Source organism: Tasmannia lanceolata, unplaced genomic scaffold (assembly GCF_043159265.1).
Source record: "Tasmannia lanceolata isolate RefF3 unplaced genomic scaffold, GAP_Taslan_0.1 ptg000020l, whole genome shotgun sequence".
In the NCBI taxonomy this organism is placed as follows: domain Eukaryota; kingdom Viridiplantae; phylum Streptophyta; class Magnoliopsida; order Canellales; family Winteraceae; genus Tasmannia; species Tasmannia lanceolata.
Window position 1 is genome coordinate 34,062,996 of NW_027518697.1, and position 72,089 is coordinate 34,135,084.

General features: G+C 39.5%; 4 protein-coding genes and 1 long non-coding RNA gene across 5 annotated transcripts; 1 reads left to right on the top strand and 4 right to left on the bottom strand.

Annotated features, from left to right (window-relative positions):
- Nucleotides 1-9,099: 9,099 nt before the first annotated feature.
- Nucleotides 9,100-14,477, bottom strand: LOC143853982 (uncharacterized). Its single transcript, XM_077363674.1, has 5 exons — nucleotides 14,115-14,477; nucleotides 12,999-13,937; nucleotides 12,874-12,892; nucleotides 9,765-9,846; nucleotides 9,100-9,238 (listed from the first exon to the last, which is right to left on the bottom strand). Exons 1-5 carry the CDS (start codon nucleotides 14,475-14,477, stop codon nucleotides 9,100-9,102), a joined length of 1,542 nt encoding a protein of 513 aa, XP_077219789.1.
- Nucleotides 14,478-14,576: 99 nt separating this feature from the next.
- Nucleotides 14,577-14,924, bottom strand: LOC143853983 (uncharacterized). Its single transcript, XM_077363675.1, has one exon. The coding sequence runs from the start codon at nucleotides 14,922-14,924 to the stop codon at nucleotides 14,577-14,579; it is 348 nt and encodes a 115-aa protein (XP_077219790.1).
- A 19,725-nt stretch (nucleotides 14,925-34,649) lies between these two features.
- On the bottom strand, nucleotides 34,650-35,348 carry LOC143853984 (uncharacterized). The gene has a single exon (XM_077363676.1). It carries the CDS (start codon nucleotides 35,346-35,348, stop codon nucleotides 34,650-34,652), a length of 699 nt encoding a protein of 232 aa, XP_077219791.1.
- A 10,048-nt stretch (nucleotides 35,349-45,396) lies between these two features.
- Nucleotides 45,397-48,340, bottom strand: LOC143853985 (uncharacterized). The gene is made up of 3 exons (XM_077363678.1): nucleotides 48,128-48,340; nucleotides 46,485-46,721; nucleotides 45,397-46,383 (listed from the first exon to the last, which is right to left on the bottom strand). Exons 1-3 carry the CDS (start codon nucleotides 48,338-48,340, stop codon nucleotides 45,397-45,399), a joined length of 1,437 nt encoding a protein of 478 aa, XP_077219793.1.
- A 9,147-nt stretch (nucleotides 48,341-57,487) lies between these two features.
- Nucleotides 57,488-65,451, top strand: LOC143854128 (uncharacterized). The gene is made up of 3 exons (XR_013237396.1): nucleotides 57,488-58,410; nucleotides 64,284-65,133; nucleotides 65,235-65,451. It is a non-coding gene; the product is annotated as an uncharacterized LOC143854128 (long non-coding RNA).
- The last annotated feature ends 6,638 nt before the right edge of the window (nucleotides 65,452-72,089 follow it).

Below are 72,089 nucleotides of genomic sequence, written 5' to 3' on the forward strand. Positions count from 1 at the left end.
AATGAGTTTTCTCCAAGGATCAGAAAATCCAAAGCGAGCAAGCACTTTTTGCATAAAGCCCCAGTCTAGTCTGTCATACGCCTTGGCCATGTTGATTTTAAGCATAACATTCTCACCTCGCACTTTCCTTCCCATTCCCACCATCATTTCCTGGGCGATAGATATGTTGTCTGAAATGCATCTACCCTTTACAAACGCGCCCTGTTCAGAAGAAATCAGGTTAGGCAAGACTTTAGAGAGTTTTGTAACTATGATTTTGGCAAAAATTTTATAACAAAAATTGCACAAACTTATTGGTCTATATTATGAGAAATTTTTTGGGCTTTCAACTTTAGGGATCAGAGCAATCAAGGTTGAAGTATAGTGTCTAGATAACTTGCCCCCAGCAAAAAAAGCTTTAGCAGCCTCCACCACGTCCTCTTTGATTATTTCCCAACAACTAATGAAGAAGGTCCCATTTAGGCCATCCGGGCCTGGGGCACTCTCCTCAAGGCATCCAAATACAGCTTCCTCAACTTCTTCAACTGATGGCATTATAGAGAGGAAGTCATTATCCTCAGATGTTAGCAGACAAGGAATTGCTTCAAGAAGCTCTTCATCTGCTGAGACTCCCTCAACTTGAAGTGCATTGAAAAAGTAATCTGTGGCCAATTCCTTGATTTTTTTTGGGTCCTCCTCCCAAGTATTATCATTCAATATCATCTTTATCCCTCCATACTTTCTTTGTAATTGGATTGACGCATGGAAGAATTTTGAGTTTCGGTCTCCCTCTTTAAGCCACTTGTCTTTGGATTTCAGCCTCAAGAAAATTTCCTCCCGGAGAATAGCCTCATTTAGATTTTCCCTGGCTCCTTCAAGGCTATCATGATTGGCTTGGTTAGGTTCGCCTTGGTGGATGCTTTCTGCTCTTGTTACTGTATCTTCTGCATCTTTAACATTATGGAAGATGTTCCCAAATTCATCCTTGTTCCATGCTCTTAGTCTCCTTTTAGTATTCTTTAGTTTTATTGCCAAAACCTCAAGTGCTGTCCCATCTACTGACACACTCCAGGCATCTCTAACCACCTCCTGAAAATTCTCATGCCTGCACTGCATACTTTGGAATTTGAATGGCTGGAGTGATGGAGCTGTACAGGATTTGAGGTCTAATAGAAGAGGACAATGGTCCGAACAATTACGAGAAAGGTGAGTAATAGTAGTTGTTTGGAATTCTATAATCCATTGCGAGTTGACAAGCACCCTGTCCAATCTAGCCCACACACATCCTTCGTTAAGCTGGTTGTTGCATCTTGTGAATTTATTCCGTAAGTATCTTGCATCAATCAATCCTGCTCCTTCTACTGCATCTTGGAAATCGGATGTAGAGACGGAGTTGGGAGGGAGTTTTCCTAGTTTCTCCTCCAAGCTTAAGACCGCATTGAACTCCCCTCCTACCATCCAAGCATTGCCAAAATTCTGGCCGCAATCATGCAGGTTGCTCCAAAGGACTTTTCTTTCCACAATTGAACAGCTGGCATACACAAAAGTCATGACGACCGCCTTGGCAGAATGTATGTGCCTAGCGTTCACTGATAACGCTTGAGTGGATGATGAGATAATCTCTATGTTCAACATACTATTCCACATTAACTATATTTTTGAATTTTCTCCAAGGTTTGTCATGTGAAAATCCATTCTCAAAAGATTAGCCACCTCCTGGATTGCTTGTTCGTTTAGGAATGGTTCTAATAATACTATGAAGCATGGATTGTACATCTTGTTCAAAATATTTAATCTGCTACGGGAGTGCTTGCTTCTAACTCCCCTTATGTTCCATATGATTCCTGCTATCATAAAATGCGCTTCTTCACTTTTCTTCCCGACCGGGTAGTGGTCCCAATTTTTGTTCTGGCTAACTTCTTCTCTGCTTCACCTGCCTTTGTCGATTCTGATTCTGTTAGCAATGAGTCCAACTTATCCTTATCTGAAAGAAGGACAATTCCAATGTTTTCTTGCCGGGCTATGTCCATAAGGCATTGGATTCTATTGTCCATCCTACCCCCCAATTTGAGTAACTCTCCTCCTGAAGCTTTTGGCACTGCTCCAGCAGAGGCAGTACCACCTTCTGGTATCCTTATTATATTTTGCACTGGGACAGAGCTGGACCCTATCCTAGCTTCTGTTAGATTTATTTGCTTTGATGCCAGATTCTCACTGGCATAGGATTCCTTCTCAGCGGAAGGAGATAGGAGACCTCTACTTTGATCATTGCTAAGAGCTGAGTCCTTACTGACTTCAGGGTGCCTTGGGGTTTCCAGCATTGGGAGCCCTTCTGCTATAGTCACCTCCGAGCTGGATGGGGATGACTGCTCTAGGACATGGCCTAAAGGAGATCTTTCAGCTGAGGTTACCAGGGTGGCTTCAGTTGTTCCTTGTGAGATATCTCTTCCTTGTTGTGGTCCTTCTGAGTCTTTATATGGTAATACATCTTGCCTCTGCATTCCTTGACTTGCAATTAGAGCTGAGATTTCATCTGCAAAGAATTTAGTTCGGTTCATTTCATCATCCTCTTTTGTAATAGAATCAGGTTCCTTTCCCTGGTGGTTCTGATTAGAGTTACTATCGTTCTGAGTATTGTTTGTGCCCACATGGTCCTTTGCCTGGTTGAACGATTTGATTACCCAGGTCTTAGTAGAGGTTCCCATCTTTTCAATGTTCAAGATTCCCTCCCCGGTAGGGACTTCGCCTCCCTTGTCTCCATCTACATTTTCTGGATCCTTCAATGGATCTATTGACTCTCCATCTTTCCTTGCTCTGCATTCTATTTCCAAGTGGCCAAATTTCAAGCATTGATCACAGTATTTGGGGATTTTTTCATATATAACTTTTTGCCATCTTCCTCTACCGCCAGGGGTGCCCAGCCAAATCTTCCCATGACGCATTTCTCTGATATTTATCTCTATGCAGATTCTCGCAATTTCCGTTCGAGTACCCTGGATTGTTGGGGCTTCTATCTTGAGAACCCTCCCTAAGAGCCCACCTACAGAAGCCAGGAAGTCTTCATTGAAGAAGTACAAGGACAAACCGGGAAGAGTGATCCACACAGGGGCAATGGGAGATTCAGATCCTAGCTTAAAATCAGGAGTCCATCTCAGAAAACGGAGAAGGAAGCCTTGGATCTTCATATTGTCTGCAAGCCACACCGAAAGAAAATCTCGTTCAGATCCGAACCTGATTAATAAATGCCTTTGATCGAGGATCGTTACTACTGGTTCCGATGATAAATGGAATTTCTGTTTGATCGACTCCTTTACCACAAATAGAGAAGGCCGACCATAAGAACATTTAGCCACCAAGGCTAGTTTGAAGGGAGCAGAGCCCTTCCTGACATCCTCTTCACTAAGGAAAAGGGCTGGGATGCCACATGCAGTTCTTGAAGGCTTTATAATACCCAGCGAGGATTTGGGGAGGAACAGGTTCCTAGACGCAGCATCGGCATAGGAGCGACCCGAAGGAGGAGCCGGTCTTGAAGCAGATTCTGGAGAAGAAACCAGGTAAGAAGGGCCTACTGATCTGGGAATAGGGAGGGAATCTGGCAAGCCTTGAGGAGGAGGAGGAGCCTCCCCCAGGGGAGACTCCTCAACAGATGCCATCTTCAACGCCTTGCCCTAGAAAACCCTAGGTATTTCTCTCGCGATCGCCTCCCCTATTTCTCTCGCGATCTCACTCAGGACCGCTTATTTCGTTTTCATCGGAGCAGAAAAAGCTTTTGTAGTACTTTTGTGTGGGCCCCACGATGGGCATTCGGAAAAGAATAGCCTATTGTTCGTGCCACGAGGCGTTCTCTAGATTCCGTTTTTGGGTGATACTAGTTGCAGACCCGTGTGATGCGCAAAGCGATTGAAAAATTAACATCTTGAGACAGAAAAAGAAAGGGGGGAATAGTAACTTGATCCTAAGGCCCATACCAGATCAGCTGATTCTATAAAAAAACAAAAACAAACATCAAGCCAAAGAACTACAAAATATAAAACTCCCACAATAACAGTAGTAGTTAAGCAAGGAGCCTGAGATTCGAGGTGTTTATAAAACTCTCACTAACAAAATATAAAACTCCCACAATATAGTTTATAAATTTGATTCAAGGTGTAGGGGGCTATATCCCAAGGAGCATGAGATTAAGCAAGAAAACCCCAATTCAAAAATGCATTTCATGATGAAAGTGAGAGAACTCATGTATTATTTATTTCAATATGAAAAATATAGAGACTTTTATCATCAGATGTTGAACTATCAATCTCGTGGTCCAAAATGAAAGGAAAGTTAAAAGAAATCAACAAAATGTGAATATAGAGGCAAGTATCTGGACAAACCTCCATCTTAAATATCCCATACCTTCACTGCTCCATCTCAACCCTGACTCCACATATTAGAACAAAGAAAATCTCAACAAAGACAATTTATCAAAATTGAAAAAGGGATATATCTTTAAAAAAAAAACCCCATTAGTTTTGAGTTAACAAAATTTGAAAATGGTGAGGAAAAAAGTTTAGAAACGTCAAGCAAAGGCATTAAGAAAGAGTAATATACCATCTCAGGAATATAACAGAGAATGTTAGAAGAAGCAGAATAAAAAAGATAAGATGGGAGAGATAGGTAGAAAAGAAAACCTTACATGAGGCTGATTTCTGTATTCGCCTTGACATAATGTTATTTTTGGAAATCCCAACCATTCAAATATGGATTTGACACCAACCTTCTTGCCTCCTGAGAAGTAGTAAATTGCATAACCAATGATTTCTTCGAAAATCCCAATCATCAATATCTTGAGCTCCTCTCTTGGCGTCAACATCAACCTTCTTGCCCTCTGTGAAGTTGTCAATTGCATAACCATCCCGATCAACAAATGGAGGCCTAAATTCATACAGATTGCCCGACACCTACTGCTAAGGAGTGCTCTCCAAAATTGGATGAAACTGCAAGAAGGAAGAATGGATAGTCATTTGAGAGAGAGAGAGAGAGAGAGAGAGAGAGAGAGAGAGAGAGAGGTACTAAAAAGATAAGAGAAATTAAAGTCGTGCCTATAATTTACATATCTGCAATTGAAATAAACCATCAAATGCTCTTCCTGAACTTAATATTTGAACCAAAAGAATCACCAACTAATAATCAGTGGAAAAACATCCACATGTGAAAATAATAGCAGAACAAAATCAATCACCAAGCCATATTTTTTGTAGGCTCGTATATGCATTAGATTAACAGAGAGAACCCTACTATCTCCTGCTATATCTGGAGGAATTTCTCATCCAGCAAGAACCTGCTCACGAATCCATTTCTTACCCTAAACATTAAAACACCATTCGTGAAAGAGATCTAAATTTCTGTGAGTGAAGTGGTGTTTTTATTGCTGACCCGACACCGAGTTTGACCTAGCGGGAGAGGGAGGGAAGGAGAATCGGGAGGAGGAGGGAGGGCTTTTCTTGGAGAGAGTGGTTTGATGTATATGGTAAGGGATGATATCAAGCTTTGATCGTTTCCTTTTCCACCATAATTGTAGAATTAACGCAATATTAAATTAAAAGAAAACTGCACTAAATGCAAAATTAGGGAAAAGGAAAGATATACACAGAATTTTAATATCCATTATTATTGGAAACTATGTTGAATGGGCTTCTTTTGATACCTAAACGTTGTTTATTGAGTTTTTATAATGTCATTATTGGAAACTTCTATTTGGGAAGGGACGTTGGAATTGAAACGGCAAAAATCTCTAAACACCAAAGCAAGTGGATAATTTATTGCACTGAATTTGAGCTTTATATAGGTTATATGGGGAATGCGAAAAGTTAGGGAAAATGATTGGATTTTGAAAGCAAGATAGATACCAGCTTTACCTATATGGGTTTTGCTAACGAGTGCCCTCAGTTCGTTAAAGAGCATTTAAAGCACCTATTTTCATACACCCCGACGCATATATCCTCAAACACATTTATTACTGGAGCAACGATTGTAGTTTACAATTTCAACAAAAGAGGCTTGGGTTTGGTTTTTACAAAAATACCCCCACATGACAAAATAACAAGAATACCCTTATCTCATAAAAGATAACAAAAATATCCCTACTTAAATCTCATGAAAAATGACAAAAAATACTTATATCTCATAGAAAGTGTTAAATACACCTATCTCTTCGAAAAAAAAAACCTCATATATCAGGGAAAATAAAAAGACCCCGTCTCATAGAAAATGATCAAAGTACCACTCACTCATAAAAAATGACCAATACACTTATATCTCATAGAAAATAATAAAAAAGACCTATCTAATGCAAGACAATCTACATGGTGGACGGCTCTGCACTTACGTGCAACTCGAAAAAAATACTGGTGGCCGCATTTTTTTGGTGATCCAACCATTCATTTTGTTGGGCCCGGATTTTATTCTCTAATTCAGATCTAATTTTGTTCTCTAATAAAATCTTCTCCATAGAATGATCTTAACCCTTTGATTTGAGAAGGTTTAAAATGGACACCGCAATATAAAAAACTACATAGATCGGGGTTAGGATTGAAAAATCTTTTCTGGGCACACCCCAACAAATGAAAAAAAATACATGTGCCGACATTGTTTGGGTGGGTGATCCAACCATTCATTTGTTGGGCTCTAATGTAGATAGTGTGGGCCCGTAAAATCTTCTCCATAGAATGATCTTAACCCTTTGATTTGAGGAATAAAAAAAAATGCATAGATTGGAAGGTTAGGATCATCGATCCTATGAACAAAATACACTATCTCATAAAAATGACAAAATACACTATCTCATGAAAATGACAAAAATAAACTTATCTCATATAAAATAATAAAATATTTCAATCTCATGGAAAATGGGTCAAGGTACTTTGGCTATTATCTTTTATGACATAGGGGTATTCTTGTTATTTTCTCATAATAGAAATGAAATTGTGGGAAACGGTTCTCTAATAATAAATGTGTTTTGAGGATAAAAGTGTGGGTACATGAAAATAGGTGCTTTAAATGCTCCTTAATGAGTGCCCTAAGGGCACTCGTTAGCAAAACCCTACATATATACATAGATAAAAGACGTTTTTAGAAGGATACAAAATACGTTTTGGAAGGTGATTTAATGAGGTTTTCGGAATAACAAAGGGTATTTATCTTGAAGATTTAATAGGAGATTTAATAGATTTCTTATTGGAGATTTATTTGTTGAGAGAGATTTAGGAGAGGGAAAGAGATATTATATGAGATTTAATAGCTTAAAAAGATCTATACGCAGAAGTTGGGTGTATAGGAGGGTGTCACATGACATCACCACAGCTTAGAGGATTCCGCTTTATATATATACTAGTTGCAGACCCGTGCGATGCACGGGGCTGTCCAAGATAGAAAGAAATGTAACCTTTTTTTAAGAAAAAACAACAAAAAATAAAGAATTGCAACAATTTGAAAAGAAAAAGAATGAAGAAACATTTATAAGAAAAATAAAGAGAAATTTTCAATAGTTGAGGCCATAAAAAATCCAAAGAGGTAAGGACATAAATTTTGGAAAATAAATAATGAATAATTTAAGTATATAACAAATTTAAGTGCAAAAATAAAGATAATTTTGTTAAAAATAATTGAACAAAGTTTCCTTAGTATTGCAGCCGGAAAAAATGATTGCCAAAGTAGAAACGTCACTATTGAATCAACAAATAAGATTTAGTAGATATGGGAAGAAACAAATGTATAACCATGTGGCCTTGGGAACATAGAATTGTCTTACATGTTGGAAGCATTTTCATATCACAACCACTTATTGAGAGTGTTTATCCAAAAATATTATCACAATCATAATGATATCAACTAAAGATATTGAAAGATACTCCCGTTGCAATAGCATTTGGAAAATACAAATTCCTAAAAAATAAGAAAATCGGAATCTGTATTGTGCATTGAAAAGAACATGGAAACAATGAAGGAAACATTAAAAAGAAAAGAACGTCCAATAAATGAAACGAATGAATCGACATTATGATATTTAATTTTACCCTCTCCAGAAGGGTATCTAAATTTCATCATCTCCAAAAAGTGTATCGCTCAATTATCTATTATCCAAATAACACATTATAAAGATGATGTTAAATACATAATATAATTATTGATGCGTATATAAATCTGTTTAAAATTTTGTAGGCAAGCTTTTGGGATGTTACTCTGAAAGCCTCTTCTCCTTATAATTTGTATATAAATATAATGAACTAAATGTATTAAAAAAATAAATTAAAAAAATTGGAAGAAAAGACAGAATTATAAAAAAATAAGAAAAGTAATTAAGTAAACAATTACAGAACAATAACAGTAATTAGGTAAATTGTTTTAAACATTATAGTTCTTTAAAACAAAGCAAAGAAGCAATCGTTCTATTAAAATAACACAACCAGTTCTTGAGAAATTATCAACTTTGTAGTTTCTTAAACCCAAGAAAGAAGTAATTATTCTGATGACATGAATCCAATTTTGACATCATTTGAACTTCGTAATGTAATCATTCTTTCGAATCCCTGCAAGAGTGAATGTTTTTTCTTTAGCATACTTTTTTTATGTAATTAATATTTTATATAAAGATATAGTTGTAACCTGGTGAATAATTTTTTTGCTGGAGAAGTCTCATTGAAAATTTCTGCATCATCTTCAGTATTTGATCCTTTTGTCGGTTCTTCATCTTCAAAAGTTCTTTTTTTTTGTAATAATTTTGTCTCCTGCATAAGAAATAAATTTGAATGAGAAAGTCCTGTTTTAAATACATACATACATACATATATATAAACATGTAATTTTTTTTGTAGAATTTAAATGTAAAACCTGAATTGTCTTCAATGATGCAGATTTTTCAGCATCAATAATTTTTGAAACCGTAAAATTCTGCTTTGACGTTGTGAAATTGAATGCGGTCACCTTTAATTGAAATAGATATGTTCTGCCTATTAAATTTTCAATTGCAGGCGGCAAAATTTGTTTCTGTTCATGTTGTAATGTAATATAGTTGGTTGTTTTCTTAACTACAACAAATCAGAGAAAATGAAAAATCAAGTGTTACATTTTTTCAAATGTCGTCTAGAGAACTTTAGGTACCATTTTTTCAGGGATTGTAATATGTGCAACAGGTTGCTGAACAATTTTTTCTGCTTCCTTATCAAAAATCACAAAAGTAGTTGATGTTGTGTTGTCTCCAACCTCTACTTGCAGTCTATACCTGCAAAGTTTAAAATTGGAACTATTGAACATATAATGTTTTTTAAGCTTATTTAATAATAATTTAATGGCCAGAGTTACCTTTTTAATGGGAAGTTAACTTTCTTGTCGCAGGTATGACACCAATAATATGAACTTATAGGATCACACTTCTTTCGGCAGTCGTCGCATGAGAGATAGTACCATAGATAATGGGAATCAACATTTATGATTGTTGCTTCGCAGAAAAAAGTAGATTCCTGTAAATTTTTATGTTAGTTTTATTTTCAAAGTATTTTTTTATATTAGCCTAGTAATTAATTTTTAAACAATCGTATTTTTCTAACCTGTTGGTTGCTTCCTTTGACGAAATCTAAGATATGTTGCACCGTTCTTTTATTCTTCTCAACCATTTCTCTGTCAGCAGCTAATGATTTTCTTGGTAGTTCTATTGATTCGAGAATCTCTTTTGCATCCGTAAGACTATGCAACAAGTAATTGTTAGTTTTATTTGTAAAATTTTTTTTTATTAAAATTTCAATTTATACCTGTTTTTGAACTCTAGTACTTCTGCAATTTCCAAGTTTATGTAAAACTTTGTAGCATTTGTTGAAGAGAGCGATAGATTTCCTGCACAATTCATGTAAGTATCATTTTTACAATATATTTCAAAAGAAAATTTTCATAAAATAATTTTGATAGTTGAATTATAACATAGTTACGTACCGAGATATTTCTTCACAGTAGTTGAAGTGATAATAACAATGACAGGATTAGAATTTTTTAAGCTATCATTTTTGTTGATCTCTTCTGCCAATTGTCCCCACAATGTTATTTGGATTTTTTTTTGCTGTAAGAAAAATAATTTTAAAATCATTTATATATATATATATATATATATATATATATATATATATATATTCTGATACTGCTAGTCTCAATTTTCTAAATGTATTATATTTTCTAGTTTTTTACCTATTATCTTGAAGTTCAACTACTCTTTTATTCACCAAGTTTGCTTTCGTCTGTATTTCCTCAATTGCAGAAATCGCAGTGATTTGTCCAATTACATCTGACGATAGTATATTGAAATTTTTTTATCAAATGTTATTAAAAAAATAAGATAGCATATAGTGAAGCAAAGTTATTATTCACTCGGCTGTCTAGAATAGTAAAAGGTATTAGTTCAAATCTGTGTTGATCAATCTCATAACTTTCATTCATTTTCTCTTTAACAGAAGTTGTTTTGTGAAATTCTATCATATATTTATTTGAAACAACTCTGTATTCTTTTTTGTTGTCAACAACATGGAAATTCTTCAGCACATAGACATGTCCTTCTTCAAGTAAAGCTTTAAATTGATGAGTAAACTTCTTTTTAATTGACGCTTGAATATGCTCCCCTAGATAGACACACATGTAGAATTTTTCTAAACGTGAGTTGTAGTAATATTTTATAAGAATAAACAATTATAATATTGAAATTAAAATAAATATTGGGTGGCGAATATTTACTTCTTCATCAAGTAGAATTAGATCAATACTAATGAGTTCATTGTTTGACCTTATGTTAATAGCGTCCCACATTCGTGTTAATCTAACATGAATTTTCCAATCTTGTCTGTCTTTGTGGAGTTCTTTTAGCAACTGGTGTCCCCTTGTCATCTTTATATATTGGAACTTGAAAGGGAAAAAAATTTAATATATATTGTGTAATTTTTAGTGTACACTTTTTTTGTCCTTCTTTTTATGCTTTTAACAAAAAAAATTTAATTTTTATGGATTACTTGCTTTAAGGTGGTTATGAATTTGGTATTTCTAAAAACTATTGAATAAAAGAACATATAAGTTGAATAATGGCATATTATAATGAAAGTTGACTAAGAACAAAATAGGATATAAATTGGACGGAATGTAATGGATGACAATGAATTTAAAAAGAACAGCCATTCTCAATTAATATAAAAACCCAACTTATAAAAAAAAATTAAGATGAGAAATGACTATTTGTTAATGTAAATACAAAGAGTTTGATACGTAAGATAGTAAGGGTGTATTTGGATAAAGGGAATGACACTTAAATAGAAAAAAGGAAATAATATAAGATTTCATCAAATAAATATGTTTGCACGTAGTTCCATCCACTATTTATGGTTAGCTTATAATCAACTTGGAAGCCTTTTGTCCAGAATAGTTGGAGTGGAGCATATTAATGTTGAAATTAAGAAAGCATCCAATATGTCATAAAACATTAGAAAAGATGTAAAAGGATTCGCAGAAGAGTCATGTAATATGAATTTAAAGATTTTAATAGAGGAGCGACATAGTTATATAGGAATTTTATTATTCAATTAAGTATTATGTTTACATATTATTTTAGGTGAAGAGATCGGTCAGAAAATGAGAGAGAATAAAAATTCGTAATTCGAATGGTTGTAGTGAAATTCCGTACTCACAATTGTAAAATAAAGTTGCTACAGCTCGACTTTGAGTCATAAAAAATTGAAGATAGATTAATTGTTACAGCTTTCTATTAGACATTGCCATTGATTGGCAAATGGTCAAACATCCATAACAATATCAAAAGACATGGTATTTGAGCGGTTGAAAATGCATATTTTTTTATATTGTTGACTATCAACACACACACAGATCTATGGTAAATTTTCAAGCGATGACATGTCTTCTCAAGTACGTTGTTTCTCTTTGTTTTCTTGAGTAAAGAGCCATTTTCATTTTTTCCCCAAAACAGAAAAGTCTATAAATCATGCGAAATTATGTAGCCTATGATTGGTATATAACAAAAATGAAAAAAATGATTAAGAATTTGATTTTTGTGTGAGAAATTTATTTAATACGTTCATGGATATGGTCACCCTGTATATGAACAAATATATTTAGAAGAATAAAAAAGGTAGGAAAATTATTTATATGATAAAAACAATTAATTTTATAAACTTATAATTCAGTATTGTTACATAATATTCAATTTATCATCTATCAGAATGAGATCAATACCGATGAGTACATTTTGTATCTTTATATTGACTGCATCCCATTATCTCGTTACTCGAACATGAATCTTCGAAACATTTTTTGTTCTTCTGCAGCTAACTAATGAAATGGCATCCGCATGGTATTTATTTTAAAATTTAATCTGCAAGATAAAATAATTATATAAGATTCGTTAGTATTGATGTTTTTCTATATAAATTAGTTGATTGTTTATGTGTTTGATGGTGTAAATTTTTTTTTCCAGGAAACTGAGTATTGTCCATACCTGTATTTAACTTGTTAAAAACTTCTTTATATACTATGTTTTCCGTGTAACCACATTTATCACTCTCATTATCTTGTATCAAGATTTTCAAACCCTTTGGAGATGTTACCCGGGAGACAGCAACTTATAGTTGGCCATGGGTGAAAACAGATTTTGGCAGATAGAGACCAACATGTTTTATAGTTTGTCCCTCACTTTTGTTAATAGTCATTGCATAACAGATTCTCACCGGAAACTGTCTTCGTCTCAATACGAATGGCCACTTAGATTCAGTGGATGTCAATATTATTCTTGGAATGAGAACTTTTGTTCCAATATTTTTTCCTGTGATTATTTTCGCTTCAATAATCCAAGAGGCTAACTGTGTTACTAACAACCTTGTGCCATTGCAGAGACCTGCATGTTAATTTATGTTTCGCAAAAGCATTATAGGAACTCCAATTTTCATATGAAGCTTGTGATTTAGTAAGCCTGGGAACTGCAATGTGTTTAAGAACTCAACCGGATATAGCATGTTCTGGTCAGCAACATTCGATGAAGCCTTACATATAGAGTCTGAGCTCAAATATGTATGTTCCTGTCCAGGAACGATCTGCAGCGTATGAGAGTTGGTATCATCGACAGAATGATTTTTTGGGGTCAATATCACCCTTTCTTGAAGATATTGTGGATCCTTGTAACTATTGTGAAATGATGGATAAGTTGATGATACTATTTCACCTATCGGATTATCTCCACCCTGTATAAGAAGATGATCTGGAATTTTAATCAATGAAGACTCAATCTCTCCTTCTCTTAGAATCGTTGGAATTTTTCCATCTCCGATATCTAAAACCCATTTGCTAAATTCAGAGATTGATTCAGATGTGTTGCTGTCAAATGAATTTTGATTTAATCTCATATTTTGTTTCAAAGTGAAGACCTTGTATTGAGCCAATAAGTAAGAGTTATTAACCGAAGCAAGCATAGTATCTTGTCTTCCACCTTTTGGAACGACAGGAAGAATATGCCTGAAATCACCACCAAGTAGTATAGTTTTTCCTCCGAACGGCTTCTCACTTGAAGTCGGATCATCAAATCTTAAGATGTCTTTTAAACTTCTATCAACTGCCTCAAAAGCGTGTCTGTGGTGCATCGGTGCTTCATCGCATATAATGAGAGATGCTTGTTTTATTAAATCCGCAAGTTGAGTTCCTTGTTTAATGCCACATGTGGAGTTCTCTAGGAGATTGAGTGGTATCTCGAATCTTGAATGAGTTGTTCGTCCACCTTCAAGAATGAGAGCTGCAATACCAGACGATGCAACAGCTAGAACAATTCTGCCCTCCGATCGTAACCTAGCAATTATAGTTCTGTAGACATATGTCTTTCCTGTCCCGCCATGACCATAAACAAAGAAGAACCCTCCTTTTTTTGTAGTTACAGCATCAACAATATAATCCTATATCTTTCTTTGATCATAATTGAGTCTGACCAATAACTTGGTATGCTCCGTCCGTAACTGTTCCTTGTCGTACGAGGTTTCTTCCCTTATAAGCCGATTCTTTAGTTGCTTAAGCAAAGCCACGCCAGGTAGTGGGAGTGGTTTGAAATCTTTTAAAGACTTTCCACTTCTCACCAGGATGCTTTCGATATCAAACAAAGTATAATTTTCTATTTGATAGTCATTTAGTTGTAACTCTGCATATTCCAATGCTTTGCCTTGGCGATATAGAATGTCATCAGATAATCTCCTCCAATTTCTTTCCCAAAGCTCCAATGAATTAGAAATTTCACAAAAGAGCAGAAGTGTCGCAAAAAGTTCTCTTAGTTGCGCAGCACTTGCCCAGTGCGATGCCTCATTAATTGCATCATGCCACTCCTTGTCGCCATCTAGCAATCTAAGAGAATAACATGCGGATTTAAAGGTGTCATGTATTACACCGTTGACTGTCCTAATTTCCTCATAGCTTCGAGGCCCTTTTACAATATTTAATAACATTCTCAAATAAAACCTTTCTCCAGAAGTTGGATGTGCATAAAATATCCTCCCTATGCATTTTCCTTTTTTTCTTGGTTGCCAAATTTTGTCTTTTTGATTCTAGACAAATCTTGTTGGGAATTCAGCAAATGTCAGATTCTGAGCATCTTCAGAAACAACATTAGTTTGCATCCACTGAGTAAACATTGTTGTTTCAACATTTTCCCTGTTAAGAACCTGATTGATGAAATCAGAATCCTTAAAAGTAATGCATTGCTCATCAGGAAGGTGAAACGTCAGCCTTTCAACTACAGGAGTTCGATAATGAATATCAAATTGATAAGTTCTCCAGCATGCTTCACATGCAGAGACATAACGACAGTCTAGATAACTTTTGATTTCATCTATTTTTTGCCTTCCTTCATTCGTATTGCTTTTACTTCTTGCAATGTGTTCTTCCACAACCATTGTCGTCCTGTCAGGTCCTTTACTGATGTACTTGAAAAGATATTTTATAGACCTTGACTTGTTGCACCACTCAACATTTATGTGAGATTGATATTTTATAATTAAATCAATATTGTGTGGTACAACATATCTATTGTCCAATTTAATATCCCCCTTTTGTACGAATCTATCGTTGTCTCTTCTTCTGTATACCAAAAATCCATCTTCACTCAGTGATGTTTCATTATTAAATTTCTTAGGAAATTTCTTGCTGCAACAATTGTCTCTCGTTATGCAAGGTGCATTCTTGTCCGCTATCCCACAAGGTCCATGAACCATAAATTATGCTACAACTGCACATGCGGCAACATCATTTTTGACGTCTGGAATCTCTGCTGATATAATCTTATCAATGTCATATGGTGTTGGATACTTATCAGATTGATGAAGCCAAAGCAATATGTGCGCATGTGCCAGCCCTCGTTTTTGGAACTCAATTGCGTCGATAGCTATAACATTCAAAATTATGGTGAAGATTTCATTAATATTTAAACGATATTGTGTAAAATATAGCATTCATATTTTATAAATAATACCTGCTATGACTCTGCCAAAATGTTGACCATGTATTAGATCTCTCATTAATTGATCAAGCTTAATCTTGAATACTCTACATTTAATGTCTGGCCTATCATCTGATTTCTGTCCAGGAATCAAATCTAAAAAGTACTGAACCTCAAGCCACTTAGGATTTGCCGTGAATGTTATAAATAAATCCGAATTTCCAGACCATTTACATATAGTCATTGCATCTTGATAATTCTGCACCATATATCCCTCCCGTAAATGATGACGGCAAAACTATTCTTCTTCCCACTGAAGCTGGCGTTGTGTCACCTCTGACAACCGCATCACGTAAACCTTTATACAGCTCCGCTCTTAGCCGTGGTTGGTGATTCCTGATCCACCTTAATCGATCCTCTTCAATAGCTGTATAAGCATCAACTAAGAACTGTTGGAACAACCGGCCACCACGAATAAGTGATTCGCTCTCATTTTGTCTTTGTTGAATTCTGAATGCATAATATTCTCTCATTGTCACGCAAAGTCTCTTTGTTTGCCTCCTTTCATTGTTACTTTTATATGGTATTCCAAGATAGAAGCCATCTTCTCCGAAAGGGAACAAAACTGGGTACTGTATTGCCATAAAACTTGGGTGTAAATCACTGATGCGTTGCAAGCCATCTCTTTTGTGTTCTATGATGACATCTCTTTCAACATTTGTATCGTTTAAGTCCCCAACAATTAGTGCAGCTACTTCTGTAGCAGTTGGCATGTTGTATTGTCTTGAAGTGCTTTCACGATTCCCTATAAGTCTTATACGAACCTTGTGCATGCCAGATTCCTTGAAACAGTTTCTCGCCATACTGAAAACTTTTGTAAGTTGATTATAAGTATCGAAAATGTTCAACAGTCCTTCAACAATTGAGGTATCTAGGGTGTCAGACCTATTGTCCTTTCTAATTGCTCGTATTCAATTAGACACCTCATTCTCCGTGTCATACATATATATATATATATATATATATATATATATGGCTGAGCAAATTTAGGTCTTTCTCCCAATTTGGGTAACAACGATCCAATTAGATGATGATTTTGTCCATTTATTCGAAACACATATGGTCCCCTTCCATCATTGATACTATTATCAATGTTACCTCCCATCAATGTGAATGCAAATATCGAATTGTAGGCTCTTATATTTTCTCGGAAGTTTGCAGAACGATGTCCTTTAACATAATTCAATAGTTCTGCTAAAAACTCAGGATGATGCTTTAAGAGAGGCAAGTCTACCTTTCCTTGCTGGCAACAAATTGAGAATTTCGGGCTTTTTGTATTGTTCCATTTATCCACTCGTTCTTCATACCATAGCATTGTTTTACAGTATGGACACACAAATGTAGGCTTTCCGAAATTTGAAGTTTCGTAGAATTTCCCTATGTCATCAACCAGTATAGCTATATAAGTCATAGATTTCTATTGATGTTAAATATTTTTAATAGGTAGCTATTAAAAGGATACATGATTTTATATAAACAATGTAACTTTTAATAGAGATTGCAAAACCACTTACTTCGTCCGAGTTCTTCTGAAACATCAGTATTTTCTTCCTCCATTAATATATCTTCATCTTCGTAAGTGATTTGGTTTTCTATTAGCAAATTATCAATCTTCAATTCCTAAATGTTTCTTATCTAGAATAAAATATATTGATAATAATAATAATTATTATTCTTTAAAAAAAGTAATAATCATTATTATTTTTTTGACTCATGGATGAAGAACAAAAGATCTGTACATAACCTCGGTCAATAAGTTGTAGCATAGTATTGTCAGTATCGATGGACATTGACTGTACTGATTCACGTGAACTACCATCAACATCTTCATTTCTTATCCTTCTTTGTTGTGGTTGGCCAACCTTATTATGAAGTATACAAATAGTGGTTAATGTCTGGATACTACCATCCGTATTGACTACTGTGTGAGACAATATTAACGGAGTTGTTCTTCATTGTAGGATCGGCTTTACTATTATCTATACAATTGAAGTCATCTCTGGACATGAACTCAACAGCAACAGTGCCTCTTCTTCTTCTCTTTGCATTAATAATTAATCTCCGACGCATTCGGGCATCTCTACATCTTTTGATTTTATCCATTAACAAATTGAATCTATTACGAACAATGAATCTGTAAATAAGTGGAATAATGAAATGTAAACATGCAAAAGGAAAATGTGATGTCAGCATTGGTATTATCACAAAATAAATAGTGAAAGTTTAATAGCATATTAGTAATTAGTAGAACTTTCACATAGATGAAGTAATTATAGAAGAAACAATATAAATTCTCAAACTATAAAGAAAATCTTTAGTTATGTATGCATACTAATTACATAGTTTGTTACATTCAGAGATAACATGTACAATGTCTTGATTTTTTTAGAAAACAGTTGTGGTTTAGGATATTACTTATTTAAAAAGAAACTATTTCCTATAAATAGAGGGTCAATTCTGGAAAAACTAATGATGTGTCAGAAAATAGAGCGATCGAGTATAACATCTAAAAATAAATCATAGCTCATCAATCTATTGATTGGAAATAGATGGATACATGCTAAAGTATAGAAAGAAATCATTTTGAGAAGGAAAATGGAAACTAATTTAATGTGGGTTCCCGCTAAATAAGATACACCCCTTATGATTATTTTTTCTTCTGGCCTTTTTTTTTTTTAATATTTATTCTGTTTTTGCTTTTCCAATTAATTCGTAAAATGTCGTGTTGTCTTAAAATGGTAGATTTAGCTTTATCGATTTGATATATCATATTTAGTGCCTTATTTATGTAGTTATCTTCACAAAATGGTAAATTCAGTTTCTTTTATATACTACTGAATATCTGCACGATCTGGGTTGGACCTATAGTTAATACTTCTCATTTTTCAATTAATCTTATGATGCAGCACCACAATTTCCTGCATTTTAAGGTCAGTATTCTTTACATTAACATGCAGTACCTCTATAGATCAGAGGATTGTGAGCATCCTCTAGAAATGACTTCTGGGGCATAACCTATTTTTAGTGCCGCCCAACAAATCAACTGTTTGGATCATCCTAAGAAGTTGGTCGAACAATATTTTTTGAAAAATATTTGACTATAATTTATGACGCTCATAATTTTATATAAGAGTCAGTTTCATATTACTTTTATAGTGAAACTAAATATAATTCATAAAAATAAAATTATTACATTTGTGAACCATTTTGAGGATTAGTGACATATTTTAACTCTAATGTTAGGAGCGCTAGATATTAGTTTCAAATACGCTTTTATCATATTTAAAGCCCTAGTTCTAACTAATTTCTGATGCTCCTAATTTTATATAAGACTCAGTTTTATATTATTTCTATAGTGAAACTAAATATAAATAAAAAAACATAATCTGCAATCTAAAGATAGAGAAATGAAACTAAAAATAACATAAATAAAAACGCACCAAACTGTTTTGTACATTCTGATTGTAAATTCCGGAACAAAGATATTCAAATGTCTGCATAGCTTACAATTCATTGGAACGAAAAAGGTATAGAAAATGGGGCGTCTGATATTGTACAGAAGTTTTTTCAATGGACGATTGATTTTTTGCAAATCAATTGGTGTAATCATGTATATTAATAGACGTGCATAGGTGAGAAGTTAATCTATAATCGTACGGTGCAATTTTATAGAAAATGGGATTCAGAGAATGGGGCGTCTGATATTGTATGGTTGTAGTTCTTCAAAATTAGTTGAATCTTAGTAGTTGTAGTTCTTCAAAATTATAGTCTTCAATATCCATATCATAGCGCTTCTTCAAGTGTTCAATTCCACGCTTCGCGACATCTTCTTCCACTTCACTCATATTCTTGAAAAGGTTTCCAAATATCGTCACTATCGAACCTTTTTCAACTGTGTTAGTTATTTCAACGACGGCTCGATAATATCATGTTCCCACACTCTGTTTGAATTTGTAAACTGGTGGTGGTGGTAATCTTTTTTTTTGTAAAATATCGTTCAACGAATCTTTGAAAGATATTGTATACAGTTTCCTTTCCATTTTATATGCAAAAAAAAATTAAACATGTAGTTGATCATGTTAATAAATTTTTTGAAAAATTTATAATTATAAATTCTAATAAAAAATTTTGAATTCTAAATAACTACATAAATAGAAACCAAATCAGGCATATATTAGTCAATCTGAACTTAGAATAACATTTATAAATGATTTTTTTACGGTCAGAATAGTGATTGAATACTCAGTTATGAAAATTTAAATATTGTTTAAAATTACAGGTATATATATTACTTTTAAGAATATTTGATTTCTATAGTTAATCTAAAGACAGGCATATATATTTCAATAATTTTTGGGTATTACCACATTCAGCTTTTCATATAAGGATAGATTTTGTAGGAAAAGAAATGGGGACAAGTATATCCAAATAATAAGGATAGACATTGCAATCTTCTTGTAATAGGAAACATCCCTATTTTAGTAAGAAGTGAAAAGCTAGAATTGATGCCTTCAATTTAGGTGTTTAATTCATTACGTATATAGAGAGACATGTATTAAGCGTTTTTAAATTCTCGATGAAGTGGGCCTATTTTAGTAAGAAGTGAAAAGCTAGAATTGATGCCTTCATTTTAGGTGTTTAAGTCATTCAGTATAGAGAGAGACACGTGTATTGGTACAACTCCTGTGGATATTAATATCATGCAACTCCTTTATATAAACATGCATCATTAGTGTTGGCATGCGGATCTTAATATTAGTTTAAATTTATTTTACATTTAAACTACCACAGAGCACATGAAATTTTCTCTGCACATGAAAAAGAATTTCAATTTTTTTTTTAAAATTTCATGTGTATCTTCCCTAAATAATCTCCATATTTTTTATGATCTAAGAGTAGTCGATTTGCAGGGAAAAAAATTCATGCTTTAGCTAAAAGAAAAATGCAGGTTATATAATTTCCAATGCCTTGTAAAATTATACAATATGCTAGGAACAACTAAACATAACATCTATAAGGGCATATTTATATGTGCTTACCTGTTGATGCAGAATAGGTCAAAATCTGAAGTAAGGAGTGCTGCTCTGCACATGAAAAAGAATTTCAAATTTTTTTTTAAAATTTCGTGTGTACATTCCCTAAATAATCTCTATATATTTGAAGAAAAATTTATAAAACTAATCTCCATATTTTTGATAATTTAATCTTGTACTAAGAGCAGTCAATTTGCAGGCCAAAAAAATTCATGCTTTAGCTAAAAGGAAAATGAAGGTTATATAATTTCCAATGCCTTGTAAAATTAAACAATTTGCTACGAACAACTAGACAAATTGGAATAAAATAAAGAAGTATACATGACAATCAAAATAAGCATTCAATTTTTTTCTTTAAAAAATGCTGCAAAATTCTACAAAAATCATACACAAAAAAAATTCACCAAAACAAATTTGTCATATGGTAGTGTTTGGTTAAGTGATTCGCAATTAAGGCTAATTAGTTTTGACCAAACAAAACTGGTTAGTTGTCATATTATAATTGCCATGGTCATTCAAACTAGAAAAAAATTCCCTAAATAATCAAAATACCAAACAAACCCTTTCCAAATAATCAAAATACCAAACAAACCCTTCTTCTATTCTCTCGAACCCACAAATATGTAGAGATTTGTACTGGTTCTGAGGATCTGATTCTAAAATGTTTCTGATCGTTGTTATGAATTTTCCTGTACACAAATTTTCAAATAAAAAAAAAGGGTATTTATCTTGAAGATTTAATAGGAGATTTCTTATTGGAGATTTATTTGCCGAGAGAGATTTAGGAGAGGGAAACAGATATTATAGGAGATTTAATAGCTTAAAAAGATCTATATGCAGAAGTTGGGTGTATAGGAAGGTGCTACGTGGCATCACCACAGCTTAGAGGATTCCGCTTTATATATATATATATATATATATATATATATATATATAGAGAGAGAGAGAGAGAGAGAGAGAGAGAGAGAGAGAGAGAGAGAGAGAGAAAACGGTTCCTACACATATGTGTAGAGAGTTCTCTACACACTAGCTTAAAATACAGTGGGGGCCCACATTGTTTGGGTGATCGAAGCCATCCATTTTAAAGGCCCTCACATAGATAGGGTGTCTACAAAAAATCAGATCCATAGGATCATCCCAACCCTACAATTTGTGGAGGTAAAATGGATGTCTTTAAACCTTCACAGATTAGTCCATTTTTTGCCTCCACAGTTCGAATCGTTAGGATGATCCTATGGATCTAATTTTTCGTGGACACCCTATCTATCAGAGGGCCTTAAAAATGAATGGTTTGGATCACCCAAATAATGTGGCCTCCACTGTATTTTAAGCTAGTGTGTAGATAACTTATCTACACATGTGTGTTGTAACCGTTCTTTCATATATATATATATATATATATATATATATATATATATATATATATATATATATATATATATATATGTAGGATAAATTTGCACCCCTTGTAGGATATTTCGCACCCCTTTAACGTGAGAAGAGTTTAGGAAAAATTGCCAATGGGGGATTTCAAAATATGAGAATTGCCAACGGAGGCCACACTTTTGAAAAATTGTTAGAGAGGGACGGCATGTTGGAATGGGTTTATCAAGTCGCTAAAAGGGGGTTATCAAACTCTCAAAAGGAGGTTATCAACCCTCTTTAACAATTTTTCAAAAGTGTGCCCCCACCTTCCCCACTGGCAATTCTCGTATTTTGATGTCCCCCATTGGCAATTTTTTCAACTTTTTATCAATTATTTCATAATCATTAATCCCATTCTTAGTATTTTTATTAATATTGGTCCCAGTATCCATATCTGTTCCTAACCCTGCTTCACCTTAATTGTTATTTGAACAAAAAGATCACAATAAACTTTTGGTAAAAGTTATGTCTTGGTCCGAGTGGGGATAGCATTTCTCTTCTGCATGTCCATGGAGTATTCGAACCCCCGACACCGTGGTTCGTAGCCACGTGCTCTAATCCTCTGAGCTACAGGCCCCACCCCGTCTCCACTGGATCTGTTCGAGTTTAAAGTCTCCCACATCTTTCTCACGTTACAGGGGTGCGAATTATCCTGCAGGGGTGCGAATTTAGCATAGCCCGTTTTTATGGCCTCTCTTAACATGCGCTGATGGGTTACGGAATTGAGCTCTTTAGAATCCAACAGCTGAGATTTAGGATGAAGGTCCGGTTAACTAACACGTGCGCAAAGTGTAACTGCCAGAGGGCAAAAATCACGTGACGGATAACCAAAAATTTGAGGAATATTCTTCTGGCCAAAATACAAGATTTGTTTTTTTTTTTTGATGTTGTTGCCATTAATACAAGTTTATACAAGAGGAAAGCCTTTGTGGTTTGAAAATGATATTTCCACCCCTATCATTTCCATACCCTTTTGTCGGAGTGTCGATGGACCGTCTATGGACCCAGACAGTCCGTTGGACCATCCGAATCCAAACTTTAACAAACAGAACCTAGACACGTTACCAGGACCCTTGGACACATTTCGGGACTCTATTATAGGTTCCGAAATTATTATCGATCTCGAGACAACTAACAAAAGCCTGTGGTGCAGTCCTAGTTCCGATTTTATTATATTATTTTTGAAGGGAAATATCATCAGCACTCCTGTATTTTGATGAGGGCACTCCTCACTTTATTAAAAGTACGGTATGGCCCGCACCATAGGATGATCCAAGCCGTCCATTAGATGGGCCACAGCCTAAATAGGTTGTGCTCCAAAAATCATTTCCATCGGTTGATCCTAACCCTCCGATCTAAAGAGGGTTAGGATCAACACTCTAACATTCAGATCGGACGGTTAGGATCAGCCTATGGAAATGATTTTTCGGGCACAACCTATTTAGGCTGTGGCCCATCTAATGGACGGTTTGGATCATCCTCTGGTGCGGGCCATACCGCTACTTTTAAATTTTAATAAAGTGAGGAGTGCCCTCATCAAAATAAAGTAGTGCTGATAACATTTCTCTTTTAGAAAAGGGAAATGATTTCAACACAGCAATGTTTTGACTTTTGATATATCCTCTTACCTAGGCTGTCTTCTAGTACTTAAAGAGCTTTCAAAAGGTCATTATGGTTCCCAGAGAACTCTCACAAGCCAATTTAAAAAGAACAGACATGCAAGAGTGTGCCTATAACAAAAGGTTGGTGTGTTGATATCATGTCCTCTAATTTTTTTTTATTTATAACTTTAAGTGTATTGTAGGGGTACTTTAGTAAAAATAAATGAATGATTCATATTTTAGAAGTTTGGATTTTATCGCGCGGGGCGGGGCGGGGGGGGGGGGGGGGGGTGGGGGTCGTGGGGATATCATTTCACTTGTTATTTAATCTGAAATTTCAGCTATCCATCCAGTAGTTGAATTTGTATTGTTGTCTCTCCACACATCACATGATGAAGAAGCTCCTCATAGCCCATTTTGTTGTGCCGATGTCTTGTATTCTGGCATTATTTACTAGATTAATATACGCGGCGCACATGCATGCATTTAATTTTTTGTTTTGACCTAAAGGGTATTTTGATAATTTTTTTGATGTAATGACATTGATATAGAAGCCACATATTAGGGTCACAGGTTGTGAGGTTTTCTTTGAATTTTCTTGGTTGATAAGGAGAGTTTTGTAAACCTAAACCGAAATAGTAAAACTCTTCTCAAGTGGATGTAGGCACTAAGGGTGCAACTCGGGTCTGGCGGGTTGGGTTTTGAAGAACCCTACCGTACCTGAGAAATATCTCGGGTCGGGTCGGGATTGGTTTTTTTCCGGAAAACCCATGATTCCCAAATCCGGCCCTACCCATGATAATTCTCAGGTCGAGTCGGGTCGTGTCGGGTTTTTTTCACGTTAATGCGTTGTAGAAAAAAAAACAAATCTTCATAGTAAAAATCTCTAAATTTATGTAATCAAGTGTATAAATTTAAGAAGGAAACTATATTTCCACATCACAAACATGATCACCTCAATGAAAACAATTATATCAATATATTGAAAAATAATTTGCTATGTTATTCAAGAGATAATTAAAAATGTCATAGTACACCTACTAAGTCGGGTCGGGTTTCGGGTTTTTAAACTAAAATCTGACCCTACCCAAGACCCATGATTTCTAAACCAGACCCATGCTATTTTAGGGTCGGGTCGATGCGGGTCGGGTAAAACCCAACCCAAGTTACACCCCTAGTAGGCACACTGTCAAACCATATAAATCATGTGTTCTTGCATTGTGTAATTGTGTTTCTCACATCTTTTCATGACGTTTGTAGCACAGCGTGCTTGATCCTATTTGAGAAGATATTGCTCGATTTTCTACACTTTTAAACATACCTTCTGAAAATTGAATGTTCCTCTACCATCCTTTTCAGATCCCTCATGCACTCTCCGAGTGCTCCTTGAGATGAAATCCTGTTGAGACAGGTTTCAGTTTCTCTCCCTCTGTGCTCGCCTAGCAAGATGGCAATGATTGCGCATTCTACAAAAGGATAAACTTAGGCTTGTTATTGAACTTTGCCATGCAAATATCAATCTTCAATAGATTTCAACTACTCATTTAAAATGATAATTTGGTTAAAATGTTTAATCTTCTAAAACATATTTATGATGAGTCAATAGAGCTATCGACCTTAAAATTCATAAGAATAACTATTTTGTAGCTAAAATGCCCATAATATTACTCCTATATCTTTTTCCAAAAAATGTGTTCTTCAATTTTTATAGAAACTTCAATAATCTTTAGAGAGTGATTAGGCAAGTTTGCAAGTCACCTAAGAGCTAACAATGGGAAAAAAATGAATTACATAAATAACTTAAATCCAGCTGAGCTGGTTGTTCTCTCCTTAAAAAGAGGGGCCGCGAAATGCGATTTGTAAAAATATCTTGACACTCTGATTTTTAATATTGAAAAAATTAGGGGTGCAACTCGGGTCGAGTTTTAGGAATTCGGGTTGAGTGTTTACAATAAAAACGGATTGGTTTCGGGCTGATTCCGATTTATTTTTTCACAAAAGAGATCAACCCGAGCTGACCCAAGTTGCACCCACCATAAGTAGGAGAAAATTACCAAAAAAAAAAAAAAAAAACCAATAGCCTAGTTTATCAACAAGAATCCACCCAAATTTCATATAATTATTAAAAGGGATTTTTGCCATTAGTCCTTGCTTTGCGAAATATATGTTATACAATCCTTTAAAATTTCATATTCTCCAAATAGTCATGCTTTTAGAAAATAATTGCCACAACATCTCTAAAACAAACGTTAATTTGCTATGTTAAAATTTTGTAAATGACTACAAAGTATCAATTTTGTACTCGCAATCGGTCTAAAAAATCTAAGACAAATAGGGCCTTAATTTTGAGCCCAATAATAAGTTTTGGACTCAAAATCGGAGATTTTATATAGTGCCTGATTGGGCATGCTCGTACAAGAGGCACCACCCTTGATATTTGATCCAACAACTGCTGTTGGATCAAATATCAAGGGCTGCTCCCCTTTCATGCTCAAAATCGATTCCTAAAATCCAAAATGATCAGGCCCTTAACATGTATAATTTGCACACAGCGCATGTTGCTTTCTTTCCAGAGATGCATATGTTGACGAACATGCGCTTGATTGTCAATTTAAAGACAACTAACAAGAGGACAAAGTGCTCAAAAATAATAATAATCTTTGTTGTAGTTGTAAGTGATGGTGTCGGAATCCGGATCTATGATCGCGCGGTGGGTAGAGAGCCTCTGCTGGGGTCTGCAATCACAAACTGAGGGGTCATGGAGGTCCGAGGTGGGTCCCGGACTACCACTTCGACACCCAAGTCAGATTCTGGACCAACAATATAATGAACACCAAGAAATGGCTTAGGTATAATCAAGTTTACCAAGACCAATATGCGGGTTCTTTCTCTGGTATCTGGGTGGACGGGTCGGAGGCAGCGAGTAGGAAGAGAAGGAGGAGGGGATGGGATTAAAGCGTTCAGCACTTCTCTCCCCTCTCTTACTCAGGGTCAGCAAATCTCAGTAACTTGATGTTGCCTCATTTTTTAGAGTAGCTTCTTCCCTTTGGCCGGCCTTGAGGGGGGATAGGATTCTAGCCCTTTCTTTCGGGGCCCCCTCCTTTTTATACTTTGGTCTCGTATGTAAATCCCCTTCTTGGAGCGCCACATAGACCTTTTCATCATTTCAGAGAGAAAACCTTCTTTCGTTGGATTGGGCTGCCTCCCTGGTTGGATGGCGCGCGTGGTTTTGTTGTGTGATCTTTCACATAATCGTGATGATGAAATTTTTTTAGTGGCGGAGGGGTGACGCGTGGCAAAATCGCGTGTTTTTACCGCATATTAATGTCCTCCTTAATCATGATTAGATTCCTCTGCCGCATGGGCGACACGTGGTGAGATTTGAGGGTACCACCGTATTTATGAATGGACCAAGGGAGTAATATATGGTCAAAGAATGTCGTGATGAGGGCATTTATGGGAGCCTTGGAGTACGAGGAGACGTGCTGTTCCGTTTGGCGGTCCCTTCCCGAGAAATTGTAGTGCCATTATGTAGCATTATCCGGTCATCCAATAGGAGGGGGACACACATAGGGTAAGTCACTTCTTTTCCTAACCCAAGGGTTTTTCTTTGGATTTATAAAGGAAGGTTTTTTTTTTCACCTTTTAGACATATTGCTTTTCTGCACCTTCTCCTTCTTTGACAATATGTCCAAATCTTTCACTGGCACTTCTTCGCGGGTTAGGGACAAGGCCCCTCTTTCTCAGGAATCTTTAAGTGACGCCGACCTATATTCTGACTCAGAGGAAGACCTCATAGCCCATCGAAAGAAAGCCATGAGGGATCCGGGCCCTCCTCCAGGCTTTCCCCCTCTCCGCCTCTCTTCCTTGCCTAGCAAGGACAAGTCTTCTCGTTCCTATGTTGCGAATGAATGGTCTTTTTTCTCCAAGGCCTATCGGCAGGGGATGGAGTTGTGCTACCAGGTCTTGAAAATGGACAGGGAAATTGAGGACTTGAAGTGGAGAAACGAGGAGTTGTAAAGGAAAGTCCATGCTCTCAGCGAGCAGTTGCTCGAATATGAGGTGGATCCCCTACTGCAGAGCTCCTGGGAGGAGGAGGAGGATTCTCTGGAAGAGAAGTCCACCCCTAGTCCTTCGGGCTGATTTGGGGGTGGAGGACGGGAGGTCAGCTTCTCAGGGGCCGGGCTTCCTCTTTTTCTGTCTTCTTTTCTTTTTCTTTTTCTTTTTTTTTGTACTGGGGGTCCTGGGGGCCCGAGCCTGCGTGCCCTGTGTTTCTCCCCCACTTTTTTTGTAGGCCTGCAAGCCAAAAGGAAACAATCACGAACATGTTCTTTTTGTGCTTCTGACCTGTTTCTTATGCTTCCTTTCCCATCTGTGTGGTAGTTAAGTTTATTTAAGTAGAGTGGTAGTAGTAAGGCTAGGCCTTTGTTATGGGACTCGAGCCCTTTCTCCTGTGCTTGGTATTTTTTGTTCCGTGGGATTGTAATGGCCCTGCTGGACCTTTGCGCTGGGTCCCTGGCCTTTTCCCACCGTACTTGGTATTTTTCATCTGGTGGAATTGTATGTCGGACACTTGTGCTGGGTTCCGAGCCTTTTCCTACCGTACTTCGTATTTTCCATCTAGTGGAATTGTATGTCGAACCCTTGTGCTGGGTTCCGAGCCTTTTCCTACCGTACTTGGTATTTTCCATCTTGTGGGATTGTGTGTCGAACACTTGTGTTGGGTTCCGGGACATTTCCTACCGTACTTGGTATTTTCCATCTGGTAGAATTGTATGTCGGACCCTTTTGCTGGGTTCCGACCCCTTTCTATCGCGGGCATGGTTGGGCGATTTAAAACTCGAGCCCTCTCCTTCATCAGGTGGGGCCAAGTTCGGGGAGGATGCTTCAAATGACGTTTCACCTTGTTTTAGGCGGGAACGTTGTAGAGATAACTTGCTCGGGAAGTTAGTGGTAGGGGTAGAAATGTCTTTTAGCTGCAAGAAATGACGCTTCGATTTTCAGCAGTTTCCTCGATTTCCCCAACCGGCGCCACGTGTGTACGTCCCATCTGATTGGAAAGTGTAACGACCCGGATTTTCAAAGAACTCTAGACCCGGATCTTTAATAAAAGACAACAATTTTTATTTTATTTTACAAATTTGAAAACTGATTTAAAAGCTTACTAAAGAGTATTTGACATAATTACCAAAGACAAAAACAAACTAAGAATAAGACGAATAGCCGCCAAGGCCAAACGGCCACACCAATTACTCTATCCTTGCTCTTGCACACCCCTTTTTTTTCTCGATTTCTTCATTAGCATTTGTCTCAATATCATCAATTGTAGCAAAACCTGTGGGAATTTTTGGTGTTAGTTCAAAGAACTATGCAGATTCATTTAGTACCTAAACAAATACAATTAAACAACTCTTGAATTTAAAGGCCTACAACTTAATTCTATAAGAGAACATGTAACATAATTTATTTCTAAAGAAATCATGAACGGTAATAGGGGACATGCTATGGTATAAATCAATTTAAAACTACTATTCTAGCAACACAACAACATTTTACAAGTGAGAAATATATATTTTGTTATTATCATTATTAATGCATGAGACTACTCACCCAAGACAATCAAGCTCCCTTAGCTTGTTGTCCCGCCCCCAATACGTCCACTACCCTTGTCTACAGGTAGTGGGCATGAGGGAATTTTTACGACATGCTTAATAGCCACTCCGCCTCCTTACATCATGGTCTAAGAGGATGCATTTACCGCCAAGGAGGGGTGCGCTAAAATCCAAGGCCGGCTCGGAATTTCATTATTCCTGGACAACTCATACCTCTGCCCAATCCACCAAATTATTTTCCAATGTCTCTGTCTCTTATCAGTTTTACTGGCATATCATCCATATCCTTTTTTTCTTCTTTCCAATATCTTGAAGACATTTTTAGCAATTTTATTGCTTCCCACATTTTCCTTTTTCCTTTTTCCTTTAACAAGGAATCATAACATTTCATCTTTTACAAGCTACTGTCATAGCATCATTTTTCAACATTTGCATGCTACTAGTATAATAAAACATGAGAGCACGATGCATATTAATAAGGAACAATCATCTTAACTACATCATTATCATGAACAATTCTATGTCTACTAAGAATTTCATTGCATGCATATAAATCAATCATTGCTCAAAAGTACAAGTTTAGGTTACCGTCACCTACCTTAGTTATTTGGGATGTGAAAGAGTAAGAAATCCTCTATGTCTGAGTAGGGATTGCTACCGAATCTGAAACACAATGATATACCAAATTCTAAGTTTCCTCAATCCATATTTTCAAGTGACACACACACATCTAAGGCTTATGTGAGACCATATCCTTTTATTATTCTTAATTATCTTTGTTTATAATTACCTTTGGGTGATATCAATAGTTTATGGGCTGTTTTCTAAAAAAAAACCCATCAATAACTCTTTAATTATTTTCTTTGAGGGTTGATTTTTACGATGTTTACCCGTGAGGGCTGTTTTTTTTTAAACCACATACTTAAAGCATTGGAAAAAGTTACACATGTGGGATATTTTATCAAAACAGCTGATATTTCCCATAAGTTTTACACATATGGTTGTTTATCTAAGAATATAGATCTAATATATATATATATATATATATATATATATATATATATATATATATATATATATATATATATATATAGGGGAGTGATAAATCGACTCCCCAAATTGATAAATCGACTCCCCATGTGTCTTTCTCTCTCCTCTAGGTTAGAGAGAGAAAGAGGAGAGAGATAGACACATGGGGAGTCGATTTATCCAATTGGGGAGTCGATTTATCACTAACCTATATATATAGTAAGCATACATGAGGAATTTCTTGAAAAAAATTTCATAAACATATAAATCTGATTTTTTTATAAGATATAAAATTGATACTAGTATAAACATGCAAAAAGTCAGCCACTTAAGGGTTTTCAATTCCACACACATGGGCTGGTTTAAAAAAAATGATATTATCCATATTACACATCACTCAATAAATTATCTAAAAGAAGACCATCATCTTTATTATAAAGACCACCTAGGAATTTCAATTCGAAAGGAAAAATTACGTTCATAACATATATCGTATTCTAGATTTATATTCGAAAGAAAATAGTTGTTTCTATAGTTTATTCGAAAGAAAGAGATTAAGATTTCATTTATCTCTATCAATCTTTAAGATCCTTTCTCGTTAGGTTTTCATCTTTAAAAGAAAACAAACCCTAGATCATTACAAAAACTTACATGGATCAAAGTGTTTGAAAAGCCATCAAGGATCTCTTCTTCTCTATTTTCTCTTTCCCTCTGTTCTCTCTCTCTCTCTCTCTCTCTCTCTATCTATGGTTTGGGTGTGCGTGAGAGGGGAGAACCACGTGAAGGGTCTTTTATAAAATCTAGCTTTCCTTTTTGTTTAGAGTTGTTTCCTAATCAACTACTAATAGTTAGTTAGTTTCCTAGTCTCTCTAGGTTTCTTTACTTTTTATCTTATTACTTAACTTAATTAAAAAGAAAAATACTAAATTTTAATATTGGCACTCCTAAAAAATTACCTAATAAGACAAAACTCGTAACTATGCTTAACCCTAATAGAAAAAAGGTCATAACTTACTCAAATCAAGTCCGAATCGCTAAATCTTGGGTCCGTTTGATAGGTATTCGAAATACCCATCTACCGGGACCAAAATCATGTCGAACGGACAAGATCTAATGCCCAAAAAATTGGTTATACTAAAAAAATTGAAAATACACTGTGCTTTTTTGTCTAGGGATCTACGGTCCAGATTTAATTAAGGTTATTAACTTTCTAGGCCCGTGTGGGGCCGGGTCTTTACAGAAAGGGAGGGAGGTTGAACGACACGTGTCAAAACCCTAGCTAAGTAGGCTTTTTAGGGATTGTTTCGCCTTATTTCTTCGTCTTCTTTGGGTGAAGTAGGCTTTTCTCTGCGGCGATTTTGTCCGGTGGGCGATCTTCGTCAACTCTTCTCTGGTTTTTGTTCCTCTTCATTATTCGCACCGGTGAGTTCCGTGCCTTTTGTTTCAACTGATTTCTGATTATTTTACGATGTCTGATGCAACCGGTTCTCAAAGTCCATCTAATGAGTCAGTAGAAGTAGTGGAGAGGGCCCCGCCGAGAAAAAGAAGGCTGTTCATAAAAGGCGGGGGTGGCAGTTCTCGAGATGAACAGATGCCCAGGGAGTTGGAAGATAGTCCTGGGGCTTCCGGTTCGTCATCGGGGACCGGTCCCTCTGAACCCCTCGCTCGAGTTTCCTCTACTCGCGAGGAGGAGATTAGGGATATCAGGTCCGGTGCTGTCATCCGCCCTGGTCGGGTGGCGTCGTGCAAGAGTTTCTTGGAGAAAGGGGCGGCGAAGAGGATTAGAAAGGAGTATCACATTCCTGATGATTACGGGATTAGGGTCCCTTCTTCTCGGGATGGGGTGTGTGAGGGTGTTACGGAGGAGGATGTGGCTTTTTACGTGGAGGCTTTTAGGACAGGGGTTAGGTTCCCGCTTTTGGGCATTGTAGTCAAGGCCCTCGAATTTTATCGGGTGGCCCCCTCCCAACTGGTGCGTGGCGCACTCTCTTGGCCTTTGTGGCCAAGGCCGGCCTTCACAAGATTCAGCCTACCCTCCCTCTGCTTAGGAGTTGCATCGCCCTTAGCCCTTTGGTGAAGGGTGAGGACAGCTGGTTGTACCGACCCAGCGTCCTCAGGTGAAGATTGCGGCGAACTTGCCTTCTTCCATTAAGAAGTGGAAAGAAGAGTATGTGTTCATAATCCCTCCGTCGGATGCGGGTTGGGGCTTCCCTAGGTCCTGGAGGTGCTCTGTCGAGTGGCGAAGGAAGTCCATCCCCAACGAGTCTGATTATAGCAAGTCTGATCTGGAGAGGCTTGCCTCTGGGGAGGCTATTGATGTTTCCGAGTTTAGATGAGAGGGGAATTTGAGAAGGTATGGTCTGCTTGGTGCTATAGAGAGGAGGGCCCGCTGGACGGGTGAGGAAGTGGGGGAGAGTTCAGCTAGTCATCGTGGTGAGCCCCTTTCCTTGGTAATAATTTTTCTAGGTTTTTCCTTTTTTGGTGTTCTTTCCTAAGCTGTTTTTTTGTTTGGTGACAGGTATGTCTTCTTCCGATGACGTCGCCAAAGGGAAGGGGGTCATGGTGGAGGCGACGAGGGGTCCATCTGGTCGGCCGAAGATTCCTTCCGGTTTCATGGCCGCGGCAAAGAAAGACCGGTCGGCGGCCAGGCTTCTCGAGCCCGTGCCATCTAGCTCCTCCTGCCGCTCGGTTGGGGTGAAAGATACGACAATATCTCCTTCTAAGGAGTTGGAGCCTCCTGCCAAGAGGGTCATTCCACCTCTCGCCACTCAAGGGAAAACCGATCGGCCTGGCCGTGCTCCCACCGTACCTGTAGAGGACATGCCCAGCCAGCTAGAGGGGTTGGTCATGACAAAGTTGCTCTTGGACAGAATGGAGGTTCTAGCACATTGTTACCGGAGTGGAAGATTGGTGTTGAGGACAGTGTCCTTTCGAATCCACTGGTTGGGGTAGAGCTGGGGTTGACGAATGTCCTTCCTGGTGATGAGGTCGAGTTAGAGAACTTCCCCCGTAGGGCGTTGGGGGGCCGGTACCTTCATTCTATATCCCGCGTGAGTATTGCGTGGTTGACTTTTGTTTCTTCTGTTGTCTTGAGATTGCATGTGGTGAACTGCTAATGGTACGTTTGTGGTGAGATTCTGCAGGCTCAGAGTTATGCCAGGAAGATGCTGCAGTACATGATCAAGGATGAGTCAGAGATGGGTGCTTTTGAAGAGCGCATCCGTAAGCTAAGCGAGGATCTCAAGAAGGCCCAAGCCGAGAAGGCGGTGCTTGATGACACTGTCAAGAACCTTCAGGGGCAGCTCCAGATGTTTGAGCAAGGGAGGGACCAGGCGGAGAATAACCTGTTGGTGGCCCGACTGCCGCATGCTGAGGAGCTGGTAAAAGTACGAGAGGAATGGTGAGATTCTGAGGAGTTCTTCAGTGCCGCGGTTGCGTTTAGCGTTGATGTTGAGATAAAGGCTTTTATCGAATGCCGACGGCGTGTTCGTGACGTCGATCCCTCTTTCCCTCTGGAGAAGCTGTTGCATGTTGCCGAGGAGACTGTCCTGGAGGACCTCCCCAAGGGGGCGGCAGATGCCGGGGAACCGGTTAATGATCTGGTGGCCCTCCAAACGTCTCTAATGACGCCGAAGCTCCCGCAGGAGGACAGTAAGGTGGTGAGTGCAACCACTTTTGAATTTTCGGCGAACCTTGTTTCTTTAAGGGCTTGTTTGAGGTCGATGTGATGGGTCTGTAATAACTCTTTGCACTCTCTTTTTTTTTTTTTGGAGAACCTGGAAAGGAAGGTTCACTTGCTTCCTGCATATTTTACGTGACACTGTATAGGGTGGTTGAGCCCTTTTGCAGGTTTCTTCTTGATGGAACATTGTTGATTTCTAATTTCGTCGGCAAGAATACCTCTACTGCGCCCTCGCGGGGTGTCACCTTAGGGCATCTTGTTTGTGGAAAGGCCATCTTCCTCTCGAGTGATCAGCTCGAGTTGATGGGCCCTGCCTGGCCTTTTAAAAAGGATAGGTCTCTTTTTTTTTCATAAGAAGCATTTTAGGGTATTTTCAGGGGGATCAACCCAGATGTTACCTCTGTCTCACTCCCTGTGTTCTTTTAGTCCCGCTTACATCATGGGCTGAAAAGTGGAGATGCGCATAGTTTAGGAGGAAATGCAATTTCATTGATCGCAAAAGGAAATACATAGGTTTGTGCTGCAAATAACAAAAAAAGACAAACAAAACACATGCAACAATTTAAAGGAAAACACTGTTCTTACCCTTCCTTCTTACTGATAAAAATTTCGGAGGTTGTCCATGTTCCAGCTTCGAGGGACTGGGGTTCCATTGAGGTGTTCAAGTTGATAGGCTCCGGGGAGGAGCGCTCGAGCGACCTTGTAGGGTCCCTCCCATTTTGGTGCGAGCTTTCAGGAGTTTCAGCGGTTGGATACCTCTGCTCGCCGTAATACCAGATCTCCGGGTTTTACCGAGCCCTTTTTCACGCGGGAGTTGTAGTATTGCGCCACCTTTTGTTGGTAGGAGGCGATCTGGAGACCGGCCTGCTCTCTCTTTTCCAGGACAAGGTCGAGAGTGTTCCGGAGGGGCTCGGAATTCTCATGCTCGTCATAGTTTTCTATGCGGAAAGTGGAGAGGCAATTTCTATAGGGATGACCGCTTCGACCCCAAAGGTTAAGCTGAAGGGAGATTCCCCTGTCGCGGCCTGCGGTGTTGTCCAGTAGGCCCAGAGGATGCTGAGGAGCGCCTCCACCTAGCACTTCCCCTGCTTCTCCCAACTGCTTTTTGAGACTCTGGAGTAGGATCCTGTTGGTTACCTCTACTTGTCTATTGGCCTGAGGGCGCGCTACGGAGGCGAACCGGTGTTCAATGCTCAGATTATCACAGAACTTGCAAAATTCAGCACTTGCGAACTGGGGTCCATTGTCCGTTACAATCACTTTTGGGATGCTGAAGCGACAGACCACGTCATAATAGAAAAACTTTTCTATTGCCTTAGAGTTTGGTCTTGCCACAGCTTTAACCTCGACCCACTTGGTGAAATAATCGATGGCCACATATAACATTGTATGCCCTCCTGGGGCTTTTGGGAATGGGCCGAGTAAGTCCATGCCCCACATGGCGAAGGGCAGCGACCCTGCTACTGAGGTGTAGGGGGTGGCCGGCTGACGGGGGGTGATGGCAAATCTCTGGCATGGGCCGCACTTTTTGACGAATTCCTAGGCGTCTCTGAGGATCGTAGGCCAAAAATAGCCGTGTCTTATGATTTTCTAGGCTAGAGTCCTTCCGCCTCCGTGGTCTTTGCAGATTCCCTCGTGTACCTCCCGTAGTGCGTATTCTGACTCGAAGGGTACCAGGCATCGGAGGTATGGCCAAGTGTACGACCGTTTGTATAACTTGGATCCGTGGAGTACATAGTGGGCGGCCTTTGCGATCAGTCGCTGGGCTTCCAGTTTGTCCTCGGGTAATATCCCGTCTTTCAGGTACCGTACTATGGGATCCATCCAGTTTGGCCCCGCCGAGATTTCCAAGACTTGCATTTCATCGATGCTGGGGTGAAGCTGTATCTCTGTGTACACGGAACCAAAGTTATGGGTCTCTTTAGAGACCATTTTGGAGAGGGCGTCCGTGCAATCGTTCATGCCTCGTGGCACCTGGAGAATTTTGACTTCCCCCATTCCTTTCAACTTCTCCCTTACTGTAAGGCCCAAGGGTCTACTCTCCTATCTTGTTTTGATGATTCTAAACATAATTGATTGTGTTTTTGAATACTAATCAATTTGCTTTGAAGTGTTGTGTTTGAGATAGGATTGATCATTGAAGAAACCAACACACAACATGGTCATGCTTGGAGATATCCCATACAAGAGTCAAAGGAGCTAAGTGAAGCTCACCTCATCTCTCAAGCAAGCATACACAAGATGGAAGATCAATTGAAGACCAAGACTAAAGAGAAGTTGAAAGCTACATAGGTATCATTGTACATCCTTTCTCTTTAGATTTTCAAGTCAAGGCAAAACGTTTTTCAAAGTGTTTTCAACTTGGTTTTCAAAGAACACTTAAGAACTTAAAATGCATTAGTGAATGGTTATGTGGTGGACCAACATGTTGGGACCCTCATAAACATTCCAAAATAACCATAGGAGTTGAGTTCCAAAAGCTAAAAATCAAACAAGCAATAAAACTCGAAAACTGCGGATTTTTAGGCTTCTCGGAACTCCGAGAATTTTTCTCGGAGCTCCGAGCTCGGAACTCCGAGAGTTCCCTCGGAACTCCGAGAAAATTTCTCGGAACTCCGAGAAATGGTCCAGTAGAAATTTTATTTCTTCTGGTCGTTGTCTCGGAACTCCGAGAATATTTCTCGGAACTCCGAGAATTCTCGGAACTCCGAGAATGATTCTCGAAACTCCGAGAACCCTGCGACAGCTCAGAATATAGCCGTTGGGATTCGAATTAATTCTTGTATTTTGATATTTCCACCCCCAAACGGTCATATTCTTTGGAGAGGCTATAAATACAATATGTAGAGAAGTTTTTTTCTCTCTCTTGATCTTTGAAAAACATCCTTAAGCATCAAAAACATTTGCAATCCATTTTAGCTTGAGTTTTTGTTTTTCATCCCAAACTTGCCTTTCACTTGTGAATCTTTTGAGTTTGGATATAGTAGTGCTTTCACTTGCAAATCACCATCTTTGAAGAGCAATCAAGGGTCTACAAAGAGCATCAAGCTTTCAAGAAGAAGCCAAGCTATTCTCTTTCAAATCTTGTATAGGTGGCTAGGGCATTCCCTTTTTAATTCCCTAGAGAGCAACCGCTTAGAACTCGGCGGAGAAGGAGAGTCTTTGTAAAGGTGTAAGGGCATCCTTGTTTAATATCCCTTGGAATTGTAACCGCCTCGGAGCCGGGCATCGTGGAGGTCTCCAATAGTGGAATCCCTCAAGTGCGACCTTGAGTAGAGTGGAGTAGGCCGTTGGCCGAACCACTATATATATCGGTGTGTCATTTCTCACTCTTGCATTTCCATTATTGTTTTGGTTTGGCATTTCACTTTGTTCTTTCAATTATATTTGCACTAACCAAATATTTAATTAAGTGAAGAAAAATTCCAATTAGGGTTTATAGATAATTTTCAAAAGGCCTAATATTGAGTTAAATTCAATTCACCCCCCCTCTTGAGTATTTCAATTGGTATCAGAGCCTCGTCTCTATTTTTTTTGAAAACCCTAACCGGTTTAGAGTAAAGATTCAAAAATGGCAAACTACCCTCAACATCATGAAGGTTATTCAAACACTAGGCCACCCTATTTTGATGGTACAAATTATGGTTTTTGGAAAACTAAAATGAAAATCTTTTTAACTCAAGACTATCAAATGTGGAGAGCAATTAATAATGAATATATCCTACCCACAAGAAATTTAAATGATTGGACCGAAGCCGAACAACAAGCTTCGAATTATAATGCCAAAGCCATGAATTCTCTCATTTGTGCTCTATCTCCCGGAGAATTCAATAGAGTATCAAATTTGAATTCGGCTAAGGAAATTTGGGACACTCTAGAAGTCACCCATGAAGGAACCAATCAAGTTAAAGAATCTAAAATGAACCATCTTTTTCGGCAATACGAGCTTTTTCAAATGACACCCGATGAAACAATTGCCGACATGTACACTAGATTCACCAATCTTGTAAATGGATTAAGGGGACTTGGAAAACAATTTTCCAATAGAGATTTAGTACCTAAAATTCTTAGGTCCCTACCTTTGTCTTGGGAATCCAAAACCTCCGCAATCACCGAAGCCAAGGACATGAACACTTTGAACCTAGATGAACTTATAGGGTCCTTGATCACACATGAAATGATTTTCAAAACAAAAGCACCCGAAATCGAAACTAAAATCGAAAAAGGAAAAGGAATTGCTTTTGCTTGTAATGTAGGTGAAAGTGAAGATGCAAAGGAAGACATCGAGGATGAAGTAGCTCTCCTAACAAGAAGGATCAAATTCTTGCAAAGAAACATGGGAGGCATGAGAAATAGAAGGACCAATCCTCCATTCAAGAAGAAAGAAGAAGTTGGTGATGGATCTTCTCAACCCCGATGTTACGGTTGCAAGAAGCTTGGACACATTCGCCCGGATTGTCCACTCAACAATGAACCTACTTCAAACAACCGCTTCAAGAGAAGAGAAGGCAAGAAAGGAATGTCCGCCACATGGGATGAGGAGATTGAAAGCGAAGGCGAACAAAATGATGGGGAAGATTGCCTATTAGCAAGAAATGTGTGCTTCATGGCCTCAACAAACGACAACAATGAGGTAAACACTTTAAATGATGTCATTATCTTACAAGAAGTTTTAGATTCCTTACAAAGTGCAAATGATGAACTTGAAATTCAATTTGATAAAATTGCATCACTTGAAAATTCTCTTGCTAACATGACAAAAGAATTTGGTTGGTTAAAAAAGGATCATGAATTCTTAGATGATGAAAATGAAAAATGCAAAGTAGAGATTCATAAGCTAAATGCTACCATTAAGACTTTGAATGAAAATCGACAAAATCTTTCTATTGAAAATAACAAACTAAAGCATGAAAACGGTAAACTATCTTTTGAATATGATGAACTCAAGAAACTCTTTGAAAAATTTGAAAATAGTTCATTAAAATTGGATAAACTTGTAAATCTTCAAAGAATGTCAAGTGACAAAAGTGGACTTGGACATAGATGGAATACCACAATATCTAACTATAAAAACAAACTTGAAAAGACTTCCTCTAGTAGTACCAAAATTTGCTTTTATTGTGGATTGTTAGGTCATTATAAAGTTGCTTGCTTGCATGCTAAACAAGATAAGATCAAATTGAACTCTAAAGTGAAAACAAATGAACATAGCAAGATTAGGAAGATTTGGGTACCTAAGGGATCTCACTTGCCTATTCCTATGTAGGTATGCCTTAAAAGCCACAACAAGAGGAACACATGGTACCTTGATAGTGGATGCTCTAGACACATGACCGGAGATCTCACTCAATTCGCATCCCTATCACTCAAGGATGGTGGAGAAGTTACCTTTGGAGATGATAAGAAAGGAAAAGTCAAAGGTGAAGGCACCATAGGTAACTCTACCTCTCCCATACATGATGTACTCTTTGTTGATGGCTTGTCCCATAATCTTATTAGCATTAGTCAATTATGTGATAATGGTTTTGAAGTTGTCTTCAATCCCGATAAATGCATTGTTAAAAATAAGATAAATGGAGAAGTCAAATTCATAGGTTTAAGAGACAATAACATTTACACAATCGGATTAGATGATCTTAGACTTCAAAATGTAACTTGTCTAAATGCCATAAGTGAGGATTCTTGGCTATGGCATAGGAGGTTGGGTCATGCCGGAATGGATCTCATTTCGACCCTCTCCTCAAAAGAAAGTGTTAGAGGATTGCCTAAGTTCAAATTCATCAAGGATCACATTTGTAGAACTTGTCAATTAGGAAAACAATTGAAAAGCTCTTTTGCACCTAAAAATATGATTTCAACTTCCTACCCCTTGGAGCTACTTCATATGGATCTTTTTGGACCAATGAAGACTAGTAGCCTAGGTGGAAAGAGGTACATGTTTGTAGTTGTTGATGACTACTCACGATTCACATGGGTCATATTTCTAGGACATAAAGATGAAACTTATGAAAACTTTCTTACATTGTGCAATCAAATTCAAAATGAAAAAGGTATTGCCATCTCCCACATTAGAAGTGATCATGGAACTGAATTTGAAAATGTACATTTTGACACTTATTGTAATGAACATGGCATAAAACATAATTTTTCCGCACCTAGAACACCTCAACAAAATGGAGTAGTAGAAAGAAATAATCGAACTCTCCAAGAAATGGCTAGAACTATGTTGCATGAAAATGATCTCCCTAGATATTTTTGGGCGGAAGCGGTTAGCACCGCTTGCTATATCATAAACAGGGTATATCTAAGGCCAATTTCTAAGAAAACACCTTATAAGCTTTGGAAAAACTTGAAACCAAATATAAGCTACTTTAGAGTGTTTGGATGTAAATGCTTTATTTTAAACATCAAAGATAATCTACACAAATTTGATAGGAAATCGGATGATGGAATATTCTTAGGGTATTCTTCTCATAGCAAGGCATATAGAGTATTTAATAGGAGAACCCTAGTAGTAGAAGAATCCATGCATGTGACATTTGATGAAAGAGAGCCAACACCACAAGAAATGCCACATGATGAGGATGAACCCATTGAACATCTTTTTCCAAAATTGAGTGCTCCTCCTCATGCATCAACAAGTCATACATTACCTAGTGAGGAAGTGGAAAATGAAAATGATGACTCATTGCCTAGGGATAGGAGAACATTGGTAGATCATCCTGAATCCCAAATTTTAGGTGATGCCACATTGCCAGTAAGAACTAGATCATACTATCGTAGTGTGAGTAACAATTTGGCGTTCCTATCCGAATTAGAACCAAAATCCATCAAGGAAGCTGAAAAGGATGAATATTGGTTGATGGCCATGCAAGAAGAGCTAAGTCAATTCGAAAGGAACAAAGTGTGGAGGCTAGTACCTAGACCTAGTGATCATCCAGTCATTGGCACGAGATGGGTGTATAGAAATAAATTGGATGAAAATGGAATTATCACTAGGAATAAAGCTAGGCTTGTAGCCCAAGGGTACAATCAGGAGGAAGGGATAGATTATGATGAGACATTTGCTCCTGTTGCCCGTATGGAGGCTATTAGGATACTGTTGGCATATGCATCTCATAAAGGATTTAAACTATATCAAATGGATGTCAAAAGTGCCTTCCTAAATGGCTATATCCAAGAGGAAGTGTATGTTGAGCAACCTCCAGGTTTTGAAGACTTCAAACATCCAAATCATGTCTTCAGGCTTGATAAAGCTTTATATGGATTAAAGCAAGCTCCTAGAGCTTGGTATGAGAGGCTTTGCACTTTCTTAGTTGAAAAGGGATTCGAGATGGGAAAGGTGGATAAAACCTTATTTATCAAAAGAGAAAATCATGATATCCTCCTTGTCCAAATCTATGTGGATGATACCATCTGTGGCTCAACTAATCAAAAATTGTGTGATGAATTTGCAACCTTAATGAAAAATGAATTTGAAATGAGCATGATGGGAGAGTTAACCTACTTCTTAGGACTCCAAATTAAACAATACAAAAAATGGAATATTTTTAAATCAAGAAAAATATACAAAGGAGTTATTAAAGAAGTATGGCATGGATAGCAGTAAGACATCAAGAATTCCCATGAGTACTACTGCTAAGCTAGAAAAAGATGAATTTGGCAAATCTGTGGATCAGAAATTGTATAGGGGTATGATAGGTAGTTTGCTCTATTTGACAGCCAGCAGACCAGACATTATGTTTACTGTCTGTCTCTGTGCTCGATTTCAATCGGATCCTAAAGAATCTCACCTATCGGCAGTTAAGAAGATCTTCAAGTACTTAAAAGGAACCCAAAGTCTAGGACTGTGGTATGAAAGATCATCTTCCTTCACTCTCATCGGATATTCAGATGCAGACTTTGCTGGATGTAGAGTAGATAGGAAAAGCACTAGTGGGACTTGCCAATTCTTGGGTAAATCACTTGTTTCATGGTTTAGCAAGAAGCAAAATTTAGTAGCTCTGTCCACAACAGAAGCAGAATATGTGGCAGCTGGAGCTTGCTGTGCTCAAGTCCTATGGATGAAAAGCACATTGATGGACTATGCAATCAAAATAGAAAATATTCTCATCCAATGTGACAATACTAGTGCTATAAGCTTAACAAAGAACCCCATACAACACTCAAGAACAAAACACATTGAGATTAGGCACCACTTCATCAGAGATCACTCACAAAAAGGGGATATTTGCTTAAAATATATCAACACTGAAGAACAATTAGCGGATATCTTTACAAAACCCCTTAGTGATGATAGAATTTGCTATATCCGAAGTGCCTTAAACATATGGAGTGCGGATCAAATCAAAGAAATTGCCAAATAAATACTTTGTGTCTTTAACCAGCTTATCTATACAGTATTTATATATATAATCTTTGTTTGGTAGTATTTCATGAATGAGATGTCAAATTTTTAATCTTAAAAATCACTCAATTGATATTCTTAGCCTTCTTAGTTTTTCTAAGTTGGAGAGGTATCTTCACTTTAATTAAAATACCTAACATCTTGACATATGTCAACATCTCGATCATGAACAGGTATATGTACATTACTTGGTTATATATTTTTATACCATAAGCATTGATTTAGGGGGAGTTATCCACTCCTAAATTTTTTTTTATACCCTTTCTGTCGTTGACAAAAGGGGGAGAAGTTTGAAATTGATTATCTATTCAATTGACTATATGCACCACTTGCTTATAACTTGTATCATTTATATGTGTGCATATATTGAGGGGGAGTTCTAGTATTCACTTGCCTACTATGTCACTCCACACACACCTCATAATCAATTTTGTTTGTCATCATCAAAAAGGGGGAGATTGTAAGCCCAAGGGTCTACTCTCCTATCTTGTTTTGATGATTCTAAACATAATTGATTGTGTTTTTGAATACTAATCAATTTGCTTTGAAGTGTTGTGTTTGAGATAGGATTGATCATTGAAGAAACCAACACACAACATGGTCATGCTTGGAGATATCCCATACAAGAGTCAAAGGAGCTGAGTGAAGCTCACCTCATCTCTCAAGCAAGCATACACAAGATGGAAGATCAATTGAAGACCAAGACTAAAGAGAAATTGAAAGCTACATAGGTATCATTGTACATCCTTTCTCTTTAGATTTTCAAGTCAAGGCAAAACGTTTTTCAAAGTGTTTTCAACTTGGTTTTCAAAGAACACTTAAGAACTTAAAATGCATTAGTGAATGGTTATGTGGTGGACCAACATGTTGGGACCCTCATAAACATTCCAAAATAACCATAGGAGTTGAGTTCCAAAAGCTAAAAATCAAACAAGCAATAAAACTCGAAAACTGCGGATTTTTAGGCTTCTCGGAACTCCGAGAATTTTTCTCGGAGCTCCGAGCTCGGAACTCCGAGAGTTCCCTCGGAACTCCGAGAAAAGGTCCAGTAGCATCTGGACATTTTCTCGGAACTCCGAGAAAATTTCTCGGAACTCCGAGAAATGGTCCAGTAGAAATTTTATTTCTTCTGGCCGTTGTCTCGGAACTCCGAGAATATTTCTCGGAACTCCGAGAATTCTCGGAACTCCGAGAATGATTCTCGGAACTCCGAGAACCCTGCGACAGCTCAGAATATAGCCGTTGGGATTCGAATTAATTCTTGTATTTTGATATTTCCACCCCCAAACGGTCATATTCTTTGGAGAGGCTATAAATACAATATGTAGAGAAGTTTTTCTCTCTCTCTTGATCTTTGAAAAACATCCTTAAGCATCAAAAACATTTGCAATCCATTTTAGCTTGAGTTTTTGTTTTTCATCCCAAACTTGCCTTTCACTTGTGAATCTTTTGAGTTTGGATATAGTAGTGCTTTCACTTGCAAATCACCATCTTTGAAGAGCAATCAAGGGTCTACAAAGAGCATCAAGCTTTCAAGAAGAAGCCAAGCTATTCTCTTTCAAATCTTGTATAGGTGGCTAGGGCATTCCCTTTTTAATTCCCTAGAGAGCAACCGCTTAGAACTCGGCGGAGAAGGAGAGTCTTTGTAAAGGTGCAAGGGCATCCTTGTTTAATATCCCTTGGAATTGTAACCGCCTCGGAGCCGGGCATCGTGGAGGTCTCCAATAGTGGAATCCCTCAAGTGCGACCTTGAGTAGAGTGGAGTAGGCCGTTGGCCGAACCACTATATATCGGTGTGTCATTTCTCACTCTTGCATTTCCATTATTGTTTTGGTTTGGCATTTCACTTTGTTCTTTCAATTATATTTGCACTAACCAAATATTTAATTAAGTGAAGAAAAATTCCAATTAGGGTTTATAGATAATTTTCAAAAGGCCTAATATTGAGTTAAATTCAATTCACCCCCCCTCTTGAGTATTTCACTTACCTTCTGGAGGTATCTTTTCATCCTGAGCTATTTGCCCTCGTACGTCCCGTTTACTTGTTCGACCACCAGTTGTGAATCACTGTAGATTTTTAATTTCCTTATGCCCAGTTCCGTGGCTAGATTCAGCCCTGCTAATAAGGTCTTGTATTCAGCCTCGTTATTGGAGGCTTTGAAGTCTAGTCGTAGGGCGTACTCTGCTCTGAATCCATCCGAGCCCTGGAGGACCACTCCTGCCCCGCACACTCCTTTACTAGCTGACCCGTCCACGTGCACGGTCCAGCGGACCTCGTTGTCATCTTCGGGTAATCTAGGCCGATCGCATTTGTCTCCATGGACCGTTGGCTCGGCGGGGCCCCCGGTTTCGTCCATCATCATTGGTTCAGTGGCGGGGGTGGTGAATTCAACTATAAAATCGGCGAGGACCTGAGATTTGATGGCCGGCCTCGATCGGACCTGTATGTCAAATTCTCCCAACTCGATGGCCCAACTTACCATTCTTCCTGAGGTCTCTGGATTTTGTAGAATTTTTTGAGGGGTTGGTCAGTTAGAAGTATTATGGGGTGGGTCTGGAAGTAGGGGCAGAGCTTCCGGCCGGCGATGATGACGACAAGGGCGAACTTCTCTTTATCCAGGTACCGGACCTTCTCACCATGGAGGATCTTGCTCACGTATTACACCGGATGTTCCCGCTTGTCTCTTTGCCTAACCAGTACCGCGCTTACCGCCGTAGGACTGACATCTAAGTACAAGAACAGCTCTTCCCCGAGCTCAGGCTTGGTCAACACTGGCGGTGTTTGGAGGTACTGTTTTAAGGCATCCAAAACTTCTTGACAGGCCGGGGTCCACTCAAACTCCCTTATGTTCTTTAACTGCTTAAAGAATGGCTGGCATTTTTCCGTTGATCTGGACATAAAACGGCCGAGGGCGGCGACCCGTCCCGCAAGCCACTGTACCTCTACTGCCGTTGCCGGGGGCTCCATGTTTAAGATGGCTTGGATCTTTTCAGGGTTAGCCTCGATGCCTCTTTGGCTAACCATGAATCCTAAGAATTTTTCGGAGGCTACCCCAAAGGCTAACTTTGCTGGGTTGAGCTTCATCCGGGCTCGCCGCAGAGTGTCAAGGTTTCTTGGAGGTCGGAGATGTGCTTGTGGGATTCCAGGCTTTTTACCAGCATGTCATACACGTATTCTTCCACTTTTCTACCTATCTGCCTCTGGAATAGCTTGTTCATGAGCCGCTGGTATGTGGCCCCCGTGTTTTTCAACCCGAAGGGCATGACAGTATAGCAGTAGACGCCCTGGTCAGTGCTGAACACAGTTTTTGGAATATCGGGCTCGTGCATCTTTATCTGGTTGTAGCCGGAGAAGGCGTCTAGGAAGGTGAGAAGTTCGTGTCCGGAAGTGGCATCGATGAGCTGGTCTATGCGTGGAAGGGGGTAGGGGTCTTTTGGGCAGGCTTGGTTCAGATCGGTAAAGTCTACGCAGGCCCGCCAGCCTCCATTGGCCTTTTTTACCATGACCACATTGGACAGCCACTCGGGATACCGGATTTCCCTGACAAATCCGGCTTGTAGTAATTTTTCCAGTTCCGCTTTGATGTGAGTTTGTCGTTCTGCCACGAAGTTTCTTTTCTTTTGTTGGACAGGTTTGAGGGTTGAATTTACGTTCAACCGGTGAACCGTCATTTGCGCGGGTATGTCGGGCATGTCCGAGGCAGACCACGCGAATACATCTTTGTGGGCTCTAAGGAAGTTGATCATTTGGTCCCGTAAGGTGCCCTTTAGTAAGGAACCAATTCGGACCTCTCTCTCTGGCTGGTCCTCGGATATAGGGATGGAGTCTAGTTCCTCAATTGGCTCCCTCTGACCTTGTGGGCACGCTCTCGGGGGTCTTCGCTCCCGATCGTGAAATTTTTGGCAGGAGTGTTGCTTTCTTTCAAGCTCGCTGCGTAGCACTGGTGTGCTATCATCTGCTACCCTCGGACTTCTCCTATCCCGGTCCGAGTGGGTAACTTCATTTTGAGGTGAGGGGTTGAAACTACTGCTCTTAGGTCTCTCAGGGCCCGACGTCCTATGATGGCGCTGTAAGTGAAAGGTATATCCACGACAAAAAAGGTGGCCATAATGGTTTTTTGGATGGGATATGACCTGAAGGTTACGGGTAAATCGATTTTACCGCTGACCTGCACGGACGCCCCAGAAAACCTGTAGATGGAGTACTCCGCGGGCCCCAGTCTTCCCTCTCCCAATTTCATTTCTTCGAAGGTTCCAAGGTGCAGCATGTTGACAGAGCTCCCCGTGTCTACCAAGATCTTTCCTATATCGAAGTTGGCGATGATCAACCTGATTACTAACGCATCGTCGTGCGGAACTTGCAGTCCGTTGAAGTCTTTGGAAGAGAAAGAGATGACTTGGTCTTCCTGGGGAGGATCCATCCAGGCATTTTTGGAAGGTATTTCTAGGGAGAATACCCGTTCTGCGTATACTCACCGACCGGCTGTTGTTGGCCCCCTGCTGCAGGTCCTCCTGCGATGATGTTGATCTTTCCATGCGCTTCGTGCGAGCGCTCAATTCGTACGGGGCTCCTGAGGTACTGATTCAAGTAACCTTCCTAGGCCAGTTTTTCTAACTGGAGTCTGAGGGGGAAGCAATGGTCGGTTTTGTGGCCATGGTCCCTAGGGTTGCAACTCGGGTTGGGCGGGTCAGGTTTTTTAAAACCCTACCCTACCCGGGAAACTATCTCGGGTCGGGTTTTTTTTTTTTTTGAAAACCCGGGATTCTTAAACCTGGCCCTACCCGAGGTAGTTTATTGGGCCGGGTCGGGTTTTTTTCCATCGTCGTCTTTTTTTTTTCTTCGTGCAAAACTAAATTTTTGAAGACGACAATTCGCTTAAACCTGCTCCTAAAAATACATCAGTTTACTAATTTTTTAACACAACATTACAAACGAAAATGCATAGCTTGTGTAAAACATCAGAAGCCGTGACACATAAACCCCCTTTACAGCTGAAATGAATGGGAAAATGTGAATAAAAGCAGAAACTCACCGATTATGGGGAGGTTCTTGCTCTATATACGTTTTGGGCGAAATTCGATCATTCTTTGCTGGGAGAGTTTACAATCGCAGATGAAAACAAAAAACCATAGAAAAGCTTCTTTTTGGGAGAGCTAACACTGAAATTTTGAAAATATTGGTTGAAAAGTGAAAGAGGGAAAGTTGGGAAATTGATGAGAGAGAGAGAGAGAGAGAGAGAGAGAGAGAGAGAGAGAGAAGGGGTAGGTTTCTATTTTTCAACACTTTTTAAACTTTAGTGACAGTACTTTATAAAATATTAAAAGTAGTGTAGGTTTTGACTTTAGTGACAGTACGTTATAAAGTGTTAAAAATTTTAAATGATAAAACAGAAACTAGTGCCGGGTTTTCGGGTTTTTTGCATTTAAACCCGGCCCTACCCGAAAATGACTAGGGTTTTGAAATTCCAAACCCGACCCAGCCCGAGACCCATCATTTTTTAACCCGACCCATGTGTTTTTCGGGCCGGGTTAATGCGGGCCGGGTAAAACCCAACCCAAGTTGCAACCCTAGTGGTCCCTATGGAACTCGCAAAACCTTCCGGTGGACCGCTTGTTGGGGTCCATGCTCATTTTCTTGGGGGGGGGGGGGGGGTTAGAAGACCCTGATCTCTGATGGCGAACAGGACATGGGAGAGGGGGCCTTCAAGGGAGCGTTTCCTAATCTCTCAAAGACGGGGATGGGGTTCCAGTTTGCCTGTCTTTCTTCGGTCCGCTGTTTAACGGTCCCCCTTCTATCTTCTTTCTTTCTTACCTTGGGGCCGGCTCGGCTTCGTTCTTGTACGCATGCTTCTTCCGCTCGTATGAACTTGTTAATTTTGGATTCGAGTTCCTGTAGGTCCCGTGGTGGCTTGAGGGTGAGGTGCAGTTTGAGATTTTGGTCGGTGGTAGTGTGCTTTAGGGCTGCGAAAGCTATTTGGACATCGATGCTGGTAAACTGAGCCAGCTCGGTGTTGAACTTCAGCATGAAGTCTCTCAAGGTCTCGTTCCTTCCTTGTCGAGGGCCAACAGGGCGTCCGCCGGATCGTGGCGGAGGCGATTGTTGGCAAACCTCGCGGTAAACTTCCTTCCGAATTCGTGGAAGGATGCAATGGAGTCTGGCTCCAAAGGCAGGTACCAGTCGTTAGCGATTTTTCTCAGCAAAGAGGCAAAGGCTATGCAAATAAATCCATCCGATGCGCCTCGGAGCGCCATTACCCTCCTAAAAGTTTGGAGGAACTCTAGGGGGTCTGTGCTCCCACCGTAACAACCGAATCGGGAGAGATCTATCCATGTTTCCACGGGGGTCTTTATGATCTCCGCGGTGAATGGGGACGTCGTTCCTCTTTCCCATTCGTTCAGGATGTCGTGGGCATAGGGTTTCTTCATTTCTCGTTTAACTTCTCAGATCTGTCTCTGCAGATCGACCAGTTGGTCTAGCCCTGGCAATTGCGCCGAGGTAGCTACTTCCTCCGCCCGTACCGAAGGCAACTCTTGGAATCGAGCCGTCCGAGTAGGGGGCATGGCTTTGGGTAGCTGGTTTCCCGGCGTTTGGTTGATATTTCCCAGCTGGGGGAGGTAAAGGGCTATTTGTCGAAAGGGAGGGTGCCCGCCGGATAGGCGCGCGCCTCCACCGGTGATGACATTCCTCTGGCGACTCCCGGTCGTCTTCGTCGTAGGCTTCCATCCGATCATGTGTTGCTGGGAGCATCTCCGGGGCCGGAGGCTCTGGTGGTGGAGGTAACCGTAGAAATAGCTCTTGGCGAAGTTCGTTGAACATTTTCATGGTAGGGACCATTTGTGATGTGCTAGAGGCGGGCTGATGCTAGCCTCGAGGCCTGCGAGTTCGGCTCCCCGAATTTGAGACATGAGTTTGTGCATGCTGGGCTTGGCTCCTGGTCATTACTCCTGTTTTTTTCTGTTGGGTGTGGTTTCTCATCGTCGTGAAGCGTTCAAGCTCAAATGAGTTCCACGGATGGCGCCAATATGATGGCGTTGGAATCCGGGTCTGCGATCGCGCGGTGGGTAGAGAGCCTCCGCTGGGGTCTGCAATCACAAATAGAGGGGTCAGGGAGGTCCGGGGTGGGTCCGGACGACCACTTCGACACCCAAGTCAGATTCTGGACCAACAATGTAATGAACAACAAGAAATGGTTGAGGTATAATCAGGTTTACCAAGACCAATATGCGGGTTCTTTCTTTGGCATCTGGGTGGACGAGTCGGAGGCAGTGGGTAGGAAGAGAAGGGGGAGGGGATGGGATTAAAGCGTCTAGAACTTCTCTCCCCTCTCTTACTTAGGGTCAGCAAATCTCAGTAACTTGATGTTGCCTCATTTTTTAGAGTATCTTCTTCCCTTTGGCCGGCCTTGAGGGGGGATAGGATTCCAGCCCTTTCGTTCGGGGCCCCTCCTTTTTATACTTTGGTCTCGTATGTAAATCCCTTTCTTGGAGCGCCACATGGACCTTTTCATCATTTCAGAGAGAAAACCTTCTTTCGTTGTATTGGGCTGCCTCCCTGGTTCGACGGCACGCGCGGTTTTGTTGTGTGATCTTTCCCATAATCGTGATGATGAAGTCTTTTTAGAGGCGAAGGGTGACGCGTGGCAAGATTGCGTGTTTTTACCGCATATTAATGTCCTCCTTAATCATGATTAGGTTCCTTTGCCGCATGGGCGACACGTAGTGAGATTTGAGGGTCCCGCCGTATTTATGTCCTATCAGTAAGTCTCAGCATTTTTCCAACTAGGGGTGCAACTGGGGTCAATTTTTAGGAATTCGGATAGAGCTTTTACCCTAAAATTGGATCAGGTTTGGGTTTATTCCAATCGATTTTTTAATGAAAGCTCAACCCAACCCAGCCCAAGTTTCACCCCTACTTCTAACCGATCATTTTAAGATCCAACATAGGGGGAGGCTTTATCCATGAACAAAAGGCCCATGCTTATACTTTTGCCTGTTAAAGTTTTTGAAAGGAAGTACATTCACACTGTATATGACACTTGGTTTTAGTATTGGGGCCGACCTTGTATTGTATATTTGTATCATCAAAGTTATCAACCTAGGGGTGCAACTTGGGTCGGGTTCAATCCGAACCCGACGGGTTCAACCCGATTTTGGCTCGGGTTGGGTTGGCATTTTCTCGGGTTGGGTTGGGTTAGGGTTTTCCGACCCGATTTAATTTCGGTTTGGGTTAGGGTTGAGGCCTTGGCAACCCCTGTTAGATTATGTGTCCTACAAAATAAAAGTTCGTCCTTATCCATAAAGAGGGGGGATATTTTTGGAGATCTTTTAGGAGTTGGATAGCAACAAAAATATTGCACTCGTTTTTTTTGGATGGAGAAAACGTCCAACACTAGTTGGAAGTTGGGTTGTAGTTACAACTTTATGGAAACTTTGTTTCCTAGTTGAACAAAATCTCTATTATGAGAGTTTTAAGGGACTTGGAATTTTGAATTTGGAATTCTATAAAAACCCTATATGAAAAAAAAAAACCGACAAGAAAATCTTTAGAAGTAAAAAATCATTTTTTCATCTCTCTCTCTCTCTCTCTCTCTCTCTCTCTCTATCATAAGTTTTCTAAAACACCATTAAAGCTCCATCTTGAATTAAGATAATCCATCCATTGGATCTTATTTCAATCACATCTAAAAGTAAAACAAGAGTTGTTCTATCTCATCTGTGAAGATCAAAGGATCCCATTGGATCAACTTGTGGTGTCTGCGGAGAAAAGTTCGTTCGTGGCAATTCAGGGAGTAGATCAAGCAGACGATCTTCTTCATGGTAACTTCTACAAAGGTATAATTTTATCTATTTATTTTATCACCAAATTATAATCTAGTTCCTAGAAATCCTGGGCTAAGGGCAAAATTAAAGAATAATGTCAAACTATGCGATTTATTCCGCTGCGCATAGCGATTTTGCCAGGGGGTTATTGTAGACACCCCATTTTGACCGAACCCCAAATTGTCATTCCGAATAAGGTTCCTCTAAATAAGTGAATTAGTGTTCCCAAATATGCCCTAACCTGGTTTAGAACTTCAATAATGTGTCCGCCAAATTTTGTCGAAAACCGTCAGGGTTTGCCTAGCAAACGAGCGTAGTGCAGTGTGCATAGTGCAAAGGCAGAAGGGGAGTGGATTGTCCATTCAGGAAGGTGCCCATTTCAATCCAGAAAAGAAGAGAAAATGTGCCCTGTTTTCTACTTGGACCACCCTCTGCTAATACAAAGGATAGCCATAAATATACTAGAGGTGGACTACTCGTAGGAAAGAGGGGGAGGGGTAATATTTTTGGTCTTATAAGAGACCATCGAATTAGGGCTAGAGGAGAGGGGTCTTCATTTTTTATTTTTATTTTTTTCTTCTCCCCAAGAGAGAAACCCCATTTCTGCAGCCGCAAGGAATTTTTTCGCACAGGGAGGAGAAGGGGGAAGATTGCAGAGAACGAGAGGGGTTTTGAGGCCAGCCACCATCTTCTTCTTCTTCTTCCATCACCTTCACCTACCCTCCTCTACCCATTTCCATCTACCCATCTTCTCCGGTGGGTTTGCCGGAATCCGGCAAAACCATCGCAGCCTCCATGGATTCCGGCCTCCACCACGAGCCATCGCCACCACTTTTTTCTCCATCCTCCACCCTCACCTCCAAAACCCGTTCTCATCTCAGCCACGGTCCCCACTCTTCAAACCCACTCCTCCACCCACCTCCAAAATCCGACCCAAACCCACCTCCAAAACCCAACCACCACCATCCTCATCCCCTATAACCCACAGCCGAATCCCGCCACCAACTCCGGCCATTAATCCCTCTCTTCCTCTGTTCAGCTCCACCGAGCCACCACGAATCCCACCACCATCTCTTTCCCAACCTCCATCACCACCATACTTACCACCACCACCCTCTAACCCCGGCGAAACCCATCTGAAATCCCTTCTCGCTAAATCCAAACCCATTTCACTTTTTTTTACAGCACGATCGGCCAAGCTCCACCCAAAACCCACTTCTATCTCCTTCTTCTCCTTCCTCGGTGGGGGTTCTCGCCGGAATCCGGCCACCTCTCTTAATCGCAGCAACCACCTCTTCATCATTTCAAATCCTCTTCTCATTTACCCAAACCCATCGTCTATCTCCCATTTAGGCAAAACCCATTTCCATCAGAAACAGAAACAGAGAGAGAGAGAGGGAGAGAGAGAGAGAAGGGTTCGAAGGTTTGGGGGTTTTCTTCTCGGGTCAGCTTTCCCGCCGGCCATTCTCGCTACCTCCATCTCTTCCTCCTTCGCTTCTTAAAATCCCCAATTTTTCATCTCCTCTCCTCTCCTCTCAGCCACCATTAGCCCTCTTTACTCTTCATTAGACCATAGATTCAGGGCATTTTGGGTCGGATCTACTTGCAATCAGACTAGATCTGAATGCTCTTGAAGCAGAGCTCGATTCTCTTCTCCTCAGATCTCATCTGCAGCAGTATATTTTCTTTCTGGATAGTTTTGTCTGCAACTCAGGTAACACCTATCCCCCTTTTGTATTGCTGAAATTTGTATGGTTATTTGCCTTGTTTATTTGAGTATGGCATTGATTCATGAGTTTGGGTATTAATGTGATCCTTGTATGCAATCTTATTTTCTGTGATGAGCGGATGGTGGAGGGATGTATGCTTAACTGATGTAGGAAATCAGGTTATTACTCATACCCATGTCATGGGTATGAGAATCATCTGATTTCACAGGAGACCCATGTCGAGGGTTCAGTTGAATTGTTTTGTGGTTCTGAAGTTTTATTCTTTGAAATTATAATATATTGATTCATGGTTGCTTATCTTGTTTTCTGCTGTGGTGGCATTGCTTCTGGCTTTAAATTTAATTTGAATTTTGAATGCAAGATGGCAATCTTATTTTCTGTGATGAGTGGATGGTGGAGGGATGTATGTTTAACTGATGTAGGAAATCAGGTTGTTACTCTACTCCATGTCATGGGTATGAGTACTATCTGATTTCACAGGAGACCCCATGTCGAGGGTTTGTTTGTGTGTATCACTTGATGTTTATTTCTTTACCCTATGTTGTGGGTATTACTGGAAGGATTTGTTTTCAATTATTTCTGGAGCATTTGTAGATTCCTGGAGTTTGACATTTTCATATATTTCCTGAACCTGGCTTTGGTTGAGTTAACCCTTGGTTTCTATATTTTGATTTGAAAATAGCATGTGTTAAGTAGATGATGTTTCCGGCATGACTGGCTTTGTTATCTGATCCCTTTTGGATTGGTTCTAATACCTGATCATTGCGAGGATGTCATTTCCTTGAGACATTCACCTGTATTCGTAATTGAATGTGTTTTGGGCCTTCATTTCGGAGGGCTATGATGAGGCTACTCGGAGCCCCTCCTTTTTTCTTTTTATCTTTACCCCTGTGGGTTTTGGTATCGATATTCGGGTTTATTTGGGATTTCTTGAGCAAACCCTTATCATCTTGATTTTCCATTAGAGCTTAAGTTTTTCGTAAGTGTTTGGCATTTCTATCGTTTTTTTGGGAATTTTCCTCTTGGGTTCCGGGCGATGAAGGCGCTAGCCTAAGCCCATCCTTAGGGGACTTGCTCACTCCAAGTAACATACCCCTCCTTTGTATATAGGAGACTTGCCCAGTCTCATCAGAACGTTTGTTTACGTCATTTGTGTCTCGGAGACAAGCCTTGTCTCATATAGAGAGTTTCCCCTTTAGGAGGCTTACCTAGCCTCATGTTAGAGTGGCCTCCTCTTTTAGAGCAAGTCTTTGACTTGGTAGTGTTATTAGAGAGTCTCCGACTCATTTGTACTCCCTCCCTGGTGTCATTAGTTAGGAGTATTTTCATTCAAGACTAACTCAGTCTTATTAGAGCCTTCCCTGCTTGGGATCTTAGATTGTTTTCTCTGTTCTTGGGGCGCTATCTTTCTTGTTGTGGTTTGTCTCTTTGAGACGCTAGTTGCTTATTTAGGGTTTCCCCTTTAGATTTAGGGCTTTGCCCTAGTTTGTGGTGTTACTTGCGTGTTCCCTTTAAGATTGAAAACATTTAAAGGTTCAGAGCATTGGAAAAGCTTTAAAATCCAAAAACATTAGAAATTTAAAATTCAAAAACATTGGAAAACTTTAAAAATATCAAAAACATTTAACAAACAGAAAAATCCAAAATCATCTAAAGTATTGAGTAGTTTTAGGAGTGTAGTAGGAGAGTTCGATTTTCAAACTACGTTGGCTTGATCCTCTTCCATGAGGTACGCAGTGCAGTTTGAGATTCACATCCCAAGTCCAGCCAAACTTTGTAAATAAATATTTTAACTATTTTTCTTCAAAACCTTATTTTTAACAATAATCTTCCTCTAGAGTTAGGAGTTTGTCCTAGATAGAGAGTTTTAGAGTTAGGAGTTCGTCTTTGATTTGTTATGTGCTTGTTTGTGTTTGTGTTAGAGTTAGGAGTTTGTCCTAGCTAGGAGCGCCTCCGTCCGGTCAGTTGGCGATTCACATCGCTGACTGATGACTAAGTCTAGGATGCGTTAGTAATCCCATTATTTTCCTTAGGAAATACAGCCTAGTTACACATAGGTTGTAGGAACCACCTGCATTAGCTTAGGGCTAACCTGCATTTAGTTAGGACATATAGGGTGTCCTAAAATTCACAATTCACTGGAATTTAAATAATCGTTCATGAAGCTTTAATAATTAGTCCGGTCTTTTAGATCGAGTCTAAGATAGAGGTCTAGGTGTCTTAGGCATCCTAGCTTAGAATAGGTGCGAAGAACTACGTTGCCTTGATTCTCGTGGAGGCGGGGATACGTAGGCTTCTTTGGATGAACATCAGACCATCCAAGGACTCGAGCTAAATCATTTAGAGTCTTAGGATTTGTTATGTTATATTGTATATTTTGTTGTGTTTTCTTACTTTCTTGTGCAAACCTATACCTTTAGATGTAGCATGCATGTGTTCGTCCACCAAAACTTAGACACCTGTTAGGCATGTCACTCATAACCTAGTTGTCATTAGGTGACACATCTTTTATCTTACTTTATGTGTGTTTATTATTTCATCCCCGAGTCATGCATGATTAGGTAGACGTTCACTCGGGGATATTTGTTCCCATTTCACATGTTTTTTTTACCCAAACTTCTTCGAAGTTAATGAAAAATGGCATAAGAGACCAAGTGTTCGCACTCGGGCGAATTGGGGGCGCTCTTCGGACCTTCTCCATTCGTCATCAGGCACGGACCTTTTGTATCTCTGGTTATCCATTGCAAACAGAGCATTTGTTTTGGTTCCATGGCGCATCCATGGATGGCGACTCTGAGTTATTTTCAGATATATCTTGGTTTCGAGCCGTGGCTCCGGATAAAGATGTATCTCTTTCTTTTTATATCGCCACTCATGCTATGCTGTGAGGGTGGCAACCCGTTTCGAGAGTTCCTTGGCAGAGCTCTCCTTCACGCTGTGGATGATCCAGAGGGTGTTAGGGACTCGTTCCCTCATCGTCCTCGGATCGGGGTCCACAGGCTGGTGACTCTGCTGGAGAAAGTAGTTTCTCAATGATTTGAAGTTTTTTTTTTTTTTTTTTTTTTAAGAGAAAAGTAGTTTCTCATGTATAGAGATTTTAGAGAAAAAAGTAGTTTCTCAGAGATGAAGTTTTTAGAGAAAAGTAGTTTCTCAGTGTTATTAAGATTTTGAAAGAGAAAAGTAGTTTCTCAAAGGTAGAGTTTTTAGAGAAAAGTAGTTTCTCAGATATAGAGATTTTAGAGAGAAAAGTAGTTTCTCAGAGAAAGAGTTTTTGGAGAAAAGTAGTTTCTCATGTTTATGATGTTTGTTGGAAAAGTAGTTTCCTTTTGGTTTTGATTGTTTGAGAGAAACGTCGTTTCTTTTGATTTAGAATGCTTATTTGAAAGCAGTTTTCCCATTGTTTTGAATGCTTGAGGTGGAAAGTAGTTTCACCCATGTGATATGAATTGTCGAGTTAAGAGTTTCAAGAGAGGTTATCTCCCTGTTGCTTACAGTCTTTGAGTCTCCTAGTGTTATTTCGTAGTCTTACCTTTATGAATACCATTTTTAGAACCCAAAATCCAAAAATTTGCTTTGCTTTCGGGTCAGCCAAAATGTGTTGTCTTGTCTGCTTTGCCATTCGTGTGACAAGCACACTCTGCCAAAGAGGGGCATCTGTAGACACCCCATTTTGACCGAACCCCAAATTGTCATTCTAAATAAGGTTCCTCTAAATAAGTGAATTAGTGCTCCCAAATATGCCCTAACCTGGTTTAGAACCTCAATAATGTGTCCGCCAAATTTCGTCGAAAACCGTCGGGGTTTGCCTAGCAAACGAGCGTAGTGCAGTGTGCACGGTGCAAAGGCAGAGGGGGAGCGGATTGTCCATTCAGGAAGGTACCCATATCAATCCAAAAAAGAAGAGAAAGTGTGCCCTGTTTTCTACTTGGATCACCCCCTGTAGAGTTGAAAAGAGCATTCATAATACACTAGAAGGGGCTGTTAAGAGTAAGAGAAGGAGTGCTAATATATCATTATTTTGTATGGTCATTTTTACCCTAGTTCACCCCGTTGTACAAAGAGGGTAATGATAAATACATAGATGAGGGCTGTCCAAATGAATAGAAGGAGGTAGAATATATCATTTTTCCTTTTAGGAGAGGGGAGTGAATCAGGGGATGAGGTGGCTGTCCATGGAAGATAGAAAATATATGTCATGTTTTCACTTGGGGTTCACTTGCCCAAGCCCCCCTTTTGCAATAAAGTCAAGGCAAAGTATATTAATGGGATGGGTTGTCTAGAGAATAAGAAGGGGTAAATATATCATTCTCCCTTTTTGGGTCTACTTTACTTATCCAAGTAGTACCTGTGCATTGCATGGGAGAAAAGCAAAAGAATTTACACTACATGGGGCTGACCGGTAGAAACGAGGGAGAATCATTATTCATTAAGGATGTGGGTAAGGGTATTGCTATCAAAGCAAGGAGTAGAAAGGGGTAGTGAAATGAACGGTCCAGATTAGCAAGCGAGAGAGAAGAAGCTAAATGTGGTGGGTGTATTTACCAAAGCTTGGGGGTACTAATTTCAGCACACACACCCTCTTTAAAAAGGAAACGAATTAGGGCTTCTAGGAGGGTCTCATTTTTGCAGCCGCACAAGAGAGAGAGAGAGAGATCTGGCCCACCTCCGGCCATCTCCCTCATCTATCCGGCCAGCCACCCTTGCCTCCACCCTCACCTCCACCTCTTACTCCATCTCTACCATATCCACTACCATTTCAGCCTAATCCCACCATTACTTGCAACCACCTCCATTGATTCCGGCGAGAATCTCACCGGAATCCGACTGTGTTTACCCCATCTAACCCACTTCTAACAGACCCCATTTTCCCCTCTCATTTCTCATTTCTCATTTTCATCACCTCTATCTCACATCCCCACAACCCACTTTTCATTTCCCACAAATCTGAGCCCATCCCCTTCTTTGGAGCAGCCATCCCATCTCCATCAAACCTTACCCCATCTCTTCTTCTCCGATCGAACCCCCCCACGCCAGTCGGATCTGCGCAAACCACCATAGCCTCTTCTCACAATATCCTTTCCACCACCAGATCCCATCTTGTCACCTTCACCTTCTCTAAAACCCACATAAATCAGGAAACCCCAAAAACAGAGGAAGAGAAAAATCTGGAACGGCCATGGATCCTAGCCTCCTCCACTAACCTCCAAGCTCGTCACCGACCCCACCTTCCTCTCCATCCATTTCCACCATCAATCTAAGATCCAAACCACAAACTTCAGATCAGAATCATTTGAGCTTAAATTAGTTTATCCTGAGTTCTGATCTAGCTCATATTCACCATTTTTTAGTTCCAAGATTTTAGATCAGTGATGAACAGGAGAAATGCTTTGATCTGTTGGTTAGAAAATGAGAGGAGAAGAACTGGAGGATTTGTAGAATTATAAAGAGGTTGAGATGGAAAGCAGCGGTTCTGATCTTCGTCAATGGAAAGTTGCCGAAATTACAAATTCCATTTCAGTCACAGAAGGGAATCAAGCAGATACAGGTGATAATTTTAACTTGTCACTTTTAGTGGTTGTGATCGCATTTCTTTGGGGTAATTTTTCCTATCTGATAGCAGCAAGATTAATTTGTGAACTCGGTTGTGGTTTAATTTTGATCTTGATCGTAAAGTAAATCTATCCGGCTATGATCCATTTTGTAAGCTAATCCTTTATATAGATCGTCAATTCCTCATTATTTTGCTTGTATCAAGGATTCTTTCAATGGCCGCATGATTTCAGCCTATTTCTTCTCCTCCATTGTTTCTTTTCAGAAATTCTTCATATAGTAGTTTGTTTGGTCTTTTAAACATCTTCTCAGAATGAACTGACCTTCCCGTCTTAGTTGCCAAGGGCTGAGGCCATTCTATTATGCAGCATCGATATGCCTGTCACACAAGGAGGTGTTCGTTACAATTGCCGGGCTATATGTCTGAACAGAAAGATACTTATGATTCGGCCAAAGATGTGCCTTGCGAATGATGGAAGCTATAGGGAACTTCGGTAGTTTTCTGCTTGGAAGCATAAGGACCATCTCATGGAGTTCCAGCTCCCAAATGACATTTTTGAGGCTTGGTCACAAAAAACGGTACCTTTTGGTTATGGGCATTCAGCTTCTAGATATAGCTGTTGTTGTTGAAATCTGTGAAGAGCTTTTTATTCCTGATGGTCCACGTATTGAACTTGCATTTAGCGGTGTTGAAATATTTATGAGTGCTAATGGATGTCACCACCAACTGAGAAAGCTTGACCTTCGCCTTGATAAAATAAAAAAAAATGCTACCCTTGACTGTGGTGGGGTTTGCATGTATAGTAATCAGCAAGGATGTGACGGTAGCCGCCTTTACTATGATGGATGTTCTTGCATTGCTGTAAATGGAGATGTGGTTGCTCAAGGATCACATTTTTCCTTGGAGGATGTTGAGGTTTTGACTGTCCTAATAGACTTAGATGCTGTGCTTCCTGAATGACAGGTTGTCAGCTATTGAGGATCGAAAAGTAGCTTCAGAGAGCGAGCAGGTTACCAACCTAATGTTTCATCACTGACAGTGCCATACAAACTTTGCCAATCTTTCGACTCCCATACAATTCCTTCTAGTCCGATTAATATTCGGTATCATTCCCCTGAAGAAGAGATAGCCTTTGGAACCCTCTTCATTCAACTCTTCTTCATCCTTTCTAGCCTATGGTTTTGGGAGGTTTTACTATGTGTTCGGTTTCTTGCTTATCGTCTTGCTCCTGCTTGTTATCGTTTGTGCCAAGGTGTCTATGGTCTTGATGTACATGCAGCTCTGTGCGGAGGACTGGCGATGGTGGTGGAAAGGATTCTTTGCTTCTGGTTCCGTTGCCCTCTACGTATTCGTATATTCTATCAGCTACTTGGTGTTTGACCTCCGCAGTTTGAGTGGTCCTGTGTCAGCTCTTCTATACCTTGGCTACTCATTAGTCATGGCTCTTGCTATTATGTTATTCACTGGCACCATCGACTTTCTCATGTCTTTGTACTTTGTTCATTATCTTTTCTCGTCTGTCAAGATTGACTTGATGTTACTAAAGCAATTGGGCACGACAAATTGTCAACCCTTTGTGAATCATCAGCAGACAGTCAAGACACAAATGCGTAGGAAGAGAAGTTGCCGCTCTCCATCTTCACTCAATCCGCGACTTCTTGATTTCGTTATAAGTTCATCTGTTCTGCTGAGGGACAGTCTATTTCCATGGTTTTGGGAGCTTTTAGCTTGTTGTTACTGGTGAAGATGGTATGTAATCTCAGATCATCGAAGGCGATAGCCCAAGCCCGTTCTTAGGGGACTTGCTCAGTCCAAGTAGCAATCCCCTCTTTTATTTAGCGGGTCAGTCCAGCTTTTTATATGCCATTAGACATAGTAGCCCCTTCATTACCTTGGGGGCGATGAAGGCGCTAGCCCAAGCCCATCCTTAGGGGACTTGCTCAGTCCAAGTAGCATACCCCTCCTTTGTATGTAGGAGACTTGCCCAGTCTCATCAGATGTTTACATCATTTGCGTCTCGGAGACAAGCCTTGTCTCATATAGAGAGTTTCCCCTTTAGGAGGCTTACCTAGCCTCATGTTAGAGCGGCCTCCTCTTTTAGAGCGAGTCCGCCTTTAGAGTTGTTGTCATTCATCCTCGTTTGAGACTAACTCAGTCTTATTGGAGCCTTCAGTGCTAGGGATCTTAGATCGTTTTTATTTTTCTTGGGGCCCCAGTTACTTGTTGTGGATCGTCTCTTTGAGGCGTTAGTTGCTTGTTCGGGGTTTCCCCTTTTAGATTTAGGGCTTTGCCCTAGTTTGTGGTTGTGCTTACGTGTCCCCTTTAAGATTGAAAATATTTTAAGGTCCAGAGCATTGGAAAAGCTTTAAAATAAAAAAAAAACATTAGAAATTTGAAACTCAAAAACATTTGAAAACTTCAAAAATATCAAAAACATTTAACAAACAGAAAAATCCAAAATCATCTAAAGTGTTGAGTAGTTTTAGGAGTGTAGTAAGAGAGTTCGATTTTCGAACTACGTTGGCTTGATCCTCTCTCACGAGGTACGTAGTGCAGCTTGGGATCTTTATCTCAAGTCCAGCCAAATTTTGTAAATAAATCTTTTAACCCTTTTAAAAAATATAAAAATCTTCCAAAATATTATTTTTCGAAAAGATCTTCCTCTAGAGTTAGGACTTTGTCCTTGATAGAGAGTTTTAGAGTTAGGAGTTTGTCTTTTGTTGTGTGCTTGTTGTGTGTTTGTGTTAGAGTTAGGAGTTTGTCCTAGCTAGGAGCGCCTCCGTCCGGTGAGTTGGCGATTTACATCGCCGACTGATGACTAGGTCTAAGATGCGTTAGTCAACCCTTTGTTTTCCTTAGGAAGCACAGCTTGTAGGAACCACCTGCATTAGCTTAGGGCTAACCTGCATTTAGTTAGGGCATATAGGGTGTCCTAAAATCTACAATTCACTGGAATTTAAATAATCGTTCAAGAAGCTTTACTAATTAGTCTGGTCTTTTAGATCGAGTCTAAGATGGATGTCTAGGTGTCTTAGGCATCCTAGCTTAGAATAGACGCGAAGAACTACGTTGCCTTGATTCTCGTGGAGGCGGGGATACGTAGGCTTCTTTGGATGAATATCAGACCATCCGAGGACTCGGGCTAAATCGTTTAGAGTCTTAGGATTTGTTGTTTTGTTATGTTGTGTGTTTTGCTATGTTTTCTTACTTTCATGCGCAGATCCTATACCTTTAGCTGTAGCATGCATGTGCTTGCCTACCAGAACTTAGACACCAGTTAGGTATGTCACTCATAACCTAGTTGTGATTAAGCGACACATCTTTTATCTTACTTTATGTGCATTTATTATTTCATCCCCGAGTCATGCATGATTAGGTAGACGTTCACTCGGGGATATTTGTTCCCATTTCACATGATTTTTACCCAAACTTCTTCGAAGTTAATGAAAAATGGCATAAGAGACCAAGTGTTCGCACTCGGGCGAATTGGGGGCGCTCTTCGGACCTTCTCCATTCGTCATCAGGCACGGACCTTTTGTATCTCTGGTAATCCATTGCAAACAGAGCATTTGTTTTGGTTCCATGGCGTGTCCATGGATGGCGACTCTGAGTTATTTTCAGATATATCTTGGTTTCGAGCCTTGGCTCCGGATCAGGATGTATCTCTTTCATTTTTATATCGCCACTCATGCTATGCTGTGAGGGTGGCATCCGTTTCGAGAGTTCCTCGATAGAGCTCTCCTTTCGATGTGGAGATCCAGAGGATGTAGGGACTCGTTCCCTCGGCACCGTCCTCGGATCGGGGTCCACAGTTATACGACCTTTCTAACAAGTGGTATCAAAGCAACTAGGGAATAACTTAGGAGGCTAATAAACCAAAGATAGATCATGCGGTTACCCGCTGTGAGCCCGGATGTTTGTCCCCGCTATCCGAGGTTCCTAGTCTTTGTGTGATTTTAATAGACATAGGACTATTTTTAGAAAACAGCAGATCTGATCTACTTGCTGGATTTTTTTCGGATGAACGCTTTACATGGTTGGATAGTACACTCGAATACGAATCTAACGCATCAAGAATCATCAAAATCCGACGGGCGGATTAGGTGATATGATTTTTGAAGTTGCATGTAATTTGTTGGAATTGCCAAAATTTTAATGTGAAAATTAAAACAGGTTTTTGATTTTCACCCTGGTCAAGTTTGAAAAACCTGTAACCCAGGCATGCATTTTTCAAACAATGTCTTGGGGAGTTTGTAGCATGATCAGAACCATGATAGGTCTTTCGGATAATTGAATCCCACTCAAAATTATTTGAAAGGTCATGCTATCCAGATTATGTCCCCGGTACAGGACAAATTTTTGTTTTTCCTATCAAACAATCTTGTTTTTGCTCAAAAATTTTTATGGTGATTTCTTAGATCATATAAAATTGTTTTATGATGATTCTAATGGAAATCAGATTGGTTTTATATTAATTAAAAATTAATCAACCTATTAAAAGTACGAAATAATCGCTTAAGGTGAATATTGGGCAAAAATGGAGTTTGGACCTCAACATGTGCGCTACAAGCATAAGTTATTGTATGGTTTTATGTGCTGATGTGCAAGTGATTTATCTTCTCATTCATGGTTTGTTACACATATTGTCCGCAATGTATTAATTTTAATTTTATTTAATTGTTACACTCCCTCTGGGCAGTTGTGCGGACAACTGGTTTCCCATGGAGATTTGATCATGATGTATAGATTACCTAGGCTAGTGCAAGACACTAGGGTAGTTTATTTCATGTTCAAATAAGCTCAGTTGGTGATCGGATCGTTGATTTGGAGGCCGACGGACGGATTGAATCAACCGTGGCATGGAGATGTTTCATATGGTCTGGCAGATGATGGCGGCTCTTGATTCGACCAAGGACGGCATTATACATCAATGTTGTTGATGTACATGGCCTTATATGATAAGGCATATATATGAGTTTTGCCCCTTTAGATGATTCGCCTTGAGGTCGGTGAATTTTTCTAGTGCGAAAGTACTTAGTTGCCCAAAATTCACCCTCAGTTTGGAAATGTGGAGTCGTGGGGATACCCTTATTATAATAAAGTTAGTGGGAGTTCCCTACAACCCAAATACCAAATTGAGCCTATGGTTTGGATGAATGTGTTCATGTGATGGATGCCTTATGATTGTTTTATGCTTGTTTAATGTGCATGTTTTATTCCATTGGATGGTTGATTGCTTAAAACATGCAAGTAATGTTATATTTACACTCCCACTATAAAAATACTCTCATTATGACATTAACTTGATAAATGGAGTTCAAATTGAAAGAATTAAACTCCATAGCCTTCCATAGCCATCTAGTGGTTGGCTAGTCAAGAGAATAGAACGGTCACATGCCAAAGCAGAAGCTGATTCCATTCCCTTGGCTAGAGTAACCGTTAGATTCCAATGGGGATAAGGGAAACAAGCAAAAAATGCAAAAGTCACATGCCAAAGTAGAAGCTTTTGTAAATTTACATTGTTTTTCGAGGCAGTGGGTCTAACTTAACCAAGCAAAGGGTATTGAAGCCCAAAGGATAAACATAACACGATGCTTGGAGGCCAAAAGGAAAATTGGATATTATGTGAGACATAATGGATTAGAAGAATCCGCTTGTTCAAAGTTATGAATAGGTTTCCGATACCCATTGGAGAAATTACAAATTTTTCTTGATTCACGAGGTTGAGGGGCCCGTGAATGAGACGTGCAATGGGTGGTACCATCGTAGATCGAAAACCCAGATCCGATGAAAATATGTCATGAAATTAATGAACTTAAATTTGGTAGTCTTGCTAATGTGTGTCGCTCTTTTTTCATTGAATGTAGATCAATGGCTTCCTTCAACCCACTAGCTAGAAGTCTAGAAGATAATAAGTTAACCGGCCCTAATTACATTGACTGGAAAAAAAATTTGATGCTGGTTTTAACAGCTGTGAAAGTTTACTGGGTTCTTACCACTGCTGAACCTGAAGAGCCTACTGTCGATGCCCTACAGGCTGAAAGGGACAGGAGGCAGAAATGGACTGATGATAATGAAATGGCTAAGTGTTATATCCTTGGCTCCATGTCTAATGTGCTGCAACAGCAATATGTTGGAATGGCTACAGCCAAAGAAATAATGCTTAATCGAAAAGAATTATTTGGAGAGCAGAATCGCACAACTAGACTGATTGCGATAAAGGGCCTTGTATCCACTAAGATGGTAGAGGGAACCCCGGTCAGGGACCATATGTTAAAGATGATGGGTTTCCTTAATGAACTCGACATTTTGGGGGCCATCAAGGATACAGAAACGCAAATAAACATTGTTCTTGCTTCCCTACCAGGGTCATTCAACGAGTTTGTGATGACCTATCATATGAACAAGTTAACAATGACATTGACTGAGCTATTAAACCAACTCCAGTCAACTGAAGATCTAAAGAAGGTAAATATGAAGAGTGTCTTCTTAGCTGAAGTAATGTACCTTCAGTCTCCAAACCGAAAGGTAAGGGGAAAATAAGGGGAAAAGGCCAAGCCTCCAAGAAAAATGCTCCAGTGGTTAAGAATAAGAAAACTTTCAAGAAAAAACCAACCAAAAGCAATGATGTATGCTTCCAGTGTGGCAAGCCTGGACATTGGAAGCGGAACTGCAGGAGCTACTTAGCTAGCAAGCAGGGCGACAAGCCTTCTCAAGGTATGTCACAATTTTTTGTTGTTGAAACCAATATGATTGGTCCTGCTTTTTCCTGGTGTGTAGATACTGGTGCGACCTCACACATCTGCAATGTTTTGCAGGGGCTAAGGATAAGCAGAAGGCTGACTGATGGTGAACTCAACCTACAAGTTAGAACTGATGTAATTGTTGCAGTTCAGGCTGTGGGTGATTACTATTTGGCATTTTCTAGAGGATACTTACTATTAAAAGATTGTCTTTATGTGCCTTCTATAAGAAGGAATTTGATTTCTGTTTCTAAACTTATTTTAGATGGATATTTGGTAGATTTTAATAAAAGTTCAGTTTTTATTAAGGAGGAAAGTTCTATTATTGTGAAAGGTGCATTAGTAGATGGTTTGTATCTAATTAACGCCAAAGAGAATGTAAGTAACAATGAGAGTATTCCAAGTGTTGATGTTCCGAACCTCAAAAGGGCAAGGGACACGGTAATTCTAACTCAACTTTGGCATCTTCGATTGGGTCATATTGGTGTAGAGTGGATCACGAGGTTAGTGAAAGATGGTCCATTGGATTCTATTCAAGTGGAACCCTTTCCAACTTGTGAATCGTGTCTATAGGGTAAAATGACCAAAATTCCTTTTAAAGGCAGGAGTGGAAGAAGCGAAAGTGTGTTGGAGTTAATACATATGGATGTTTGTGGACCTCTTTCTCATCCTGTGAGAGGAGGGTTTGTCTACTTTGTGACTTTCACGGATGACCATTCAAGGTACGGATATATGTATCTAATGCGACGTAAGTCTGAGACCCTTAAAAAGTTCAAGGAGTTCAAGAATGAAGTAGAAAATCAGTTAAATAAGAAAATCAAGACTCTTCGCTCTGATAGAGGAGGAGAGTATCTCTCGGATGAGTTTAAGGACTACTTGAAAGAACATGGAATAATGTCTCAATGGACTCCACCTGCCACACCCGAGTTGAACAGTGTGTCAAAAAGAAGGAATCGAACTTTGTTAGACATGGTTCGATCCATGATGAGTTTTGCCAATGCACCACTGTTTCTTTGGGGGTATGCCTTAGAAACAGCTCTCTATATCCTTAATCGAGTCCCAACTAAGTCAGTACCAATGACTCCATATGAATTATGGATGGGTAGAAAACCCTCATTGAATCACATGAGGATATGGGGTTGTCTTGCCCATGTTAAAAAGATAAGTACTGACAAGTTAGAGATTCGGGCCGAAAGGTGTCTCTTTATTGGATATCCTAAGGAAACAAAGGGTTATTAGTTTTATAACCCTGGCGAACAAATTTGTGCTGTAAGCCAGAATGCCGCATTCTTGGAAGAAGAGTTCATCCAAGATGCAGGTGAGATGGAGAGGATTGCCTTGGAAGAGCAATTTGATAATCCAATCGAGAGATATGAGGAAACTGAGCAAGAATCTAATGAGCCTACTCCGACACTTCGACATAGTATTAGGAGATTAGAAGACCTCGTAGATATCTCTATCTGGGTGAGGAAATTAACCCAAACATGGAAGAAACAGATCCTCTTAACTATAGAGAGGCGATGTCAGACATCGATGCGAGCAAATGGTTAGATGCTATGAAATCCGAAATGAACTCTATGTATTCTAACAAGGTATGGACTCAGAGGGTATTAAGCCCACTGGATGCAAATTGATCTTCAAGAGGAAGCAAGGCCCTGAAGGAAAGGTGGAGACCTACAAGGCACAGCTTATGGCAAAGAGTTATACTCAAAAGGCTGGAATTGATTATGAGAAAATCTTCTCGCCTGTAGCTATGTTAAAGTCCATCAGGATTTTGTTAGCTATCGCTGCACATTATGATTATGAAATCTGGCAGATGGACGTCAAAACCGCCTTCTTGAATGGAAACATTCAGGAAGTTATTTACATGATCCAGCCAGAGGGTTTTGAAGCTGCTGGAGAGGATAATCAGAAAGTGTGCAAGTTGTAGATTTTCATTTATGGATTAAAGCAAGCATCTCGCAGTTGGAATCATCGTTTTGATCAAGCGATCAAAGAGTTTGGCTTCTCTCAAAATGTTAATGAGGCTTGTGTATACAAGAAGGTCAATGGGAGTGCCGTAACCTTTTTGGTTCTATATGTGGATGACATTCTACTCATTGGGAATGATGTAGGAATGTTATCTAACACAAAGTTATGGTTTTCCAGTACATTTGCAATGAAAGATCTGGGTGAAGTTTCTTATATTTTAAGACTTAAATTGTTTAGGGACCGTAAAAGTAGGAAGCTTAGGCTATCACAGGAGGCTTACGTTGATAAGATATTGGCAAGCTTTAATATAACAGATTCCAAGAAGGGATTAATCCCTTTCAAGCATGGAATCAGGCTATCCAAGAAGATGTCTCCAAAGACATCTGAGGAGAAGCAAATGATGAATAAAGTTCACTATGCTTCGACTGTGGGAAGGCTTATGTACTCCATGTTATGTACAAGGCCAGATATCTGTTATTCTGTCAGTGTGGTTAGGAAATATCAGTCAGACCTAGGTCTTGAGCATTGGACGACGGTTAAACATATTTTTAAATATCTTAGGAGAACCAAACATTATTGTTTGGTTTATGGGGCAGACGAGTTAGTCGTTTCTGGCTTTACCGACACGGACTTTCAGTCTGACGTTGATGATATGAAGTCTTCTTCAGGCTTTGTTTTTACTTTGGCTAGTGGAGCTATATCTTGGAAGAATTGTAAACAAGACACCACAGCAAATTCTACCACTGAAGATGAATATATCGCTGCTAGTGAAGCGGTGAAAGAGGCAGTATGGCTGTGGAAGTTTTTGGACAACCTTGGCGTCGTTCCCTCTGTTGAGTGACCAATTACGCTGTATTGTGATAACAACGGGGCTATTGCTCAAGCAAATGAACCAAGGTCTCATCGGAAGTCTAAGTACGTCATTCAGAAGTATCATGTGATACGGGAGATCATAGATAGAGGAGATGTTGCCATAGCAAAGGTGGCTTCAGCGAATAACGTGACAGACCCTTTCACAAAGTCCCTTCGTAAAAAAGTGTTTAACAAGCATGTAGAGAGAATGGGTCTTAGGTATATGCACGACTGGATCTAAAGTCAGTGGGAGATTACTTTAAATTCCAGTATACCTTGCATTTTTTGTTAATAAAGAATTATTTCATGACATTTTTGGGTGCTATTTTGTTAATATGTGAGATGTGCTTGTTTTTACACATATCAGTCCTTAGGAAGCAAAGTAGGAATACCATGCTCAAGAAATCACAGATCCTAAGGGGTAGGGAGATATGGAATTCCGGTTCTTTGCAATCCTTAAAAGTTCCTGGTTGGGGTGGAGACTGGACATCTCCTCCTGTACACAACCAGCACCAGTCTTGCTGACATGCACATGTCGTAGGGTGACTTATCTCACTCACTTGCGTAGTGGACCCTAAGCAAGAAGAGTGGGATCGACGATTGGGTTTGCACTCTGAACTGGATCTCATTGGAATAGCCTGTGGACAGGAGATAGTAAGGCTGTTCCACCAGACAGGACCCTTTACATGTCCTATGAACTGAGGGATTTTATTAGTCTATGGGCCCGTCCCGTTATCTTGGTCCATCTTATAATGGTTTTCTTAGGAATCATTTGAGGGTGGTACTGGAATCGTTGACAAACCTATGAGACTAGTAGTGATACCCGACAAGGAATTCTCGTCCTCATATACGTGAGGGTACCATCTACAGTTTTGGTCGGAGCAGTAGGCCAATAAAATCCTTGGCCAGGTGGATTTGATAAATGTTTTATCAAATGTTTTTATAAAAATATTTTTAATGGTTTAGCAAATGCATTTGCAGGCCTAAGCTGCTTGACTGAAAGGTATACCCAGAGTGGGCCCAGGGGGTAGTGTATGTCCACCCCTCGTAGGGCTCAACTCAGTATGGAGCATGGTATGGAGAACGGAGAAAGAACTTGCACATATTGGATGAACTGGAATTCAGATCTAAGGAGTAGGTAGTGTATGGAGAACGGAGAAAGGACTTGCACATATTGGATGTGATTAGGGGTAAGAAGATTTGACGGTCATCTTCAAGATTACGTCTCGATGGAGGCCACTGATCCAATGCGATTATAGTTTTGACTATGGATCAAATCATAGTGGAGCCCATCATTGGATTCTACAGGATCGACCGTTGAATCCCTGCAACGATCCAACTCATAACTCGAATGACCTATTTATATCTTTGGATAAGGGTCCCGCATTTATTTGATTACACCGATATAATTGATTTGATGTAAAGGGAACGGATATCATAATGTATGTACACTATGGGACATATATGGAATACCAAATTGGTTAAGTGTTAACCGAAAGGGGTATTAAAGGATGGAGCTTTATTCCCATTAGATGGGAATTATTTAAAGGAATAAAATTTGGATTTATCCTTGTTGGAAGAAACTTCATGTTGAGGGCAAGTGGGAGATTGTTAGATTATGTGCCCTACAAAATAAAATTTCGTCCTTATCCATAAAGAGGGGAGATATTTTTGGAGATCTTTTAGGAGTTGGGTAGCAACAAAAATATTGCACTCGTTTTTTTTGGGATGGAGAAAACGTCCAACACTAGTTGGAAGTTGGGTTGTAGTTACAACTTTATGGAAACTTTGTTGCCTAGTTGAACAAAATCTCTATTATGAGATTTTAAGGGTTTTGGAATTTTGAATTTGGAATTCTATAAAAACCCTATATGAAAAAAAAAAAAAAAAACGACAAGAAAATCTTTAAAAGTAAAAAATCATTTTTTCATCGCTCTCTCTCTCTATCATAAGTTTTCTAAGACACCATTAAAGCTCCATCTTGAATTAAGATAATCCATCCAGTGGATCTTATTTCAATCACATCTAAAAGTAGAACAAGAGTTGTTCTATCTCATATGTGAAGATCAAAGGATCCCATCGAATCAACTTGCGGTGTCCGCGGAGAAAAGTTTCTTTCGTGGCAATTCGGGGAGTAGATCAACCAGACAATCTTCTCCGTGGTAACTTCTACAAAGGTATGATTTTATATATTTATTTTATCACCAAAATATAATCTAGTTCCCAGAAATCCTGGGCTAAGGACAAAATTGAAGAATAATGTTAAACTATGCGATTTATTCTGCTGCGCATAGCAATTTTGTCCGGGGGTTATACGACCTTTCTAACAAACCCGACCTGACCCGAACCCGAACCCGACCTCCATCCTACAATTTTATCATGATTATCTTAAGATTATGTTTTTTTTCTTGTATTTTTCTGTTTGGCACTAGATGAACCCGACTCAACCCGACCCGATTTGGAGGCGGGTTGGGTTAGGGTTGACCATCCTCAACCTGAGGCTCAGGTTAGGTTGGGTTGGGTTGGGTAAGGGCTGAGGGAATGCTATCTCGGGTTGGGTTAGGGTTGGCCTCAACCTGACCCAACCCGACCTGAGTTGCACCCCTATATCAACCCATCTAAGCAAGGTCATATTATCTGTAACCCTTGTCTAGAGAACCGTTATAAATGTTCCTTTTTTTGTAAGAACGACAAACAAACAATTCTAGGTCAAGGACTGATATGTTATCTCCAAAGGGTGCAAGTGGGTCGAGCTTTAATTTTAGCTTTATAACTTTTAATCGGGTCGGTTTGGGTCCAACAATAATCTCTCTCTTCACATGACACTGAATTCTTATGTTTCTTCACTTGTCATGTGGCCTACCCTGATTGTGCACAAAGTACACCTGTGCCATCTTGTCAAGAGAAGATTCTTATAGGATATGGATGTAAATCCATGGTAGAAGATGATGAATTCAGTGAGAATAAAATGCAGATCGATAGGAAGACGAGGAGAGAGCTTCGATCGATCCCAATAACTGATCATTTGGGCTACAGTGGAAGAGGGTTTTCAGCACCTTGAAAGAGTTCTTTTCTCATGTGTTTTTCTAATAGAATTGGCTCAAAAAAGAGAAAGGGATTAGCTTATATATTACTCCCTTGTCCATGTTCATCATTCGTTTCAATCCAACAACTAAAAACACATATTTACTACATAGATTAACTTATATCTTTCACCCTGCCACTGTATCACCTATTTCCATCCTCAGGTGAGATCTACCTAACAATGTCCCCATACCAAGTTACCAACTGACATGGCGGAACATCAATATCATTCATCACATTAATGCCCATGCTCATGCATGCAGTAACATTAGTCAGGATTACATTTCGACGTTTTGTTGCATAACTTCAGAAAACAAGGTAGCTGACATGGAATCCACTAAGCTTATGTGTACAACAGTTGGTTTTCCATCTCCCAACGAACCCCACCCCACTTCTACCTAATATATGTTATCAGATCTTTTGTGGCAACCATACACTTGATCCATCAAGTTTTTTTTTTCTTGTTTTTTTTTGTGTGTGAAATGGAACTTGATCCATCAAGTGTAAGTGTTAAGTTTGAATTCCTTTATTTTGTACGAGTAGTCTATATTTGGGATGGGACCAAGACCATGTGCGTTCGCCTGGTGATGTTCTACAAGATCAATTGTCTTAATTTAACGTACATATCACTAATGCCCCTTTCTGGGGGAATGATATATTCACCTCCTTTACTCCCTGGGTCATCCCCTTGCAGTGTAAAAAAAGTAATGAATATATCACCTCCCTGCCCTTTATTGGACCCAAAAATAGTCTTTTATCGTTGACGTAGAAGTGACTTTTTGAGTAATCGTTCTCTCTATTTTTAAATAATGATCCATTTTGGTTGTATTCAACGGCCCTATTTGTTCTTATTTAAACATTGAACTCAATGAACACACACGGGGGGAGAGAGAGCGAGAGAGAGATCAAACAAACAAACTTTCTCTAATTTGAAGGGCCTTGGTCAGAAGATATATTAAACTTGGAATAGGGGAAATGAATCAGGCCTATCCTATGCATGGGTTTGGGTAGAGATGGTAAGAG

Coding starts and splice junctions, on each gene's coding strand:
- LOC143853982 (XM_077363674.1), bottom strand. CDS start 14,477: ATGTTATTAAATATTGTAAAAGGGCCTCGAAGCTATGAGGAAATTAGG. Junction 13,938..14,114: donor TTGATATCGAAAGCATCCTG/GTGAGAAGTGGA, acceptor AGAAAGATATAG/GATTATATTGTTGATGCTGT. Junction 9,239..9,764: donor GTACTAGAGTTCAAAAACAG/GTATAAATTGAA, acceptor TAAACTTTGCAG/GTATAGACTGCAAGTAGAGG.
- LOC143853983 (XM_077363675.1), bottom strand. CDS start 14,924: ATGGTTGTGGAAGAACACATTGCAAGAAGTAAAAGCAATACGAATGAA.
- LOC143853984 (XM_077363676.1), bottom strand. CDS start 35,348: ATGTGGGGCATGGACTTACTCGGCCCATTCCCAAAAGCCCCAGGAGGG.
- LOC143853985 (XM_077363678.1), bottom strand. CDS start 48,340: ATGCTGAAGTTCAACACCGAGCTGGCTCAGTTTACCAGCATCGATGTC. Junction 46,722..48,127: donor GAAGCCGAGCCGGCCCCAAG/GTAAGAAAGAAA, acceptor GATCCTCCCCAG/GAAGACCAAGTCATCTCTTT. Junction 46,384..46,484: donor TTTCTGGGGCGTCCGTGCAG/GTCAGCGGTAAA, acceptor TTTCACTTACAG/CGCCATCATAGGACGTCGGG.